The sequence below is a fragment of the Vombatus ursinus genome, unplaced genomic scaffold, assembly GCF_900497805.2.
Source record: "Vombatus ursinus unplaced genomic scaffold, bare-nosed wombat genome assembly UNPS02014171.1, whole genome shotgun sequence".
Lineage (NCBI taxonomy): Eukaryota > Metazoa > Chordata > Mammalia > Diprotodontia > Vombatidae > Vombatus > Vombatus ursinus.
The window spans coordinates 5,460,473-5,531,336 of record NW_020953949.1 but is presented as its reverse complement, the minus strand read 5'-3'; the positions used below and the strand labels follow the sequence as shown (position 1 = coordinate 5,531,336).

Here is a 70,864-nt window from a genome sequence, read left to right as displayed (position 1 = left end):
GTGCTTCAAACAACTAAGATCATAAGTTGCATGAGAGCTGCTAGTCTGTATTAGCAGAGGGAATCTCTACACCAGGAGTTCTATATGCTAATGAATTAATTTACAAGTCTGGACCAAAACCAACAACGAAACCCAAAATACCATATGCATGTATATACAAACATAGCAAAGAAAACTTTAAAATGGGCTTCATTTCAATGCAGCACCTTTTTCCTGCCTCAGTGACAATGGTGGAAAAAGGAGCACAGGATGCTAAGAATCAAGTTTTAGATCATCCAGAAATATTAGCTTCAGATACTTTAAATGAAATATCTTTGGTGACCAGCAAATTGACATAATGTTGGAAAAACTGAACTACATTGCTTTAGGGCAGCAAACAAAGTGGTGAAGTTGATTTCTTTGTACCCTAAGGCAACAAGAAGTATTTCATAGGGCACACGGTTGCATCATCTTGCAGTGCTCCTCATTGTGAGCAGACACAGAAAGATCACCATAAAGATAACTGTAGACCATGCATCATCATAACTTGCAGAACATGCAGAAGTGGAGAAATATTGCCAAGAAGTTAACGTGATTCTGCAAAACAACTCAACATTGACTTTGATGTTTGGCAATTTCAATGGAAAGAAATATAGGAGGATAATGGCAAATATGGCGCCAATTTGAGAAATTAAAGAGGCCAAAAGCTTTTAGATTTCAAATGCCTTATTGCTATATGTCATGAATTCTCTCTTGCAGAAGACAGTCAGAAGGTTCTGGACATGATGAGCACTACACCTTATGAAAAATGAAATAGACTGTGTGACCAAAGAGGAAATTATTGGTTATTTATGTGGGAGTATCTGAATTAGACCATCAGCTAGCTAAAGTAAAATCAGCATTACATTAGAAGGGAAAAGATAAGACATTGCAAAGAATTATAATGGCTTTGGATGAACTGTTAATAAAAATCAGAAATGGCAAATGGCAAAGATATTGACCTTGAATGTCACTAATTCCTGCAAGAGCTTAACCAATGTAAAATAGTCATTGCAATGGGGAGGCTAAAAGAGCCCAGAAACTACCTTATCCAGCAATCTCCTTGTCAATCAGGGAGAGATGGAAGCCAGAAGCAACATGATTTAGAATATGAACTTATTTGTAAAACATTACAAAGGAAAATGGCTTGGGGCCTCATAAACATTTAAAAATGGTAGAAATGAAAATTTGGTGGGTGACCCAACAGAGTTACATCATTACAAGGCCATTCATAGATGAAAGTGTCAGGAGAACAACAAATAGAAAATGGAACACATTTTTTCATCAATTATATGTTAACCTAATTTCATCATCAGTGATAGTAGAATATAAGCTCCTCAAGGGCAGGGACTTATTTTTTTTCATTTTTGTCTTACTATCCCTAGCATCGTGCACTTTGTAGGGATCACCACGTTTGTGTGCTATATGAGGAATCTGAAATGGCATTTTAGAAGAAGAAGTTAGGAAGTGTAGACCAAAGAAATCCATGCCACATGCAGTATAGCTTTGCAACATTTAAGGATTGTTTTATAATCTTACAGAGGGGCATGGAAAATATCACAGACAATATTAATGCCCTCCAAAAGTTTTAAGGAGAACATCAATATCAACCCACATCTCTACTCATAAAGATAAAATCTTTATGAGAATGATCTACACATGCATTGAGATTATTGATGAAGATGGTTGAATGAAAAGGCAGGCTTTCTTTAAGTTTGGAGGGATACTCTAGGCCTGCAGCAGATCACATCTTTACAGTCATGAAGTTAAAAGGTGCAGGGGTGCTCTGATGATCTTTAGGGAGGCCAGTATAATAAAATGGAAAATGTACTAGACCTTAATTCAGGATACCTGGATCTAAGGTTTGCTTTCTTTGGCAAGTCATTTAACCCCCGGGCCTGTTTCATCAACTAGAATAAAGGGGTTTAGATTATCTCTAAAGTCCCTTCCACCTAGAACATTAACTTTTCCTGATGATTCCTACTGAGGCCTGATAAATTTTGTTATCACGAAGCCTAAGCTACGTATCACTACATTGTAAACCTATTTCTATATTCAATGGAGGACAATTTGTAGTAATTTTTCATTGTCAATAGTCAAGTGTGTGTCTGTTGAATTTCAGTATTAAAGAATGTAGGGAATAATAGACAATGAGCTGGACCCAGACTAGAGTAGGAGAACATCATTGGATTTCAGTACTTTCAGTTTTGCTTGCTTGCTATTCAGCTTGCTTCAGCAAAAGCCTATATCCTTAACCCCGTTCTTCCAGTGAAGCTAGACGGCTGTGAATGATGGTCCATCACAATCTCAGAAAATTATGTATCGCCAAAGGGCAACGGATGGATACATGGTGAAAGTAAGCAATGAAGCTGTGTGCAAGAAGTAGTGTAAAAGATAATATCAAGGACATACATGACCTGAAAAGAAAATGAACTGCTAAGATGGCAAAAATGTGAGGCAATAAGTGGATAGCCTCTGTGCTACGTTGGTACCCCCAGATAAAATTTTAAAAATCAAGAGAAAGACATTGAATGTACCCTCTACACAGTAAATATGGAAAGACATGGAAAAGAATTGCCCAAGATGAGAAGGCAGAAGTTGTGATCTCTAGTGTGAGCACTCACACTGTATGTAATTGTTTTAAACTGCTTTTTCTTATCCAGATCAACCACTCCAATAGTTTTTATTTTTTCCTTCCTTCTACTGTAGATATTTGTCCTGGACTCTCTTCTTGTACTATTTTCCTCTGGAAACAGAATACAGAACTGATTAAGAGCCTTATATGTCAAGTATGGCGGGAGGATTTTCATAAAGTTCTAGGTATTTATGATAAAAGCTCATATTTATAACGTAGGCATTACAAGTTACAAAGAACTTTTTTGCACTGCTGGGAAGTAGTGCAAGTCTCTGTACTGGTTAGACCGGGTCTGAGGGATTATGTTCATTTAAGGGCACTACATTTTAAGAACGATAGTGACAAGTCGATGTGCATCTGGGGGTGGGTGACAAAGATGATGATTTCTGATTCTTTGTCCCTTGTATGGGCCACCATTTGGGCTTCATCTGGCCCAGTCAACATTGTCATCAGTGTAGTGGGGCACACCAATGCCCTCATGAAGAGAAGCCTCTTTCAGATCTCTGTTCATCAGAGCTCGGCAATATGAGGAAGTGCTCTGGTAACTGTGGGGAAGGATGATGAATGTATATTGGATATCTTCTCAGGTAAAAAAGAACTGTTTCTGCCTAGTCTCAGTCATAGTAACAGAGAAAGCATTGGTGAGATTAGTAATTTCATACTATTCACACTGGGCCTGGGCTGCCTAGTCTATGATATTGACCAGTTCAGGAACAACTGTAATGACAACTTTTATTCAGCCCCCTGTAGTATAGCATAGTATAGCATAAGCTGCTAGGTGCCATCCACCTTCACAGGCCACACAGGATTGTTCTAAGAACTGGTATAACAATGTACTCCTATTTCACCCCTTCCCCCAGTGACTCGATATTATTTGGTGTTAACTATACAGGATGGTTTCAGCAACTCCAATTGTTTCCATTTGTTCCTATGATCCCCCTTCTCCAACCCTATTCTTCTGCTATTCACAGATCACAGATTTAGAGCTGGAAGGAACCTTAGAGGCAACTGGAGACAGAGCTCATAGGCTTTTAAGGATCAGGCTATGAAGGCTGAGGAGCAGCTAACGGAGCCTGTAACAGCACATGTTAAAAGGGCTCTGGAGGTAGGAACTGATATGCTGAAGGCAAGGATGCATCTGGAAACGGAGAAACTTAGGCCAGGAAGTAGAATTTCCAACCCAGGGGATTCCCTCCATTACCATGCTATCTCATCCCAATTATTGACTATGGCAGATAGCAGAGATGGGCTTGACTGTGTTCAGGTTTGATGTTAGAATAAAGGTTAGAATGATGATAGAATAAAATGAGGCATGTACAGGTCATTCCAATAGTTAACAAAAGGAGGTTTACTTAGCCATAGCATAGAAAAGATATTAAAAAAAAAAAGATAATCCAGTATTTTGGGTGGATACATCCCCCCTTGCCTCCATATGGAAAAGTGTCTGGTCATTAGGGTAGATTGTGGTAACTCATGTGGTCTTGGGAAGTCTACCAAGGTGGAAGAGCCCGACTCCTCAGGAGTGTACCTTGTCACCCTTAGGTGACCAGGAGGCCACATCAATATTGACAGAGGCTACCAGGAAGGTAGAAGGGAGTTGTAGGCTGTGCCTTAGTTCCCAGACAATCAAGTCCTGTGGACATCTTTGTTACTTTTCAAAGAAAAACTAGCCTAATCCAGGAGGGATAAGTAAGCCCTGGTAGTGGTCCTATCACACTATCACACTAGTGATGAAGACATGATCCTTGGCTTCCATTTGAGGGGACAAGACACAGATACTTAAAAATAGTTATTAAAAACTATAAGACAGTGCAAAATCAATATTGTACTAGATATATAGCATGGACTGAGGGCTATATGAGTATTTTGAAAATTCCAAAATTGGTATAGCTACTAAAAGATTACAAAGATCTAGAGTTGGAAGTAACTTTAGAAATCATTTAGTCCAACTTATTTGACAAATTAGGAAACTGAGGTCCTGGAAAGGTTACATAAGTAGTAGATGGCAGGTCTAGGATGAACCTACATTCCCAGGAGGAGTTGACAGGTTATCTCTGTTGTTATCAGGTCAACATAGGAATACTTCACTTTCCTTCAGTAGGGTACTGAACAACCTCCCTAACCTTTACTAGAATAATTATAATACTATTATCATTGATAGAGCTTTGAGGTTTGCAAAGCACTTTACAAATATCTCATTTGTTCACAACAACCCTGGAAGGTAGCCACTATTAGTATCCCTATTTTACAGATGAGGAAACTGAGGCAGACAGGTTAAAAGACTTGCCCAAGGTCACAGAGTAAATTTCGGAGGCTGTATTTGAATTGAGGTCTTCCTCATTCTAGGTGCAATGTTCTGTCCACCAAACCACCTATCTGTCTCTATCCTTCACTTCACCTTCTTCTCATGCTTCCCACACCATTTTAGCCACACACATACCCTGGTGATACATTTGGTCTCACATTCACATTCACAGTACAATTCCTTTAAGATCTCAAGCTTTTAAATTCCATTTCACCTAGTCCTCCTTTCCTGCCTATGCCACTCCCTTCTTTAAACTTACTCCACTCTGTTATGTGGCCTTTGGTCTCTTGACCTTTTCCTGTTCTCCTCAGTCTTATCTCCTCCATCCTGACTTCACTTGCCTCTATATCCATCCTTGACCCCATGGTTTGCCACTTGAATATTTCCACTAGCTCCTACCCCAGAATCTTCTTTCTCTTTGATTTTCCATAGTCTCTGATGTGTAAATATGCATCCTAGGATAATCTTTGCCATTGAGTCCATCTGGTGTGACCTTTACCTTCTCTCCTCCGTTTCTCAAAACTTTAGCATCATCAAGTCTCCCAGTTATAGGTGAGCTAGCCCTACTGACTACCAGCTCTAATATCTCTGCCTTTACTCTTGTTCTCATTCGGTCCTGACTCTTGCAGTCACCCAGGTTCAAAATCTCAGAATCATCTTTCTTGTCCCTCACTTCCCCACCCCCCAGACTAATCAGTTACTAATACCTATCAATTCTATTTCCATGACACCTCTTGATGTCCTTTCCATGACATCCCTTTCCTCCCTGGACTACAGCATAATCCCTGTCTCTGACTTCTCCTGTTTTAAAAAGCCTTCTTCTGGGTCACAGATCCAAGGTAGAAAATAGCAGTCATGAGCATTGGTCCTAGCTCTGTACTGAGCAAGGAACAAGTTCTGGAAGCAAAATGTAACTGTGTGACTCTGATTCTAGGAGCAGAACTGCAACTCAGTTCTAACCTTTGGCCCAAACTTTAAGCCTGCAAAGGAATAACCAGGGCAAGAGTCCCAGACCAAAGAGGAGCCCAAAGTTCAGTCCTTCTGAAACCACAGAGCCTTCCAGTGGCATTCTACTGAAACTCCCAACCAAGGACAAACCCAAAGACCCAAACTTGAGTCAGGGACTTGCAGAGCTCAGACCAGGAAGGCAGTGAACAGACCCTACCATAGTTCACAGTACCTTGGGAGCACTGAAAGCTTGCAAGCCCCTAGCTTGAGCTGTGAAAGCAATAGGACAGAGGACAGAAGCTCAAGTCAGACATCCCCTCTACCCCGCAGAAGTGTGCACAGCCCAGCACTAACAAATTCCAAAGTCAAGAAGTAGGCTAGAACAATGAGTAAGCACAGCTGCCAAAATAATGCATAGGTCTCAGCACAACCCCTAATCAAAAACCTTCGGTGGTTTCCCATTTTCTTTCTTTTTTTATTTTCACATTCGTCATGTTGTAAGGAAGAATTAGAACCAATAGGAGGAACCGTAAGAAAGAGGAAACAAGACAGAAGAAAAAAAATAGCAAATAGTATGCTTCGATCTGCATTCAGACTCCATAGTTCTTTCTGTGGTTGTGAATAGCATTTTCCATCATGAGACCTTTGGAAATGTCTCAAATCCTTGCACTGCTGAGAAGGGTTAAGTCTATCAAAGTTTGTCATCGCACAATGTGGCTGTTACTGTGTACAACGTTGTCCTGGTTCTGCTCACTTCATTCAGCATCAGTCCATACAAGTCTTTCCAGGTTTTTCTGAAGTCTGCCTGCTCATCATTTCTTATAGCACAATAGTATTCCATTACATTCATATACCACAACTTGTTCAGCCCAATTCCCCAACTGATGGGTATCCCCTTAATTTCCAATTCTTTGCCACCACAGAAAGAGCTGCTATAAATATTTTTGTACGTGTGGGTCCTTTTCCCATTTTTATGATTTGTTTGGGATACAGACCTAGAAGTGCTATTGCTGGGTCAAAGGGTATGCACATTTTTATAGCCCTTTGGGCATAGTTCCAAATTGCTCTCCAAAATGGTTGGATCATTTCACAATTCCACCAACAATGCATTAGTGTTCCAATTTTCCCACATCTCCAACATTTATCATTTTCCTGTTTTGTCATGTTGGCCAATCTGATATGTGTGATGTGGTACCTCAGGGTTGTTTTGATTTGCATTTCTCTAGTCAACAGTGATTTAGAGCATTTCTTCATATGACTATAGATGGCTTTAATTTCGTCATCTGAGAACTGTCTGTTCATATCCTTTGAGCGTTTATCAACTGGGGAATGACTTGTATTCTTATAAATTTGACTTAATTCTCTACATATTTTAGAAATGAGGCCCTTATCAGAGACCAGTGCAACCAAATGCAACCAAGATTAAGAGAGAAGTAGAAAGCTGGGAAAGAATTTTTTTACAATCCTATTTTCTATAGGATAAAATACAAACTCAGTCTGGCATCTGAAGGCTCTTCACAATCTGCTTCCTGCCTACTTAAAAATAAAGTTCCCTTTAAGAGGGGAAATATTTTAATAATGCACTTTTTATTTTCACATCATTGTCATTTCCCAAGCTTCCCTGACCCCAGCCAAAATAACCTTCCCTTGTAACAAGTGTAATCAAGGAAAATAAACCAACATATTGACTGTTGTCTTAATTGTCTCTTATCTTTCTAACAAGAGGCAGGGGGAGGGTTCATCTGAACCTTCAGTCTTCTGAAGTCACTGCATTGATGAGAGTTCTCATCTTGCAGTGTTGTTTTCCTTTACAAAGTCATTGTATAGATAACAATATTATGGAGAAAAACAATTTGGAAAGACTTTAGAACTCTAATGCAATCATAACCAATGAGTCCAGAGGACTAAAGATGAATCATACTTCCTGCCAGAAAGGTGAAGGACTTAAAAATTTTAAAAAAACGCATTTTTATACACTGGAAATGTGAAGATTTGTTTTGTTTGGCCATGTATGTTTGTTGTAGAGTTGTTGTTTTTTTTAATTGTTTAATTTAGGAGCATAGTGGGAAGGAAGGATGATACATCCTTATAAAAATAAACAAAGTCACTGTGTAAATTGTTCTCCTAGTTCTGCTTACTTTTCCTTGCTTCTGTTCATATGTCTTCCCAAGCTTCTCTGAATTCTTCATAGTCATCATTTTTATGACACAATAATATTCCATTACATTGATATACCATAATTTGTTCAGCAATTCTTGAATTTATGGGCACCCACTTCCAGGTCGTGGCTACTACAAAAAGTCTCACTATAAATATTCTTTGTATGTACTATTCCTTCTCCTCTATCCTTGATTAGGGTATACTCCTAGTAGTGGTATGACTAGATCAAAGAGTGTGTGCAGTTTATGACTGTTTTAGTGCAATTCTAAATTATTTTCCTGAAAATTACAGCAATCAATTCAAACCTCCAACTGTCTTCCCGTAGTCCCTCCGCATAACCTATTTTCATATTTTGTTATCTTTGCCAATTTTATGATTGTGAAGGGAAACCACAAAGTTGTTTTAAATTAATTTTCTCAGGGCAGCTAGGTGGTGCAGTGGATAGAGCTCCAGCCTTAGAGTCAGTAGGATCTGAGTTCAAATCTGGCCTTAGACACTTGACACTTACTAGCTGTGTGACCTTGGGCAAGTCACTTAACTCCGTTTGCCTCACCAAAAAAAGATAAAACAAAATAAATTATCTTTCTCATTTTATTAGTGGTTTGAAGCATTCTTTCATAATGTTGCTGATAGCTTAGATTTCTTCTTTTGAAACTACCTGTTCATATTCTTTGACCATTTATCTTTTGGGGGTATGGTTATTATATATATGTTTTATATTTGTATCTATTATATATATATTTATTATATATTTGTATCTATTCCCCACATGCCTGCAATATCTGATCTTTATCAGATATTTGCTATAATAATTTTCCCAGTTAACTTTCTCTTCCAATTTTAGCTATATTTATCTTGTTCACACAGAAGTTTTTCAAAACTTCCACTTACTTTTTCTATCATTATTTCAGATTATTCTTCTTCACAAACTTTATATTCTAGACAAACTGGACCACTATTATTCAGATTTTACAAACTGTCCTCTATCTCTGTACTACCTTGTCACTACCACCTTTCAGAGTCTGTTTTCCTTCAAGACTCTGCTCAGGTTTCTTCTGTGTAGCCTTCTCTGCTCTCCCTAGATGGAAAATTGCTCCCCCACTAACATTCCTAGAGGACTTTGTTGTATTTCTTCTTTTGTCCTCCCTACTCCTTACCTTGAATTATATTTGTGGCCATGTCATATCCTTATCCAAAAGAATGTAAGCTCCCAGAGTACAGGGACTGTGTCATTTTTAGCTTTTTATCTCCAGTGTCTCGCCTAATGTCTTACAAATGGTAGATGTTACATTAAGTCCTGGATGACATTTTTAGAGACTGGAGAAGTAGTCAATCTTTCCTGTTTGTTCCCCACTACTTAGTAGTAAACACCCTCTAAAAGAATGGTTATGTGGTAAATCTGCCAGCACCCTGGAAAAAATGAAAAAGCCTATATACAAAATGCGTATTTTTAGTGATGCTTATTAAGGATTCCCACCACCCTGGCCTCCCCAAAAAATCCAACAACAACAGTAACAACAGCTGAGGCCTCCAATAAAGGATTAAAGCCTGAAGACACAGATACTATGGATTTTACTTCCAGGTGCTTCTGGAAGGATGTATGTGTCTTGATCTGGGTAGAAAGATAAAAATCCCATGCTAACATCCCCAGATCAGGTTATGAGATACTGCAGTACAAAAACAGAACAAAACAACAAACTTCTAATATTTCCCTTTTCCAAGGTCCCATCCATGCATTTCACCTCCTTGCCTTATCTGTTTGTCTGTAGTCTTTGCTCCTACATCTGTGCTTTGGGTCTTTTAGTAAAATTAGTTGATGAGATTAAGGAGGGAGATACTGATGGAGTAGAAAGACTGGCAGAGCCCATCTTGCTATTTTCTTATTGTATAGATACTGACATGATCTCATGACATTCACAGAGGGTGTGAAACTTTGTTATCTGTTTAGTTCCAGAGCTGAGGGTTACAAAGAGCAACAAAGTAAACAGTAAAGATGCAATTAAGTTTGTCTATGACCTGAATTTCTAATTTAACTTTTAACTCTTCTAACCAGAATCTAAAGAATGCTGTGTAGGTGCAGTAAACAGGTTAACATCACTGGAGGCTTCTGTTCAGTACTGTAAAGTATATTAGAGTGTCTTATTATCTAAGAGATAGGTCAGCAGTCATGTACAGGAGGATTGGAAAATGCCTCCATTTCCAGTGCCATTTGTTTCATTTGAGAATAGGGATTATGTCTTAGATAAACTTTGTATCTCCCTAGTGTTTATGAGAATGTTTAGCAAATGTTTATGTATTATATTCTACGTGACCAAATATTCTATGTGACCAAATCATTTAACTTTCTGAGGCTCTGTATCTTTAAAAAAAAAAAAAGGCATAATAATTCTATTACCTATGACATAAGGCTATTGTATGGATCAAATGAGATGAATGTAAAGTACTATATGTCAGTTATTTCTCCACTAAGGTCCTAATCTAATACAGTTTACCAAGCTTTTAGCAAAGCATTTGAAAAAGTTATCTCCTGCTATCATTGTGGGAAAGATAAAAGATCTGTGTATCTTTAGGTGAATTTGGAGCTGGCTGAATGTCTAGAGCATAAAAGGAGTCATTAATAGCTTGAGATCTACTTAGAAGGAGGTCTCTGGTAGACTGCCTCAAGGAGCTCAGTTTCCTTTGCTTTTTAAATTTTTTTATATCAGTATCTTGGATAAAGGCATCAGAAGGCATGCTTATTTAATCTGCAGATGACACAAAGTTGGGAGGACGAGTAAGGATTCAAACAGATTTTTGACAGGCTAAAACGTTGTGCCGAATTTAACAGGATGAATACAATCTTAAATTTGTGCTTCAACAGTACAAGATGGGGGTGGGCCCAGTGGCTAGAAGGCACGTTATCTGAAAATGACTTTAGTGAATCACAAGATCATTATAAATCAGTGTGTGATTCAGCAGCCACAAAAACTAAGGCAGCCTTAGAGCTGCATTAAGTGATGTGTAATGTTCTGAAAGTCAGAATCCCAGTGTACTCTGTGCTAGTCAGGCAACATGTAGAGTCTCCATTTCTGGATACCACAATTTATTTTAGTCTTTAAAAAAATTAATCTGTCTATTTCTCCACCCCCCCACCCCCTTTTCTACTTCTTTGACAGCTCCCCTTTCCAGTTTGGAGAAATCTCTGTCCCGAGGTCCTTAGTGCTTACCACAGTGCTTTCACATAGTAATTGCTTAATAAAGGTTCTCTGGTGCTCTTCCCCAGCGCCCCACCCCACGTGCCTCTGCCATCTTTCTTTTGACCTCTCTGTCTTTACATTACCTACATTTACCAATGTATCCCTCCCAGAGAGCTATTCAGAATATTGTTATTAATAATAGCTAACATTTATATAGCACCTTCTATCTCCCAGGCAGTGTGCTAAGTGCTTCCTAAAGATCTCATTTGATCCTCACAACACACCTGGAAGGTAGGTGCTATTATTATCCCTATTCCACTGTTGAGGAAGAGTTCCTCAAGAAGAGACTGGATGAACACTTGGTTATATTTAATAGGGGATTCTTATTCTGTTATCACTTGGACTAGGTAGCTTCTAATATCCCTTCCAGTTCTGAGATTCTATGATAATCTCTTCTCCTTTCATCTTTCCTCCTACTTTATTTACTCCTCCTAAACCTGTTCTTCATCTGACCATGACCTGGACACTCTCAATTTCTACCTGTTCTCCCAAACTATCAGTCCTACTGAGTCCTCACTACACTGTTTTCAGTCTTTACTTTGTGATTGACCATTTCTGTATACTTAACTCAAATCCCTTTTCCCCTGGTCCTACTTATATCCTATCAGATATTCAACCCTATATCCCTCCGTCCTCTCCTCCCCCAGCCATTTGTTTTCTGTGCATCTACACCACTAATTAAACTTAGAATTGAGATAAGGTCCAATAAAGTTCATATTATCTAATCTCAACTGGGCTCTCTGGCCAAGCAATCCTTTTATTCTTTTTTTATATAACTCTCAGAGGTTATTTCAAACCCTCTTGTCTCTCTTCACTTCCCTTATGACTCCCCTAGTATTCTCTTTCTTGTAAATGACCTCACCTACTACTTTACTGAGAAATTTAAATGGCCATCCATCATTAGCTTTTTTATCTTCTCTACTCCACACCTCAAAATCTATATACATCTTCAGCCATTTGCTCTACCTTTGCTACAGTGCCCAAGAAAGAAATGGCTTTTCTCCTTGTCAGTATCAAGGCTGCTACTTGTGCCCTTGATCCCTATCACCTCCTGTTTTCCCTGGAGTTTGTCCTGCTCCCAGTGATCACTGCCTCCCTCTCACTCATCTCCCTTAGTATCTTGCAGCCCACTAACACCCAAGCACTCCCTTCTCACCTCTGCCAATTAGAATTCCTAATTTCCTTGAACGTTGAGCTCAAGCACCATCCCTACATGATTGTTCCTGATCTTTCCAACTGCTAGTGAGTTCCTTTTTCCTGAAATTACCTTGCATCTATCTTTGATAAACTTATACATGTTACATGTAGATAGACTACATACAAATACCTTAAAGGTCAGGATTGTTTCTTTTTCGTCTTTGTATTCCCACACCTAACAGTGCCTGGCATACAAAAGGCACTTAAATGCTTATTTTTGATTGACTGATCAATAAGTTCAGATAGGTAGTCTGGCGTAAGTTTGCAGAGGGCCTTGGATAGGGCAGTTCCCTTCTTCAGGAAGGCAGCTTCATCTGGGGGATGATGGAAAAATGTAAGCAACTCACACTTCCTTTTTTGCAGATGGGATTCCCTCAGACTGGCAAGTAATACGAACATATTTTTAAGTGGGGCTTTGGAGCAATCAATGAGAAATGAGAAGGGGGAGACAAGAGATAATAAGCTTTGAAAAGAAAGGGATGTCTGTGCTTCATCAATCTAGCCCGAATCTTCCACGACTTCCATGGACGCCTTACTTGACCACAGTGTAAAGAGTCAACGCACCGGCCTCATTCCTAAAACCACAAATATACACGAGTTCCAGGATTTCATCCTCAGTGGAAGGTGCCTCCCTCCGGCCCAGACTACAACTCCCAGAAAGCTCCTCTCTCGTCCCGGACACAACCTTCAGGACACTCTTCCCTCCTGCCCAGCCTACATCCCCCATGATGCTCCTCTTTCGAGATCTTGGGCAAGTCACTTAATAGCTCTAAATCTCCGTTTCTTCGGCAGTAAAACAAGAGACCTAGATAGCTTCTAACGTCACTCCCAGCGCTCAATAGAGGTTCACATATGACTTTCATCCCTCACAGACCATACCCCTCAGTAAAGCTTCTCTCCCATTATATTCCCAGGCACGCGCCTCCTTCTGGGACTACATCTCCCAGGAAGCTCCTCTTCTCCTCTTCCCGACTACATTTTCCGGGAAGTTCCTCCTCCCAAATTACATCTGCCTGAAAACTCCCTCCCAAACTATAACCCCGAGTATGCTTCTGGTCCAGGAGGTCAAAAAATTAAGGAAGGATGGGAGTGATCGAGTCATTCGAAAAACAGTCGTTTTTCCCAGCCCTTATCTCACTTTTCTTTCAGAGCTCAGACAACCTTATTGCCTTCCAGACCCCGAAGGCCGACTCACCGCTTACCCGAGTGGAGCCCAGGTGGCAGTCGTTGAAAGAGGAGCAGGTCAGCCACAAATATCCCGGGCGACAATTCCCAAAACACTTCCGACACAATGTGGAGGGCTCATAAATTTAACCCTTCACTCTCGCGGAAGTGGCGTTTATAGCTTCACTCGAGTTTCCCAGTCCTAAAACTATATATTCCATATATTCCAGAATGGTAATTTACAAAGAAAAAAAAAGGGGGGGGGATGCTGGAGTTTATGGTGCCCAGAGCTTTTTCTCACGGAAGTTATCATGAAGTCGGCTTTGATTGGCTCGGATAAATTATCCTCTTTGCTCATTGGTTGAGGGGCAGTCATAGCTTCCGGGTAGCATCGCCGTGCATCTTGGATGGTGCAGTCCCTATTCCTGGGGGAGGGGGTCTCCCGACCGTGCTTTCGTTTCCCAGAATGCGCCTTGGGAAAGTCGGGGTCAGAGTGCTGGCAGCGGAGCCAGAAGCCGCCACTTCCACGGCAGCTGGCAGTGAGTGTCCCCGGAGGCGCGGCATCCACGCTGGGCCGGGGCGGCTCGGCGTCCCCCCGTGCCCGCCTCCGAGAGCCCCCCGCAGTGTCCCGAGCAGGCCAGTGCCGGTCCCTGCCACCCGCGGAGCCCCAGGGACTAGCAGGGTCCCGGTGAGCGGTTGATGTCGGTTGGTTTTCGATCCCTGAGCCGCTGGGCAGAGCCCGAGGGGACGCCATGGGGACCCCGGCCGACGGCGCCCGGGCGAGGCCGGATGCCCAGGCGCCGCCCCTTGGCTGGCGGGCGGACGGAGGGGCCCCGAGCCACGACAGCAGCGATGATCGGAGTAACGAGGACGGCGCAGCCGCCTGCAGCGTGTTACCGTTCCCAGAGACCGCTTCCCCCGTCTCTGAGTGAGGTAGGGCAGGCTTGTACTATCGTACCCATTTTACCGATGTCAGTGAAGTCTAGTGACTTGTTGCATTTCGTCTGTCCAACACCGATTAAGCTCGTTGCGGTAGGCGCTGAGGAGATAAAAAGCTTTTAGCTTTGTACAGTCTGTGCCTCCTGCAGGCTGCAATCCTGTAACAAGGAGGAAGAGTCCTGCCTACCGCAAGTGTCATTCCCGTTATACAAGTATGGAAACTGAGGTCGTCTGTTTGGAAGTGAGACCTCATTCAGTGAATTCCCCCTTGTACTCCGTCTGCCTCTTTGTGCTTAACAAGGTCTTCCTGTTGTTGTCTTGAGGGGCTCCTGGGGATTACTCTCTGTTCCCGGAACTCTGGCTTAGCCCAGTGCCTGGCACATAGGTGCCTAATAAAGGCTTATTCTCTTCCACCCCATTTCCCCAACTCAGCATTCTGTGACTGCCTTTGTCTCCCTGTCTGAAATGTGCTCCCCCGCACCTCCACTTCTTAGAACCCCCATCTTTGTTCAAGGCTTGGTTCATATGCCATGTCCAAAGGTAAGCCTTTGCTGATAATCCTTTCCCTCCAGTACCCTCTACTTTGTAGAATTAGGTGAATTTATTTATTTCCCTGTGTATCTGTTGAATTCCCTCCCCTAATAGAATATATTATATATGTAATTAGAATATATATACATAGACTATATATATGTATAAATAGAATATAAATAATATATATATAAAAGCTCCTTGTGGACAAGGCCAGCTTTTGTTTTTTCTTTTTATCTTTAGTGTTTACTACTATGCTTTGCTCATATTGGACACTTAAATGCCTGTTAGATTGGATTAGAGGGAGTTTCTAAATGTTAGAAAGTTCTTCCTTGAATTGAATTGAACCTCTATTTGTCTCCTTGTAATTTACAGCCATCTATCTTAGTCTTATTGAATTGTAAATTCCTTGAAGACATTGACTATGTTGTTTATGTCTCTATCCACAGGGCCTTGCAAACAGTAAAGATTTAATAAATACTTGTTGAATCGAATTAAGATTTGAGAGGTGAAATGATTTGCCTGGAGAGATAGCTAAGCAGATCCTAGAGATGGCATTCAGACCCCCATGTCCTGACTCCAAGTCTTGTGCTCTTTCCACTATAACAGGCTTCCTCTCTAGGTATGCATGCAGAGTCAAAGAATATGATGACAGGTATAATTTGGCCCTTTTTCTGGGGACTTCAGGAAATTTCCTTTCCCTCTTGGAAATGAGGTAGGCTGGTTGGGACCCCTTTGCCTTACCCAGTGTTGAACCCAGAAGATTCTGATACAGTCTTGCACCTGCTTTGTGGAACACTTCTTCTCTATGCAGGTGGGATCCCAGCTCCTTTTCTTTTTTATTATGTTTGAGGAAAAACACTGACACTAAATTTTTTGTATCTAAGAGCCATAGAATCTTAGATTTGGAAGGCTATTTCAGGTTAACTTTCCACTTGATGCAGGAATCCACTTTTTAATATTTCAGAGTAGTAGTCATCCAGACCAGGATGTCAAACTCATTGCTGTAAAGGCAACTCCTTCTTTTGTTGAATAGCTCCATTTGTTTTTTTTTTCTAATTAATTTATTTTTAGTTTTCAACAATCACTTCTATAAGCTTTTGAGTTTAAAATTTTCTCCCCCTTCCCTCCTCACCTCCCTCTCCAAGACGATGTACAATCTGATATAGGCTCTACATATACATTCCTGTTAAACATATTTTCACATTAGTCATGTTATAAAGAAGAATTAGAACCGATAGGAGGAACCACGACAAAGAGGAAACAAAACAAAACGGAAGGAAAAAAAAAGCAAATTGGGTACTTCAATCTGCATTCAAACTCTACAATTCTTTCTCTGGATGTGGATAGCATTTTCTATCATGAGACTTTTGGAGATGTCTTAGATCCTTGCATTGATGAGAAGGGCTAAGTCTATCAAAGTTAGTCATTGCACAATGTGGCTGTTACTGTGTACAACATTCTCCTGGTTCTGCTCACTTCACTCAGCATCAGTCCATACAAGTCTTCCCAGGTTTTTCTGAAGTCTGCCTGCTCATCATTTCTTATAGCACAATAATATTCCATTACATTTGTATACCACATCTTATTCAGCCATTCCCCAATTGATGGGCATCCCCTCAATTTCGAATTCTTTGCTACCACAGAAAGAGCTGCTATAAATATTTTTGTATATGTGGGTCCTTTTCCCATCTGTATGATCTCTTTGGGATACAGCCCTAGAAGTGCTATTGCTGGGTCAAACAAAGGGTATGCACATTTTTATAGCCCTTTGGGCATAGTCCAAATTGCTCTCCAAAATGGTTGGTTCCAACAATGCATAAGTGTTCCAATTTTCCCACATCTTCTCCAACATTTATCATTTTCCTGTTTTGTCATGTTGGCCAATCTAAGGATAGCTCCATTTGTTAGAAAATTTCTTGTATGTGTGGAACCTAAATCTGGCTTACAAACAACTGGCTCTCTGGGGGAAAAAAAAACACTGTACATACGGCACATTTTAAGTTTAATCTGCATTCTTAACATTTTCTCTATCACTTTCTTAAGTCCAGACAATCAGCAAAATAATTCAAGCCTTAATGTATAGCACTTGCCAATTTCCAAGGTGTAAATGCTCACACTGAAAATTTAACAATTGGCTTGAGCATTGGTATAAGCTGGCTCCAGCATGCCACAGCTGCCATGGTTGTTTCAACAAAAGAACTTTGTGCGTCTTAAAGTGCTGTGTAAATGTGAGCTGTTGTTATCATTTTTTTCATTGATCCTGATCCCACCTGAATTGGGTTTGAATTCTGGTTCTTCTACTTTCTACCTATGTGACCTTGGGCAAGTCACAATTTCTCTGGGGTTCACTTTCATCTGTAAAATGAGGTAGTTGAACTTAATGATCACAGAGGACCTTTCCAGTTCTAAATCTGTGAGCCCCTGGAACTATACATGCTTCCTTTTTCACATGATATTCCATCAGAGGTTTGAAAATAACACTCTCCTCATTCTCAGTTTTCTCAACTGCAATGATGGCTAAGGTCCCTTGAGGTTACAAAGTTTTAATTCAATTCAACAAACATTTAGTAAACACCTCTATTGTATTATGAAGCCCTTTGCTCAGTGCTGAGGATTCAAAGATAAAGTCAGGTGCAGGCTCTGTTCACTGGTATTTTACAACCTAAGAGGTGGGATGAGTTATGTGTACAAATAACTAATACAAGGCAGTGTGGGAGAAATTTGAAGAGGAATATATAATTTTCCACTAGGAGCATCAGAAAAGGCTCTATGGTGGAGGGAGTACCTGAGTTGGACCTTAACAGAAGTATTTCTTTATTCCTTTTTTTTTCTTTCTTTGTTTGGTGAGGCAATAGGGGTGAAGTGACTTGCCCAGGGTCGCTCAGCTAGTAAGTGTGTCAAATTTGAACTCAGGTCCTCTTGACTCCAAGGCCAGAGCTTTATCCACTTCGTCACCTAGCTGCCCTGGTATTTCTTTATTCCTAAGGCCCTGACTTGGGACCAGATGAATGAGGCTGAGTTTTTTATGTGACACACACCAGTTATTCCTCTGATTCTTTTTTTTTTTTCTTTCCTCAGGAGAAGTTCTCTCATAGGTACCCAGAGGCAAGACATTGTTGTCTTGGGAAACACAAGTGTCCAGTGCCCAGAAGTGTCAGCGTCCAGAGCACGAGTCAGAATTAAATTGCTCTTGTGACTCAGAGTGTGGTGATGGCTACAACTCCGGGCACGCAGGTCCAGGCCTCACTGGACCCAGAGGGGCTCCTGATAGTAAAGGTGGAGGAGGATTCCTCCTGGGAGCAGGAAGCTCCTCACCCCAAGGAGGACACCGACTCGGAGATCTTCCGTCAGCGCTTCAGACAGTTCCATTACGGAGAGGCAGATGGGCCTCATGAGGCTTTCAGTCAGCTGTGGGAACTCTGTTGTCGGTGGCTGAGGCCAGAAAGCCGAACAAAAGAGCAGATTCTGGAGCTGCTGGTCCTGGAGCAGTTCCTGACCGTCCTGCCTGGGGGCATCCAGGGTTGGGTGAGGAATCGATGTCCAGCAAGTGGAGAGGAAGCTGTAGCCATGGTGGAGAACCTGCAGAAACAACCCAGAAACCCACTGCAGCAGGTGAGCTGGTGGGTGCTACCTGAGTGAAGAGAAAGTAGAGGAACTGAGGGGCTTGGAGGAGGAGACTTTTCTTAGCCCTTGGCTACCTTGGCTTATAACTGGGCAGTCCTACCTTGGACTCTAGTCTTTGGTGTTCTTAAGCATCTCTCTTCAGAAGAGTATATGATAGGGCTGCAAAACAAAAACAATACTAATAACTCATATTTCTATAGCATTTTACAATTTACAAAGTGCTTTCTTTTTAAACCCCTTGAGAGCTAAGTAGTATAAATATTCTTATCCGCATTTTATAGAATAGGATACTGAGGCCCAGAGAGAGACAGCTATATGAACTTAGAGTTCATCCAGCTAAAAAATGGTAGTACTGTAACTTGAACCCATGTCCAGTGTTCTTTCCATTACAGCATGTTGTTTCTCAGTAAGGATCATTGACAAAAAGGTCTTAATGCCTCTTGACAATAAGAGAAGATGTTGATGTTTTCAAATATCTGAAGAGCTCTCTTGTGGAGAAAGGATTAGCGTTCTTCTGCTTGGCCCCATTAGGCAGAACTTGAACCAAGAGCAGAGGCTAAAAGAGGTAGAATTGACCTCAGTAAAAGGAAGAGCTTTGCGATCATTAGAGCTGTCCAGGAATGAAATACAATACCTTGGGCAAGAGGCAATTCTGTTACTGTTAGACTTCAAGCAGAGGTTAGTTTGAGTTGGGGAAACTGCAGAGAAGCTTTTTGCAGAGGCCAAATGGTTAGGCTAGTCTTAGCCTTTAAGGTTCCTTTTGACTCTAAGATGCTGGGGCTAGTTCCAGTTCTAGTCTTAGTTGGTGCTTTTTGCTTCTCATTGGTTTCTAACCGTGGGGTTCACTGGGAGTATAGCACATCATTTCACATTGTTTTGTGCTGCCAGGAAGCAGATAATTCATTTCTTCACTCACCTTTCTTGCATCCCTGATGGGTCTACCCTGTTTTTTATTTTGGGGATTTTAACTTAGACTCCCTGACCCTGGACCTTGCACTGATGGGCATATATGTTGTGCATGGACAGGAAGAGCCCTCAGAGGAGACGGAGACTCAGGGAGGAGTTCGGGGGTCCTCGGGCCTCCTGCTGGCACAGGGGGAGAACCAGGCCAAGGGGGTATCTCAAGAGGAAGGGGCATGGAGCCGAAACCCAGGAACAGAATCCCAGGAACAGAGGAGCTGTGGCTGTAAGTCAGTCTACATCCCTGTAGGAAAGGGGCTATAGAGATGAATTGGGAAAACCTGGGCAGGGGAGAAGAGCTTTAGGACAGATTGCATGAGGGAGAGACTTTTTTCTTGGCCTCTGGATGAAGGTAATGTGGTCAATAGGACCTTTGGGGTCAATAAAGGACTGAATGTAGTTACTTTAATGCTTCTAAGTATAGGGTCAGTATTCTATTAATTCTCCAGGTCATGTTACAGATGGTGTGGTGTATGTGAGGACCATTTATGGGCCCCACTGAGCTCCAGGTGCTGTAGAGGGAGGGTGTGAGCCCTGGAGAGGGCCGTATTTCTAGAGTTGATTTAGTTTCCTTAATGTTCCATTCTTTGTCCACAGCTCAACCTGCTTCCCGGCTTCCTGCCCTTCTAAAGGAGGGGAGCACCAGAGAGATGGTAGATGCTTTCTTTTCCTCTGGGATCCATGTGAGTTCTGGATACCTCAGGACTTTGACAGGCTGATATGACTTGACATGATATGACATTACTCTTACATTCTAAGACTAGCCCTTGACTTTGAAATGCCTATTGAGTACAGAACACTTTGCTAGGTATCCAGTGAGACAAAGTTTAAGACATTGCACCTACCATCATGAAGATTACAATCTAGTAATAATAGGATATGATAAGAACTAAGAGCCTTAAAAAACCCTCTGTTTAGATCTGTAATACAAAGAGGCCTCAAAACCAAACCATCTCCTGGGTGTGTAGAGGAAATGGCTGGAGAAGGTATTGCAGTATTCTGGCTGCAATCCACCTCTTTCAGTAGACTTGGGTCAAACATAGGTATATCATGATTGCTGTGAGGACCAGTCATGACGTGAGAAATTCACATCGGTCTTCCTCTTTAGCTCCAGCTCTTGAGTTTAGTTTTAAAGATTAGATCAGATGGCTAAAGAGAGGAGACAACATAGCAAAATCTATGAGATGCATCCAAAGCAGTATTTAAGGGAAATTATATATCTCTAAATGCTTATATCAGTAAAATAGAGAAAGAGCAGATCAATGAATTAGGCATGCCACCAAAAACACTAGAAAAAGGACAGATTTACAAATTAAAAATCCCACCTGGCCATAGTATATGACCTTCATGATATGTTGCTGTAGCCTCCTTGCTAGTATTTTATTTAAATTTTTAGCATCAATAGGGAAATTGGTCTATAGTTTTCTTTCTCTGTTTTCACTCCTCTTAGTTTAGGTATTAGCACCATATTTGTGGCATAAAAAGAATTTGGTAGGACTCCTTCTTTGCCTGTTTTTCTAAATAGATTATATAGTATTGAGATTAATTGTCCTTTAAATGTTTGGTAGAATTCACTTGTGAATCCATCTGGCCCTGGGGATTTTTTCTTAGGGAGTTCATTGATGGCTTGTTCAATTTCTTTTTCTAAGATGGGGTTATTTAATTATTCTATTTCTTCTTCTGTTAATTTGGGCAATTTACATTTTTTTAACTATTCATCCATTTCACTTAGATTGTCAGATTTATTGACATATGATTGGGCAAAATAGCTCCTAATAATTGTTTTAATTTCTTCTTCATTGGTGGCAAATTCACCACTTTCATTTTTGATGCTAGTAATTTGGTTTTCTTCTTTCTTTTTTTTAATCAAATTAACCAATGGTTTATCTATTTTATTGGGGTTTTTTTCCACATAAAACCAGCTTCTAGTTTTATTTATTAGTTCAATGGTTTTCTTGCTTTCAGTTTTATTAATCTGTCCTTTGATTTTCAGGATTTCCAATTTTACTAGAAATGCTAGCTATAGTGTTAAGAGAAAAAGAGAATTTGAAGGACTTAGAATAGGCAATGAGAAAACAAAACTAACACTCTTTGCAGATGATATGATGGTATACTTAGAGAATCCACTAAAAAACTAGTTGAAATAATTATCAACTTCAGCAAAGTTGCAGGATATAAAATAAATAATCAGTATTTCTATATATTACCAACAAAGTCCAGCAGCAAGAGATAGAAAGAGAAATTTCATTTAAAACTACTGTAGAAAATATAAAATACTTGGAAGTCTACCTGCCAAGACAACCCAGGAACTCTATGAATCCAGTTGTAAAACTTTTCTCATACAAATAAAGTCAGATCTAAACAATTGAGAAGATATTAATTGCTCATAGGGAGGCTAGGCCAATATAATAAAAATGACAATTCTACCTAAATTAATCTATGTAATCTACAAGTCAAACTACCAAAATATTATTTTATAGAGCTAGAAAAAGTAACAAAATTCATCTGAAAAAAACAAGAATCAATGGGAAAAAGTGTGGAGGAAGGTGGCTTAGTCATACCAGATCTCAAACTGTGTTACAAAGCAGTAATCATTAAAACAATCTGGTAATGGTAGATCAGTGGTATAGATTAGGTACACAATACATTATAGTCAATTACCGAGATAAAGTCAAAATGGATACATGGTTTAGACATAAAAGGTGATACCATAAGCAAATTAGGAGAGCATGTAATAGTTTACCTGTCAGCTCTATGGATAAGGGAAGAATTTAGGACCAAAGAAGATATAGAGAACATTACGAAATGTACAATAGATCATTTTTAAAATTAATTTATTTTTAGTTTTCAACAATCACTTCCATAAGCTTTTGAGTTTTAAATTTTTCTTCCCCTCCTTCCCCAAGACGGTGTGCAATCTAATATAGGCTCTACATATACATCCCTATTAAACATATTTTCACATTAGTCATGTTGTAGGGAAGAATTAGAATCAACAGAAGCTTCCAACAAATAGTTTGGTTTGACTGGAGCATAGAATACTTGGGGGAGAATAACATGAGTTGTAAAGTGTAAATATAGGGTGGTAGCAGATTTTGAAGATCCCTAAATGCCTGATTAAAGCATTTTATTTGATAATTTTTGAGTGGCAGTTAAGAGTCATTGAAGGGTTTTTGAGCAGATCTTTGCCTAAAGGAAATAACTCTGGCATTGTTGTGAAGGACCAGTTAGAAGAGATAGAGAGCCTAAAGATAGGAAGACCTGTTAGGAAGTTACTTTATTATTCCTAGAGTCATGGAAATGGGAATAGGAAGGAGGCGGATGTGAGACATATTTCAGAGATAGAATCAGTAAGTCTTTATCAGTAATTGGATATAAAAGCTAAGGAAATGGGGGACTTAAAAACTAAGATTTCAAATGTAGATGACTAGGTGAATCATGTTATTATTGACCGAAGTAGTGAAATCAGAAGGAAGAATGTGTTTTATGAGGAAAACAGTAAGTTGGATTTTGAACATGTTTGAAATCAGGTGGATGGAGATGGGCTGGACGTAGGGAGAGAGAACAGGAATAGAGATACAAATTTGAGAGTCATCAATGTAGAGGTGATGACTTTATAACGAGGGCTCTTCACTGAGGTCCATAAACTTGGGTGTTTTTTTTTTTTTTGGTGAGGCAATTGGGTTTAAGTGACTTGTCCAGAGTCACACAGCTTATGTGTCTAAGGCCGGATTTGAACTCAGGTCCTCCTGACTCCGGGGCCTGTGCTCTATCCACTGCACCCCCTAGCTGCCCCACCTTGGGTTTCTTTTTTAAAAAAATTTTGATAACTATATTTTAATATAATAATTTCCTCTGTTTCTTAGTTTATGCATTTGAAACATTCTAAGGAGGGGTCCATAGGCTTCCCCAGACTGCCAAAGGAGCCTGAGACACACGAAAGGTTAAAGGATGAATAGGAATTCAGCAGGCAAAGAAGTTGAGGAAGGGCAAGTTAGGGAAAGGAACAGAGTAAGAAAGAGTTTGTCCTTTTAGGTTGGGACACCACTTCATTGGATCCTTCAGATTTATGCCCCTCCCTGCACAGCACAGTGTGGTGGCAACACTACTGGACGGGGAGTCAGGAGAGACCCTCTGGTACATGTGAGCTGAGTGCTCATGGACAAGATACTTCTTTTCTGAGCTTCGTTTTCTTCGTCTCTGAAATGTGGATAGTAGTCCTCACAGCTTGTCATGAGAATCTAATTAGATATGTTTGTAAAAGTCTTTGCATGGCCCAGAGCACTGTCCAAAATTCAGTGGTTGTTGTCCTTTTGACCTTGTCACATCCCAGCCCTGTAAGTCCAGACCTGAGGGGTGAGATCAGCTCACACTGAGCCAGACTGTCCCGCTGTTTCAGGGACCAGTGTCATTTGGAGATGTGCCCTTTTATCTCTCTCGGGAAGAATGGGGGTGTCTGGATCCTGCTCAGAGGGACCTCTTCTGGGACATGAAACGGGAGAACTTCCGCAATGTCTCTCTGGGTAAGAGCTAAGTTTTCACACATGGTGGAGCCTCTTGCGTGTTCAGTTCTCCGAGCTCTACAGTCTGTTACCCCTGCGTCACTCCCAGTTTGTCCTGTGGTGAAGGAAGTATGACCAGGGCTGACCTTTTAGACAAGTAACTACCCACCCACTTCCCCAGAAGCTGCAGGGTCTTCATCTGCTTCCTCTTGCCCACGTGGTTTTCCAGGTCCCATTAGAAGGGTGGGGGGGGATGATGAGAAGAGGGTGAGCGCTCCCTTGTTCCTTGTTGTGAAGGAGGCTTCACACTGGTCATAAGAGTGGACAGGAGCAGGATGGTTTTTTTCTTCAGTGCCTTGCCCCAGCATGGTTTGACAGGCTTAGTTCCTCGCTTCTTCTTAAAGTTAGTTAGTTTAATTTGTCCTGCCTTGTATCAGATGAGATGCCTGATGACCTGTCTCTCCACTCAGGTTTGGGGATCAAGCACCAGGCTAGTATGAAAGAAGTAGAGCCACTGCCTGGCAGATCTGGAGGTGACGTGCCCTGGAGCACTGAGGAGGGTGAAGTCTGGGAAAGTGAGAATCGACCTGACCCAGAGCTGGGGCAAGAGCGCCCCATGGGGGTGAAACGAGGACGCCCTCCCACACGCCGGAGACAGTTCCGAGACTTGGCAGCTGAGAAGCCCCACAGCTGCCAGCAATGTGGAAAACGCTTCCGTTGGGGCTCAGACCTGTCACGGCACCAGCGCACCCACACGGGTGAGAAGCCCCACAAGTGCCAGGAATGTGAGAAGAGTTTCCGCAGCTCCTCAGACCTGGTTCGCCACCAGGGCGTCCACACAGGTGAGAAACCTTTCACCTGTACTGAGTGTGGCAAAAGCTTCAGCCGAAGTGCATACCTCACTGACCACCAGCGTATCCATACCGGTGAGAAGCCTTATGAGTGCACTGAATGTGGCAAGAGCTTCTCTCTCCGCTCCTACCTGCTAGACCACCGCCGAGTACACACTGGTGAGCGTCCCTTTGGCTGCAGCGAATGTGACAAGAGCTTCAAGCAGCGGGCGCACCTCATTGCCCACCAGAGCCTTCATGCAAAGATGGCCCAGTCGGTGGGATGACCGTGGCTCTCTCCATGGAGGGGGAGCCTCCAGGTGGAGAGGAGATCCAGAAGGAAAGCAACAAAAGACTGCTCTGACCACCCAGCGTTGATGACAGGGCCCGCCTGAGCACACTCCAAAATGTCTGGAAATTCCCCTTTCCAATTAAAGGTCATTCTTGCCCCCTTAAGATACCATGAGGATCTCTTCAGCCTTTGTTTCCCTAAAGTTATGTTGCAGCCCTTCCTCCCACCTACAGCCCTTCCTATTGACTTCGGTCAAACAAAGAAAACTTGACTGTGACAAGAAACTAGAGGCACTTCTATTTCCTTGGTCCCCTTGAACTTCATCTTCAGAAACTTGCAGAACATATGCATCCATCCATATTCCTCAAAACCAAGAAAATAATTTTGCGACCTTTTAAAATTTATTTTTCCCTTCTCTTTTCTTTGTTCTGTGTTCCTTTCCATCTTCCTCTCTCATTTTCACTTAATATATCTGGAGTCTGGAAATATATACTAATTTGAAGACATAAGGGCATGCAGTGAGATGCAGGGGAGTTGAGACAAATCCCTTACCTGCCCATACTTTGCACATTTTCTCCCCTGACCGCCATCCAATCTCGAGACCAGTGGACCCCTAAAGGCTTCTGGCCACAGTAATGCTTTTATCTTCTTCCAACCTGATAGCTCCCCAGACAAAGGAACCAGCCACCTTCTGGCAGGGTGCAGCTGCCCCTCTCTTGGGTGATGACGACACTGTTGAAGCCACCATCACTCACATTAGTACTAATCCTCCTGTCCTTCTCTAACTTCTAGGAATGGGAAAAGGGGAAGGGAGTGGTATGTGAAATAGTCTATGGAAAGTATTTGAGTGCGAGGTGATGGAGTGAGTGATCTTTCTCAGCCTCCTTCCCTTTTGCTACCTGATTCTGCCCCAGTCTCACTTGCTTCTTTTAGAGCATTTTTTCCTCATACAGCAGCATATTGAATGTCTCTGCATCTCTAGAGTCTTGAGAATTGAAGTAGACTCTGGTGGAGCCTCATCTGGGGTTTAGGAAGGACTCCATTGGGCATTTCAGGCCTCTGAATCTTTGAAGGAGGTTGAGGAAGGCAGTTCTTCATCATTCTCTTTTCTGGAGGCTTCTGAGAATGTCTCTTCCATGATCTCCATGTCTCCTTCCCCAGCCTGAGCCCCCCATGACCACTGTCTTCAACTTATTTCCCTTACGCAAATCCTGGCCCAGCCTAGAAGACAGCTGTAACCTCTAATCTTCTCTTCTCTGAACCAAAGAATCCCTTTCACATTTCTAGAGAACGTCTGCCTCCCAGACCTTTCTGTCCTTATTTCTATGGCTGTCCTTTGTATCCTGCGTAAGCTCTCCACATCCTTCCCAAGTGATTAAGAGCCCAGCAGGACTCTAGTAGAGTGACCCTTGATCTATAGAGGGGCAGGAAAGTACACTCCAATTGGTACTCCCAAGTACTCCCAGGATCTTACCAACCTTCAACCCTCTCTTGGAGTGAGTTGAAATTATATTCATTTTTCAAGATATTCCTGTTGCCTACTAGCTATATGATCTGAAATAATTCCTGTCCCCTCTCTGACAGTTTTTCCCTCTGTAAAATGAGAGGGTTAGATCAGATTTTTTTTTTTTGTAAGAGTCCTTCCAGGTCTGACATTCAATGATAAGCTATCCTGTGACTAGAGAAGTGAGGCACAAGGTGGGGCAGGGAGCTGGAGGGGTGGGGGTGGGGGTTGAGGATTGTGGCCCATGAGAATTTTGGACATTGCCAATGCCCCTCTGTACTGGAAGAGGGAGTATACTTCTTGGATACAAGGAAAGGGAAACAAATGGAATGACTTGGATAGGTCCCAAGAGCCCTATCTTTGTTAATGGCAGAAGTTGAAGGCTGACCTCTGGGGAGCCTACTGTAGTCCCAACCCTTGTAAAAACCAAGGCAGTTGTAGTGTAATGCCTGACTGGGAGTCCTTGACTTAGGTGAGCTCTGCCACTGATCCTCTGTGGTCTGAGGCAAGGAATGTCTCTCTAGACTTCAACAGGGGTTTAATGCCAACTTGGAAAGAAATTTCTAGGACAGTGCCCCAGGGATCTGCTCTTGGCTCTGGGCTATTTAACACTTTTATCAATGACTTAGATAAAGACATAGGTGACATGCTTGTCAAATTTTCAGGTGACAGCTGAGGCAGGGGATAGCTACCACTTTGGGTGACAGGATTTTAAAAGCTATTGAAAGTCTAGAACATTAGGCCAAATCTGATTGCATGCATTTGATGATTATCTATGTAAAATCTTACCATTGATTTTTAAATAGCAGTTTCACCAAGGACAAGGCGGAGCAAGCGTTTAGATAGCTCTTTGTCTGAAACCTGGATGTGTTAGCCTATATTGCAGGTCCAATATGAGCATTGTGGCTAGAACTAAGAGGGTAAGTGTCCCACTGCTTTTGTCACACCACATGTGGAGTGTCGGTTCAGTTTTGGGCACGACATTTTATAGGGGGCCATTGATAAGAGAGCGACTAGGATGTTAAAGGACCATGAGGTTGGTTGGAAAAAAAAAAACAACAACAACCAGGATGGTTATCTTGAAAATAAAAGACTTAGCAAGGAAATGATAACTGTCTACAAATATTTGAAGGGTTGTCATATAGAAAAGGGGTCTAGCTTGTACTACTTTATCCCAGAAGGGAGACTAGGAAAACTTCCTAACACAGTCAGTGCTATCAGAAGTGTAAAGGGCTGATTCTAGAGGTGGTGCATTCCCGCACACCTGAGGGCTTCAAGTAAAGTCTGCTGGATAACCCCGTGTATGGTATGTTCTGTAGAGGACGCTTGTTTAGGCATCACGTGACCTGGATGGCCTCTGAGGCCCCTCCTGGAGGGTCTGTGATGTCCCAGCTGGACAAGACCATAGAACGTAGCATGTTAGGTGTAGATGGAGCCTTACAGAAGTCTATATGGTGTACTATGGGTCCTGCTCAACTTGGAGTCAGGACCTAAGATCTGGATTTGAATCTCACGACCAGCAAGTTCTAGCTTCATAATCACTGCCAACTCATTTAACCGCTGAGGTTTTCTACGCTGTAGTAGCTATGTAATACCTACCTTCCGGGGGTGGTTTGTGAGGATCAGATGTGCATAAAGTAAAGAATGGTGTGGAAACCTTAAGCACTGTAAGGATTCATCAGGTACTATCAGTTAATCCTTAGCCCCATCACTGAATTAAGTCCAGAGAGGAGAAAGCTTGGCCAAGGTCAAGATTAGTAGCAGAGGGGGCAGCTAGGTGGCTCAGTGGGTAGAGCACTGGCCTTAGAATCAGGAGGACCTGAGTTCGAATCCAGCCTCAGACACTTTGACACTATCTGTGCAACCCTGAACAAGTCACTTAACCCCATTGCCTAGCCAAAAGAAAAGAAACAAGAGTGGTAGCGGAGCTGGGTCTAGTACTTGGAGCCCAGGGATTCCATAATGAGTATGTTATAGGCAGAACAAGGAATGAATGAGGAAGCATTTATTAAGTATTTACTATGCATTAAGTGCTGGAAAGACAGTTAAGTTCTTGCTCTCAAGTTTACATTCTAATGGTGGGTAAGTATAGGAAGTTTCAACTGCCAGTCAGATGGAAAGGCCCATCTTACATTACCTACAGCACAACACAATAGTATAATGCCTTCTTCTCTTGCTGGGAGTGTGAATATACCTGGAAGTTCAAAAGAAATATAACTTGAAAGTGTAACCAGAGCAGGGAAGGGGAAGGCAGGGGCCAAGGATAACTCAGGGAAAGTCATTGAAGGTCCAGGAGAAGAGCCAGGTGCTGGCAGACAGCCTGTCTCATTCCTGTAAAGGGAGCGGTGTCTGGGGATGAGGACCAGGGCAGTGAGTTGGATTACTGGGGAATCAGGAAATTAGCTCCCCATTCAGATCACAAAGATGAGGTCAGAGTCCAGCTCTTATGTAGTCATAAATTGAGTTCCAAGGTGCAAGACCCAGTGATGAGGGAACCTGGAAGTAGGAGCCCAGTGGAGAGAGCCAGAGAAGAGTCCAGGAGGCAGAGAGACAGTGATTCTGCTCATGGCCTTCTTGGTGGCAAGCTCCTTGCAGGTAGCAGTGGAAAAGGCAGAGGCTAGGGACTGCCTGAAGAGGAAGGTAGGTGAGGGAAACCTAATGACTTCCTCCTGATGTTAGGCTCTTTCCCCCGACTCTGTAGCTGAGCCTTGACCCCATCTCCTTCCTGGACTCCTGACTATCTAGGAAGAGAGACTCCCCTCCTCCTATCTCCGTCCCCATCTCTGCACTTGTCTTCCCAGGGAGAATATGACATGACTGGGGCCCGAGTTGCCCTGACCCTTTGTGCCTTGGGAGGGCAAATTGGAGAGGATAGGGCAGTTGCTGCTCTGGAGGCTATGTACCAAGCACTGGGTTTTAAGAACTACCTTAGAAGAGTGGCCAAGGCGCAGGTGAGTGATTTTCCCAATGGCTTCTGCATCCCTCTGAGATCCCAACTCCTCTCCCAAAGTTCAAGCAATCAGGCCTCTTGCTCTTCCAGTCTTTCCAGAAAGAACTGGCTCATTTCAGAGAGCTTTTGGATGCCTACAGGAACCCCATCAGCTGCGCTTTGGTCGTCCTCTTAGCTCACAGTGAATGTCGAGGGTGGCTGCTGGGGCCAGATGGGAGGGAGGTGCAAGAGAAGGAGCTGGTTGGAGAACTGAGCCACTGCCAAGCCTTGTGGGGCAAAGCCAAGGTGTTTCTGTTGCTGGGCAGCCACGACAGTGAGTGAGAACCAACATGGGCCCCTGGGTTTGGGAAGAAGGGTAGGAACAGGGGCACTGGGACCATCTTCACTGTCTTCCCAGATCCACCTGTGTCCCAGCTTCTCTCTGAATTGACCCCACTTTTCCCTTCTTGTCTCCGGCAGACTTGGAATCCAATGCTTTTCTTCCCATTCTGACAGACCACTGCAGGCACTTTCCCCACTGGCACCTACTGGAGGTGCTCACCCAGGTCTGGACTGGCTTAGCAATGGGAGGCTCCTCTGTGCTACCCCTTAGTCTTAATGGGTGGGTGGGTGGGGGTCCTACCATGACCTCTGGGGCCCACAGCTCAGTTCACCTTATCTGTCACATTTTTCAGATATATATTTGCTCAACAAATTTTATACATATATGTATATATTTAATATATATACACATACATACATACACACATGCATACACATGTAGTTGGTGTGTGAAAGAAAGTATAGTTTAGTGGAAAGGCTTGGAGTCAGTCAAGAGAGGAAGACCTGAGTTCAAATCTGGCCTCAGATACTTATCAGCTGTGTGACCCAGGGCAAGTCACTTAACCCTGTTTGCCTCAGTTTCCTCTGTAAAATGAGCTGGAGAAGGAAATGGCAAACCACCCCGCAATGGGGTCATGAAGAGTTGGGCACGACTGAACAACAACAACGTTTGTTTTCTTTCTTCCCGTTACTCCCCATGTACTCTACGTTTCAGTCAAACTGGAAGATCTACTTTTCTTTTTTTTTATTAATTTATTTTGATTTATCAATAATTACTTCCATATGCTTTTGAGTTTAAAATTTTTCTCCCCCTTCCTCCCCACCACCCTCCCCAAGATGGTGAATAATCTGATATAGGCTATACATTTACATTCATATTAAACATATTTTCACATTAGTGATGTTGTAAGTAGAAATTAAAACCAATAGGAGGAACCATCAGAAAGAGGAAACAAAACTCAACAGAAGATAAAACAAAAATAGCAATTCAACTTCCATAGTACTTTCTTTGGGTGTGGATAACATTTTCCATCACAAGGCCTCTGAAGATGTCTCAGATCCTTGTATTGCCAGGAAGGGTTAAGTTTATCACTATTAGTCATCATGCAACGTGGCTGTTATTGTGTACAACGTTCTCTTGGTTCTGCTCACTTCACTCAGCATCAGACCACACGAGTCTTTCCAGGTTTTTCTGAAGTCAGCCTGTTCATCATTTCTTATAGCACAATAGTATTCCATTACATTCGTATACCACAATTTGCTCAGCCATTCCCCACTTGATGGGCATCCTCTCAATTTCCAGTTCTTTGCCACCACAAAAAGAGCTGCTATGAATATTTTTGTACATGTAGGTCCTTTTCCCATTTGTGTGATCTCTTTGGGATATAGCCCTAGAAGTGCTATTGCTGGGTCAAAGGGAAGATCTACTTTTCTAAACCCTAATTCCACACCTGTACCCAGTTGTTCCTTCCCTCTGCAATGCTTTCCTTTTTTTTTTTCTTTCGTGTCCAAACCTAACTCTCTTCAAGAGCCATATCCATGACACCTTCACAGATCGTCCTAGGCAGAGATCTCCACCTGCCCCACCCTGACCCCAATCTTATGGGACTGGGTGACTCTCACACACCATCTATATGTGCACGTGTATGCATGTATGCGAAAGAAACTATAGTTTAGCGGAAAGACTCTTGGAGTCAGTCAAGAGACCTGGGTTTGAATTTTGATTCCCAGCTGTGTGGCTTGACTTTCCTGAGCCTCAGTTTCCTCATCTGCAAATTGGTATAAAAGCAGAGTTGTGGGGAAAACATTTTGTACATCTTTGGGATAAATTTGAGCCAATCTCTTAAGTCCCAACTTTGAATTCTTTGATGCTATTATCTAGCACTATTTATTCAGCATCTATTAGGAAGGAGCTTAAAGGTCAGCTGGTCCATCTAGAGAAGACAAGGGAGTCTAGACTGGGGAAGGGACTTGCTCAAGGTCACACAAGCCAGGATCAGGACTATGCATAGGAGCTGATGCTGAGAGATATACAGGAAGATAAAGGCAATGGGAGTAGTTTAGGCAGCATGGTGAAATGGGGAAAGTGTTGGATTTGAAGTCCAAGTACGTTAATTCAAATCCTGACTCTGTCACTGTCTTGGGGAAGTGATTTAATCTCTCTGGGCCTTGTTTCTTCCTTTGTAAAAATAAGAGAGTTGAACTAGGTGGTCTCAAAGGTCCCTTCTAGCTCTATGATTCTGTGAAATAACTGGCTTAATGAGATATTGGCCATAAATGGCATATAAATAATGAGATAAATAATGCCTTATGGTTTACTAAGTACCTTACAATACCTTTGAGGTATGCGGCACATGAGTTATCCTCATTTTACAGATGAAGAAACTGAGGTTCAGAGACTCAATGTCTGCGTTACACAACTAGGAAGTGAAAGCCACCTAATCCCATAAGATTGGGGTCAGGGTGGGGCAGGTGGAGATCTCTGACTAGGAGGATCTGTGAAGGTGGTTGGTCAATTTGGTCATGACCCCATTGGGGGATGGTTTGCCATTTCCTTCTTCAGCTCATTTTACAGAGGAGGAAACTGAGGCAAACAGGGTTAAATGACTTGCCCTGGGTCACACAGCTGATAAGTAGTGGCTGATTGGAATTCAGGTCTTCCTGATTTCTAGCTCTCTATCCACTGCACTATCTACTTGCCCTAAGCAAGCATTAAGCACCTACAGAGTGCCAGGTGCTTTACAAATATCTCATTTGATCCTCACAACCGCTCTGGGGGGGGGGGGGTAAGTGCTATTATTAAGCTCATTACAGTTGAGGAAACTGAGGTTAAGACACTTGCCTGGGGCATAAGTGTCTGAAGTTGGATTTGAACTCGTGTCTTCCTGACTCCAGGCCTAGCACCCCATCCACAATGCCACTTAGCTCCCTCTTGGGAGATAAGGCTGGAAAGGTAGAGAAGCATCAGATCATAAAAGGCCTTATTAGTGATGAGGTTTGTACTAGAACTCAGATCTTGAGATTCTGTCTAATAGTATGTTTGCTGAACCTCCTTCCCAGATTTCCCCCCACCTTCCTCACTTTTATAGTAACTTGTAGTTATAATTAAAAGCAAGATTGATGAAAGAACCCCGCTCTCCTTCCCAAGATCCTTGAACCCAAAGTGTGCCACCCCCTAGGCCTAGGCGCTACCATTGCCTTCATCTTCAGGTCATTCATTAGGTTTTGAGTGGGTCTGGGAGTCACCCTCCGAAACCTGTACAGCTCCCCCCATCCCATCATGAGCAAGTTTCATAGCATGTCAGAGATAATCCGTCCAGCCCCTATCTTAAGCATCCCTTTATAATATCCTCAACAAATAGTTGTCTTCTGCCTAAAGACTTTCATTGTCTTCAAGCTCACTACTTACCAAGGTAGCCTATTCCATTGCTGGCAGCTTTGATTGCTACAAAGTCCTTACAGAGGTCAAATATACCTTCCAGTAATTCCCACCCAAAGGCCCTACTTCTGCCCTCTCAAGCCAGGCAGAACTAGTCTACTCTTCTTGTTTCCCCTAAGACTTCTCTTCTCCAGGCTAAATCCCTAGCTCCTTCAGGTTCCTATTTGGCTCATTGCCCTTCCTCCTCCTATCAGGTCATTGGCAAAGTAACTCAAGAGATGCCTACTACCACAGAGCACAGGTGCCCCATCTTCCACAGCTCCCTTCGGGGTGCACTGTACTTTGGGAGAACAAGGTCACAGGACCTGGAGGTAAGAGGGGACCAGATATGTTGTCAATAGGGACAGGGTCTGGGGGAAAAAGGGAAGAGAAGAGAGACTTGAGGGGAAGAAAGAGAATGTGCAGATGGGACTGTGTGTGGAGAGAAGCCCAGGACAGAATGAGCAGGGGCCTAGAGTTGGTGAGAGAGAAGGGGAGAAAAGGAGTTAGAAGAGCAGGGTAACAAGGGGTTCGGGTTGAGCCTGAGCTTAGACTGCTCCTTCTGCTTCAGCCACTCCCCTCCCCCAAATCAAGTTTCTCTCTTCTCTCCCCTTTTTTCTCCCCCAGGTCAGCCCCATCCCTCAAGGGGTATATGACATGTCGGGGGAAAAGGTGGCCCTCGTCTTATGTGTCACCCAGGACCGCCCTGGGGCTGAACAGGACCTTAAAGCCCTGAAGAGGTTGTTCCAGACCCTGGGTTTTAAGAGCATTCTGAAGATGGACCCCACTGCCCAGGTGAGGTACTGGAAGGGGATGCAAAGGGGATGGGAGAATGAAGTGAGGAGAGTATAGAGGTAGGTAAGGAATGACCCAGTGCTTCATGAAGGCCCAGGTACATAGGAAATTCCCTGACTTCCCTTGTTGGCTGACTCCAATGTTTGAATCTTAGCCTTGTAGCTTACAATCTATGTGCTCTCAGCAAAATCGCTTTTCTTGGTCTAATTTTTCTTATTTGTAAAATAGAAGGACTGGACTTGATGATATCTAAAGTCCTTTCCAGATCTAAGTTAATGATCTTAAGATTCCATACTCTGCACCAAAGGTCTAAGGTCCTTCTCTACTCCTCCTGCTGCAATAGCAACTAATCCTTTCCCCTTAGTTGATGGCCAGATCTTCTGTCTTTTCATTCCTAAGCTTCTGTCTTGGTTCCTCTTTGCCTCATTGGCCATCCAAATTTCCTGGTGTCCAGTTTCTCCCAGAAAACATGATTCAGAAAACACCCATCCCTGTAAGAAAGCAGGAAGGCAATAACTCTGTCTCCGTTTCTCCTTATTTTTCTTTCAAAACTCCTAATGTTGGAATCCAGATTCTCTTCCACTGACCCAAGCTAATTAGAGAGTCTTTCTGCCCCCCACCCCCACTGGTTGTCTTCCATGCCTGGAATGCTTTCCCTCCTCATCTCTGCCTCTTGCCTTCCCTCAAGTATCAATTAAAATCCCCCATTCTGCAAGAAGCCTTTCCATATCCCACACCCCTTAATGCTAGGACCTTCCCTTTGCTCATTATCTCTAATCTATCTTGTACATAGTTATTTGCCTGTGAGATCTTTCAGGGCAGGGACTGCTCCCCTCCCCTGTTTTTTTTTTGTTTGTTTTTTTGTTTTTAATCTCCAGCGTGTAGCATAGTGCCTGGCACATAGTAGGTATTTAATATATGCTTATTGACTTGAGCTGGAACCCAAGGGCTAGGGTGGTAGGGTATTGAATGAGAAGTCACTGGGTCTATGGAAGGGTATTTCTTGATTTTCCCAATTTTCAATAAGCATGCAGCAGGATGGATAGTGGTTAGGTAAAAGAAGCAGAATTCAAAATTGGAAGAGACTGCTGAGACTGATTAGTTTACCAGGGGTGGGGAGCTTTTGGCCTTGAGGCCACATGTGGCCCTCTAGGCCCTCAGGTGTGACTGCAAACTTCACAGAACAGATCCCCCTAATAACAAGATACTAGTCTCTTTTTGCCTTCCCCCTCACTCCTTAGGTCTGTCCTATCACTGAGGAAATGGATCTGAAAAGATCAAACACCTTGAGATGGGAGGGACTGAATATGCTACTCTTCCTTGGAAGGGATGCATTTGAAATGAGGAGCCTGGAGGGAGGAGTGGGTGGTCCAAAATAAAGAAGTTCTAATGGGTCAAGCTTCATCTAGGGTCTGGTGGGTGAGGGTCAGCACTGATGTGTGGGGGGGGGGGTGGAGGGGGGTCCAAGGAAAATATGGATTCTCTTTATGAAAAAGATCCTCTGTTTTGGGGGTATGTTGGAATTCTCCTTGCCCTCAGGATTTCCGAAAGGAGTTGGCTCAGTTTCGGGAGCATCTGGATGCTTGTAGGACCACTGTGAGCTGTGCCCTGATAGCCCTCATGGCCCATGGGGAACCCCAGGGGCGGCTTCTGGGGGCTGATGGACAGATGGTGGAAGTGGAAGAGATGGTGAGAGAGCTGAGTACTTGTCAGGTCCTGCGGGGCAAGGCCAAAGTTTTTCTGCTTCAGGGGTGCCGTGGAAGTGAGTAGGGGATACAGCCCTCTTGTAGCTTTGGAACTCAGGTAGTAGTTCAACTTCCAACCCTCCATTCTCCCTTCCCAGCCTACCTTTTGGCTTCATGCCCTCTCTTTTCTCTGATGGTGACTCTCAGCCCCACTGGTCCCGCAAGGCTTTCCAGATCACTCCAGCCCAAGGTGAACTCTGTTCTGAACCCCTCTGCCATCATCTGGGGCACACACTGTTTGTATTGTTTTCTAACAGTTGCATGTGTTCGAGTTTTGACCCCCTCTTGGAACCATGTGCTCCTTAAAGGCATATGGTTCTATTTGTGTGCTATCCCCCGGTAGCTTCAAGTTGCCTCATGGTTTTTTCTATGAAGGGAGAGAAAAGAGCACTGGATTTAGAGCTGATGTGCGTGGGTTATTTCTTACTTGCTATACAAGGAAGGCTATGGGACAATTCCAGCCCTGATATTTATCACCTGAATGACGTGGGGCAGGCCACTCCATCCCTTTAAGCCTGAGCTTCCTCACTCACAAAATGATGATACTCGTTTCTACCCTCTCTCTATGGGCTGTCAGGTAACAGAGACCCCGGCATGAGCCCTAGAGCTTTGCCCTGGCTAGGACGCTGGCTACAACACTGGCTACAGAGGCCTTCAACTATCCCCTCTCACGCAGATGTCCTTCGGGTTTATGCTAACATGCAAGGTCAGTGATTCCTTTTCCTTTAAGGGGTTGCAACATTAGGCCTTGAAGGCATCTCCGAGATCATCTAGTCTTGGCCTTCTTCTTCCCAACTCCTAAGGGTGAGCTCTGTCCTCAGTCCTCATCTATCAGCACACTATTCAAATGTCTGTGTGTAAATCTCATCCCCTGATGAACCTGAGGCTAAGGCTGAGGCTAGACCCAGGGGTGGGGAATCTGTGACCTTGAGGCCAGAAGCTACATGTGGCTCTCTAGGCCCTCAGGTGCGGTCCTTTGACTGAATCCTAAAAGGATTTGTTCTGTGAAGTTTGGATTCAGTCAATGGACTGCACTTGAGGACCTAGAGAGCCACATGTGTCCTCGAGGTTGCAGATTCCCCACCCCTGGGCTGGACCAGCTCACTGAAGTCAGGGTCCCTTCTAACTCTAAATCCATGATCTACTTTTTATCTTCGCCTCCTCTTTTTTATCCCTTCCTCCCCAGAACAGAGTCCTACACACACTAGATACAGTGTTTGTTGAATTGAACATACCTTTCACCTTTATGAAAAGCTTTATATAATTTTTTTTCATTTTATCCTCACAGTAACTTCATATGACTTGCAAAGTCTTAGTATCTATATTTTATAGATGAGGAAACTGAGGATTAGAGAAGTGAAGGGATTTGCCCAAGGTGTCAGAGCCGTTAAGTTGTAGAGACTTGGCAGAGAGAGACAGAGGCTGTGAATCTAGGTTTGGAGACTCTCAAGTCCAAGGTTTTTATCTGTCGTCCTTTGCCACCTCTTCTAATATATCAGAATTCATAGAGTTGTGGAATTTTAGAATTGGAAAAGACCTCAGTGGCCATCTAATTCATTCCACATTACAATCTAACTGACAAATCTCCAAGAACTTCCCATTGCAATCTACTTGACAAATGATTATCCAATCTCCACTTTAAGACCCCAGGGAGGGGGAATCCACCAGCTGCTGAGGCAGGCCCTTCCACTTTTGAACAGCCCTAATTGTTAGGAAATTTTTGCTGTCATCAAACCTAAATTTGTCCTTTAAAAAAAAAAAACTCCTACCCATCACAGCCCTGGTTCTGTCCTCTGGGGGCAAAGAAAGCACTTTCACATGGCAGCCCTTCAAACACTTCGAGAAAGCCATCATGTTCCCCATGAGTTTTCTCTTTTCCATATTAAACCTTTGAAGTTCTTCCAACTAATCCCATGACATGTACACAAGGCTCTTCACCATCCTAGTTGCCATCCTTTGTTCACTTTTTACTTTACCAATGTCCCTAAATTATGTCACCTAGAACTGAGCATAATAACCCAGATGCTGTCTGACCAGGATAGAGTACAAAGATTAACCTATAGTTTGCTGGTTGTTCTTTTCCCTTTTTAGAAAATCAGAGCAATATTTACTTTTCACCACTCCTCCTTTTAAATATCGCAGAAATTGTACCTGCCAGTTCTTTTGCTTAATTTTCTCTAGGTTCCCCTGAATCCTCTATTTATGCCATCTGACAAGCAAAGAACCAATGTCTCCAATTAGAGTCGCCCTGAGGACTTTAAATACTAACAGATACCCAAGAAACCAACCTTGTAGTATTGTGGAATGGAGAGAACATGGGTAGAGTAGGGTACGGTAGTAGGGTAGATTTGGAGTCAATAGACCTGGGTTTAAATTCGAGCTTTGCTACTTATTACTTCTGTGACCTTGGGCAAATCACTTCCTCTCTCTCTCTTTTTTTTTTTTTAAGGCAATTGGAGTTAAGTGACTTGCCCAGGGTCACACAGCTAGTTAAGTGTCTAGTGTTTGGTCTCAGGTAGGAGTTGAACTCAGGGCCGGTGCTCTATCCACTGCGCCACTTAGCTGCCCCTTCACTTCCTCTCTCTGGGCTTCACTTTCCTCATCTGTAAAATAAGGAGACTGGACTAGATAATGTTTAAGGTCCCTTCTAGTTGTAAATGGTATGATTTTAGAAATCCAAGAGGAACTGGATGGAATCCTCACCTCCATACCCTTTTTTCGGGACATGTTTCTCTGAGGAGATAGACTCTGAAATGAGAAAGGACCATGCAGTGTCTAGGTTGCAGTGGAAGGGGAAAGTTTGCCTTTGATTTAGGAAATTGGGCAGGGAATGGGATGGAGACAGGAGAAAAGGCTGATAGGAAGGGCTGAAGATGGGGGTAGCAGAAAGTCAGGGTAGAAGTCTTTGACATGCAAAATAAGCTAACCATGCCATGGAGATTTGGGTAGAAGAATGGTGGAGTTAATAAGCTCCCCAAAGGTGAGGACAGAAACATCTTTTGATTTCTTGATGGCTTGTGAGTTCCTATATGGGACTGCTTTGAGGTAGAGGATGGGGGTGATAGTAATTATTTTCTTCTACAGTAAATAATATTTTCTGATTTGCTGTAGATGTCTCCTCCAGGGAGGACTTTCCTAGGAATGCAGACCAAGCGGACATCTTGAGAGTCTATTCAGCTGCGGAAGGTATGAGGGGAAAAAAAACCAACCTATGGGCAATAGGAAGAGAATTTGAATTCCTCTCCCAGGAGTCAACTGTTGGCAAACAAGTTATTCTCAAATTCCATTCCTTAAAAAAATAGCTGTAATACCAGGGTTTTCCGGTCTACCCCAAAGAGAACCAAAATCTCCTAGTCCAGAATGAGTGGAGATACGTTTTCCTGGAATGAGGTACTGTGCCTAGTCTGAAACCAACCAGTCTTCGGGTTGATCAGGGGAGCAAGACCTGCTGATTCAGTTACATTTTTAAGATTGTTGTCCTATAAGAAATCCTTACTCTCTGTCCTCTGCCTCACTCCTCTACTAGATTCCAGGTACTCTGATCTTCTGCCGTGCTTGGAACTCCCTCTTTCCACCCTCCCCCTAAATGAGAAGGAAAATTGATTGGTGTCTATTTCCCTTTAGGCTATGTGGCATACCGAGATGAGAATGGCTCAGACTTTATCCAGACTCTTGTAGAAGTTATTATAGCTGACCCTCACCAGGACCTTCTGGAGCTTCTGACTGAAGTGAGTGACTGAAGGGCAGCTGAACTCCTTTCCTCATTTATCCCAAGACTTACATGCTCTCCCTCTCATTTAAACAGGATAATCTCATTGCCTCAGAGAGCCCCAACTTAGGGAGCTTAACTCAAAGCCCTGCAGAGAAGCCTACCTCTAGTCTTATTTTTGCAGGTAAACAGGCAGCTGTGTGAGATGGATGTGCTTGGTCCAGACTGTGATGAAATACGAAAGATGAACTTGGAGATCAGGAGCTCCTTGAGAAAACGATTATATCTAAAGGTCTGAGAGTCGGAAAGCAAGGCAGTGAATTTGGACCTTCAAGGACCCTATCCCTCATTTTTTCACAACTTTTTTTGTCTTTCTTTCTCCAGTGCCTGGCACATAATAGGTGCTTAATAAATTCCTTTTTCCCTCCAATCTTATTTATGTATTTGTTATCTTTCCTTTCGCCCCCCATTGAACAATTGAAAAAGAAAACCATTATGAAAATGTTATAAATATATTTTAATAAATATATAACAAACACATTCTTATGTTGGCCACGTCCGATGTATGTTTCATTTTACTTTTTTTTTTTTTTGTCTAGGAAATGGAGTTAAGTGACTTGCCCGGGGTCACACAGCTAGTAAGTGTTATGTGTCCGAGGCTGCATTTGAACTGAGGTCCTCCTAAATCCGGGACCGGTGCTCTATCCACTGCCCCCTCATTTTACTTTTTAAGACCATCACTTCTCTGGCAGGAAGTAGATAGCAAACTTTTCAAGCTTTCTGTAGTTTTGCTTCAGTTTTGGATTGGGCAAGGTAGAGAGTCAAGAGATTTACTCCCAACCTTGACGTCCTTTATAGTGCTTACTCTAGGGCAGGGGTGGGGAACCTGCAGCCTCGAGGCCATGTGTGGCCCTCTGGGTCCTCAAGTGCAGTCCTTTGACTAAATCCAAAGGGCCTAACTTGAGGGCTTAGAATGCCACATGTGGCCTCGAGGTTGCAGGTTCCTCACCCCTGTTCTAGGGATTAGAGAATATACTGCAATTCCTATCATTTCCACTGTGAATTCCCTCAGGGATGGAAATCAACATTAGCACATCTTGGAAGATATTAGGAAATGGCAGCTGTTATATAGACCCTGATCCTGTCTCTACCTTTGGGTTGATTTTTTCCTTTTTCTCTACCGAGTCAGTTTTTCAGTTGAGGGCAATTGAACCCATGCGTGGGGCAAAGGGATTGTTTTTGTAAAGTAGAAGATAAAGACATTTTTTTGCACTGGAAAGATTTCCAGACAATATGGATATGATGCTAAAGAGTGCTGAATTACAATCATGAAGACCTGAGTTCCAGTTTAGGCTTTGTCAGCTTAGGCAAGTACTTCACATTTTTTTTGGTTTTGTTTTTTGGTTAAGCAATGGGGTTAGGTGACTTGCCCAGGGTCACACAGCTAGTAAGTGTCAAGTGTTTGGTCTGAGGTCGGATTTGAACTCAGGTCCTCCTGAATCCAGGGCTGGTGCTCTATCCACTGCGCCACCTAGCTGCCCTTCTTGTATGTCTTGCTACCTGGATCCACCTAAATTCTCTCATATTCCAACTGAAACTTCTAATATTCAAGTTACTGATGTCAGAGACTCTCTGAGCTAGAGGCCATCTGATGCCAACCCAGAGTACCCTCTACAACATACCAAATAAATGGTCATTCAAACTTTGCCTGGAAGGCCTCGGTGAAGGGGAAACCATTCCCTCCTGACAGCCTGTTTCCACTTCTTCACAGTCTGTTTGGAAGTTTTTCCTTACGTCTAGCCTTAATGTAAGTAAACCCAATGTGGGCCTTCTAATGGATAGTAAGACCTGAATCAATTAAAGCAGAGGTGTCAAACATGTCTAGCATGAGCTAGATTAAAATGTACTTGGGAAATACTTAACAAAAGTGTAACAAAACATAGATGACATATATTTTAAAACTAGGTCAATATGTGGACCCCAGGGATCCTTATGTACAGAGTAGTGGTCCCTGTTTCTATTTGAGTTTGACACCACTGAATTAAAGCATATATTATATTCTGAACCCTAACTGGAGTCTCATGTGTTTTATTTGTCGTGTAACTGGATGTAAATAGTAACCAAAACATTTTCCATATTTCCTCCAGCTATTCATGAATCTCTGGTATGAATTCTCTAGTGTCTGCTAAACTTTTCCCACAGTCTTAGCATTGACAATGTGGGTTGCCTAGTACATGGTAAGAATTGAGCCCTGAATATAGCATTTATTTTTTTCCTAAGATGTTCTAGAATTAGAGCCTTGTTGCTGTTCAGTTGTTTCAGTCATGCCTGACTCTTTGTGACCCCATTTGGGGTTTTCTTGGCAAAGATACTGGAGTGGTTTGCCATTTCCTTCTCCAGCTCATTTTACAGATGAGGAAACTGACGCAAACAAGGTTAAGTGACTTGCCCAGAACCACACAGCTAGTCTGAGGCCAGATTTGAGCTCAGCTCTCCCTGACTCCAGGCCTGGCAATCTATCCACTTTGCCACCTAGCTGCCCTCATCTAATCTAACCCCCTTATTTTGCAAACAAAAATCTCAAGCCAATTCCTGCATCATCAGCTGTACACACTATACTGCTGAAGTATAAACTAAAACTTTCCTTACACTTTGGTCACATATATGGCTTCTTTTCTATGTAGAAGCTCTCATGGATCCTCAATCTCCTGTAATACTTAAATCAGTGTGTAAATTCAGGGCATTCATTGGGTTTTTATCCCTCTTGGGCTCCATTGCACTTACTCAACAAGGAGCGCTACCAAGGAAGCTGTTCTTAACCTTCCTCTCTATGTAGAGTTTTGCTCTGGTTTTTTCCCCCCGGGTGCCCAGTAAAACACGTCTGCTGGTGCAAATGTTTGTTTTTTCCTGTGCTGACCACATTAAGAGGGCTCTCTTCTGTGAAAGTCAAATAGTACCAAACTAGATAAAGTCACCACTATGCAGCTAACTCAAGCCTTGATTGACTGCACCCTCAGCCTCCTCTCCCCTCTACTCAGAGGGCTGGAGAGTGGAGCGTCACACACTCCCAGTGCCTTCCTTTTTAAAAGGCAGAAACTGGACTCTCAGAACACTCCACCTTGCATCTGCTGCCCTTCCTGCTTTCAACTTCACGGAACAAGATGCCCCCGTGGCTAGGTGCCACCTGGTGTCCTGTGCCTCCCCCAGCCCCTGCCTCTTTTTGTGTATTATCTCCCCTTTAAGATTGTAATCTCACTGAAGGCAGGGGCTATCTTTTTACTACTTGTATCCCCAGCATTTAGCACAGTACCTAGCATGTCAGAGCTGCCCTGCTATGAGCAGAGGAGAACTCACTGTCCTGCCTGGGTAGAGATTTCATAGATACTGTCAACCTTATTTCTAATCTTTCCCTGGTGGACCCTGTCCAAAGCATCACAAAGTCTGGTTGAGTCCCTGACCCTTGCTTTCTTCTCAGGCTCAGATTGGCTGAGTAGGCTCAACTGTCTTTGGGAGACTAGTCACAGACCTTGTCCTCAGTTTATGAATCTAAATGCAGCCCAGGATACCCCATCAGGGAGTCTCTCCTGGTGGTCCACAGCATTCCAATTGGTAACCCTTGCTGTGCAAGACTGCTGAGACAGTGCCATGCTCTGGCATGCTTCTGTGCATGCTTATAGCAGCCTCAATGCAGCTGCTCTAAATTTTAGTGCCAGAACACCAGGATTAATGGGTGGTCAGTTTATGCCTAAGAAATGTTAATGGTATATTAAGGGATTCCCTTTTCAAGGGCAGGGAATTCCTCTGTGGGGAGACCAATTCACAACACCCTGAGATAACTTGAAGAAAGCAAAATCAGACTCAATGCAGACAGACAAATGAATACCTGCTGGTGAAGTCAATTATCAAAATGAAAATACTTTCTAAATCTAGCCCAAACTTCTTCCTCAGTTGATCAGGCCAAGGGGATGGTCATTCATGGATCAGGGTGATTTGACCAAGTCTAACCCACCTGAGCAGTAATGCCATCTGTTCAAAGAAAATCAAGTAGAAATGAATTTTATTTACCCAGTTCCTCATTTTCATCACCTGCACAGGTGATTCTAAGCAGGTGGAGTCCACCAGAGTTCTGGTTCACAACTCCAAGATGATCTGGTGGCTTCATCCACCTCGAATCCCACTACTGTCACCAATTGTGGGTGATCCAAGAATAACAAAACCCCAGAGTATCAAACTTGTGTTGGGGTTTATTGAGTTCTCCAGCAAAGGAGCCCCACCTTCAGGGCAGAGACTCTCCCAAGTGATTTTACAGAGGGCTTATATATGCTTAAACCACAAAGGAGGCGGAAGGCTTCAGGCAAAAGGAGATGGGTAGGGGATGTTGCAAGATCTGACTGATTAGATAAAATACTTTAACCTGAATGATAAAGCAAATTCCTGAAATCAGGGAACCTTTGAAGTCAAACAGATGTTATCACTCAGCATGTTCTTGTGGAGGGATCATTGGAGTCTCCAGCATGGCAAGGAAGTCCTTTAATCACTGAACTCATGTTTAACACAAGAGGGAGGGACTTGTGCTCAGTTCATCAAGATGGAAGGAGTTGTGCTTAGTTTGTGACCCATACTAGTGATAGCTGGGATTTCTTCCTCTAAAATGGACCATTCATGTGTTTTAACCATTTACCAATTGGAGAATGCTCTTTTGGGGGGGGGGGTAAATTTGACTTAGTTCCCTATATATCTTTAAAATTATGCCTTTTTCAGAGAAACTTGCTGCAAAGTATTTTCCCCTGTTTCCTAGTTTTCTTCTAATTTTAGCTGATTGATTTTGTTTGTGCAAAAAACTTACATTTTATGTAATTATAATTATCCATTTTACCTTCAGTGAACCTCACTATCTCTTGTTTAGTCATGAACTCTTCCCCATCCATAGATGTGATAGGTAATTTCTTCCATGCTCCACTGCTTATGATGTCACCCTTTATACCTTAATCATGTACCCATTTTGAACTTACCTCAGTATATGGTGTAAGGTGTTGGTTTCTGCCTAGTTTCTTTCTTTCTTTCCAAGTTTCTGCCATGCTGCTTTCCAGTTTTCCCACCAGTTTTTGTTGAATAGTGTGTTCTTACCTCAATAGCTGGAATCTTTGGGTTTATCAAACACTAGATGACTATGTTTATTTGCTTCTATATACTGTGTTATAATATGTTCCTCTGATCAGCTTCTCTATTTTATATCTAGTATCAAATTATTTTGACAGTTACGGCTTTGTAGTATAGTTTGAGATCTTCTAGGTTCTTCTAGGTAGGCCCCCTTACTTCCCATTAAAAAAATAGATTTCCTTGATATTCTTGACCTTTTGCTCCTCCAGATGAATTTGGTTATTTTTTCTAGCTCTATAAAAAATTCTTTGGTAGTTCGATTGGTATGCCACTGAATAAGTAAAGTAAATTAGGTCATATTTTCATTTTTATTATCCTGGCTTTGCCTATTCACGAGCAATTAATATTTCTCATTTCTTTAAATCTGTCTTTGTGTAAAGCATGTTTTATAATTGTGTTTATACAGTTCCTGTGTGTATCTTGGCAAGTAGACTCCTATATATTTTATGTTGTCTGTAGTCATTTTAAATAGAATATCTCTTTTTGTTTCCTCCTGCTAGATTTTGGCAATTTATAGATATGAATAATTTCTGCGGGTTTATTTTAAATATTACAACTTTGCTTAAGTTGCTCCTTGCTTCAATTACTTCTTTTTGGCTAGGCAATGGGGTTAAATGACTTGCCCAGGGTCACACAGCTAGTATGTGTCTGAGGCCGGATTTAAATTCAGATCCTCCTGACACCAGGGCCGGTGCTCTATCCGTTGCACCACCTACCTGCCCCCCTCAATTACTTTTTAATTGATACTCTAGAGTTCTCAGAAGAAACCATCATATTTTTTGCAAAAAGTGATGGTTTTATTTCTTCTTTGCCTATGGTTATTGCTTCAATTTCTTTTTCATTTCTTATTGCTACAGCTAGCATTTCTAGTTCAATTTTGAGTAGTAATGGTGATGACAGACATCCTTGCATCACCCTTGATATTGTTGGAAAAGCATCTGGTTTACCCCTATTACAGATAATGCTTGTTCTTGGTTTTAGAAATATACTACTTATCATTTTAAAGGATGTCTCCATTTATTCCTTTGCTTTCTAGTGTGTTTTTTTTTAATAGGAAATAGGTATTGTATTTTGTTGAAAATTTTTTCTGCATCTATTGAAATAATCATATAATTTTTGTTGTTTTTGTAACTAATGGGGTCAATTATGTAGTTTTCCTAATACTGAACCAGCCCTGCATTCCTGGTATAGATATAGCTTGATCATAATGCATGACCTTTGTGATATATTGCTAAACTCTCCTTGCTAGCATTTTGTTTAAAATTTTTGTATCAATATTTATTAAGGAAAATGGTCTATAGTTTTCTTTTTCTGTTTCTATTCTTCCTGGTTTAGGTATCAAGACCATATTTTGCCAGTGATGGAATTTGGTAAGATTCTTTCTTTAGCTATTTTTTTTTCCAAATAGTTTATGTAGTATTGGAATTATTGCTCCTAAAATGTTTGATAGAATTAACATATAAATCCATTGGGTCCTGGGTTTTTTCCTTTGGAAGTTCATTAATCACTTGTTTAATTTTTCTTACTTAAATAATGTAAATATTTTATTTTCTATTTTCCTAAATTGGGCAATTTATACTTTAAAAAATATTCATCCATTTCATTTATATTGCCATTTTATTGGCATATTATTAAACAAATAGTTCCTAATAATTGCTTTTATTTCTTGTTCATTGCTTTGTCAAATTTTCTACTCAATGCTGGTCTTTTCATCAGAAATGCTTGAAAGTTCTCTATTTTGTTAAGGGTCCATTTTTCCCCTCGTAGAATTATACTCAGTTTTGATAGATAGGTTATTGTTGTAATTCTAAATCCTTTGTTTTCTGGAATATCATGTTCCAAGCTCTTTCCTCATTTAAAGTTGCAGCTGATAAATCTTGTGTGATACTGATTGTGGCTCTACAGTAATTGAATAATTTCCTTCTGACTGCTTGAAGTATTTTATTTTTGACCTAGGAGCTCTGGATTTTGGTGTAATATTTCTGGAACTTTTCATTTTGGGATTTCCTTCAGGAGGTGACCAATAGATTCTTTCAATTTCTACTTTGCTTTCTGGTTCTACACTATTTGGGCAAATTTATTCTTTCTTTTTATTTATGGCTTTCAGGTAGTCCCATGATTCTTAAATTATCTCTCCTCAATCTATTTTCCAGTTAAGTTTTTCCACCTGAGTTATTTCACATTTTCTCCTCCTCCTCCTCCTCCTCTTCCTCCTCCTCCTCCTCCTCCTTCTTCTCATTCTGTCTCTTGGCTGTTTTATTATTTCTTGATGTCTCATGAAATCATAATTTCCATTTGGCCAATTCTAATTTTCAAGAAATTATTTTCTTATAGCCTCATATTGGACTGCTTGCCTTCTCAATGATGGGGGTGGGGGATGGGGAGGGAGCAGGGGAGAGAATTTGGAGCTCAAAGTTTTATAAACAAATGTTAAAAATTATTTTTGCATGTAACTGGGGGGAAATAGAATAAATAAATAAAAGAGATTATTTTCTTTAGTAAAGTTTTGCACCTCTTTTACCAAGTTGTGAATTTTCTTTTCATGTCTTTCTTACCTAGCTCTCATTTCTTTTCCTATTTTCCTTCTCCCACTCTCATTTGTTTCTTAAAAATATTTTTAAAAATATTTTCTTTTACCTCTTTCTTTAACTCTTCTAGGAATTCTTGTTGGACTTGTGTCCAATCTGCATTTTTACTTTGAGGCTTTGCTTATAGATATTTTCAAGTTATTGTCTTCTTTTATGTTTGTGTCTTGATCTTCCATGTCAACATAGTAATTCTTTATGGTCAGGTTGTTGTTGTTGTTTACTCATTCTTCCAGCCTACTTCTTGACCTTGAACTTCATGTTAGTAAGGAGCTGGGTACACTTCTGAGGTGGGGTGTCCTGAGTTTTCCTTTTATATGCTTCTGTTGTTTTCACAGCTCAGGTTGGCAGGCCTGCAAGTTTTCAGTGCTCCCAAAGTGCTGTGATCTGGGGTAAGATCTGTGCACTACTCTTTTTGTCTGGACTCTATGAGTACCTAACCCAGGTTTGGGTCTGTTGAATTGTGTTTGGTTGAATTTCACTAGATTGCTGCTGGTCTCAGTACTATTAGCCCACTGGGAGGTTCTGTTGGTTCAGACTCACTGAATTGCTGGCTCCTTTTCTGTTATTCAGTCAGTTGTGTCTAACTCTTCATGACCCCATGGACCTTAGCATGCCAATACTGGCCCTGGGATTTTCTTGGCAAAGATTTGCCATTTCCTTCTCCAGTGGATTAAGGCAAACAGAGGTTAAGTGACTTGCCCAGGTCACACAATTGGTAAGTATCTGAGGCCATATTTGAACTCAGGTCTTCCTGACTCTAGGCCTGATGCTCTATCCACTAAGCCTAACTAACAAATTGATCATGCTTGGACCTTTGTCTCTCAGTTTACCTTAATTTCAGTCATGACATAGTCAATAAACATTTTTTGAGCCAGGTACAGTGCTAATAAATGAGGATATAAAGAAATGAAAAAGACAGCACCTGCTTTCAAGGGGCTTACTTTGCTAGTTACTGGAGCGGGGAGAGGAGATAGTTCTCCTTCCACTGAGGCCTGGGGAATAACAGTTAGCTTAGACAGTCAGGAGATTTCGAAAGTAAATATACTTATCAAAGCAAACAGTAATTGGGAAGCCATACAGATTTCATTTAAGTGATAGAATACACAATAATAAAGGGTTCTGTGTTATCCAGGAGGGAGATGAAATCTTAGCTCAACCTGGGTGAGAACAATCTTATCTGAGTATCCCACTTTTTTGGGGTGCAGGTATGGGAAAGAAGGACTATTTTGTGTGTTTGTGTGTGTGTGTGTGTGTTGTGTGTGTGTGAGTGTAGTTTGCCCTTCAAAGTTCTCACTTTTCCTACTTCACTGTCCCAGCTTCTCTCTCAGATTTATCTTTGTCAGTCAGGAATCACTTTTCCTCGCAGACTACTGTCCCTTCTGGAAACCACCAAACCCACTCTGGCCATGAGATTACACATATTTCACCTCTTTTGGGCCTCACATCAACCCTGTGATATAGGTGCTGTAATTACTCCCATTTCACAAATGAGGAAAATAAAAGAATGTGGAGGCTAAATAGCAGGATTTGGACATGAGTCTTTCTGATTCCAAGTCCAGTTTTGGATACATTATTGCATTAAATTCTTAGAACAACTTTGGGAGGCATATAGCACAACAGAAATGAGTGCCATTTTCAATAACCGTATCCCTGTTTCAAGGATCCTTGATCCTTCAGTGTGGGTAAACACCTTCATGCCTTAGTCTTCAGGAGTTACTGTGGCTGGGGAAAAAAAGTCATCTCTTGGGGGACTTTCTGTCCTTTAGTTTTTCCAGACTTAACTGAGGCTCCTCTGAAGGCAAAATCCTTTGCTAATAAGCCCTGGAAGGCACTTTCTAGCTTGAACTTGGAAAAGCTTGTATTCAGTAGGCACAGCCTTCAAGAACCCAGGACTACCTCTGCTCCTCTGGGATAAGGAGGCAAGAGACTTATCCAAGGATACAGCCCTATTAAGTAGCCATAGGATCTGAGCTTCATAGAATCTGAGTTGGAAGGGACCTCAGAAATTATCCCAACCTACACCTTGATCAGGAATCCTATATACAACATCCTCTGTAACCCAGTTTATACTTGAATATTTCCACTTCTTAAGATAGTCTGATCCACCCTTGATTGGGTCTCAGCTCTCACCAGTGGGAGATTTTTTGGCTGTCTTCCTTTTAACTAAAGGATTCTTAACTTTGACTCTGTGAAATTGTTTTTAAAAATATGTATTTGATAATATTTCAATATAATTGGTTTACTTTGTAATCCTATTGTTCCCTTTTATGCATTTAAGAATATTTTTTTGAGACCAGATTGCCAAGGGGTCCATGACACAAAAAGAGTTAAAAACTGATGTTTTAACTGAATATTGCAAGAGTAAATAAGTTGGTGCTGATCTGTTGGTCGGTTTCCATGGAATCAGGGAGATGAATCTGCAGGGAGATAAATCTGTTGGCGATTCACCCTCTCCACACCCCAATTCCCATTGGAAAATGAAGCAGGAGATTCAGAACCTGTGCTGTTCGAACGTGAACCTAAGGCCCATGTTTCGGAGAGCAGAGAGCTGGTCAGGTTTGAGTGGTGTACTAGCAGAATCTCCTTGACTGCGTCTCTGGATGAAGGACGCCGCTGTTTTCTGGAATATGGGCCCTGGGTGAATCCCCTTTGTTCCAAGCAATAGACTGAGGAGAATTTCCAGCAAAAGTGGTAGAGGCCACACTGGAAAGCCAGAAGACTTGGTAGCTGCATTTCGGAGTCCATACCAGTGCACCATTCCCACCGATGAGGTGGGAATCCCGCGGTCCACTTTAGGAAAATGCTAGCTGGTATAACCTAGAACCTTGACCACATTCATCCTAGCATTCCAGCATCTCCCACTCCAGCCATATCTATAATGATGAATTAGCTGTTCATCCAGTCAATCAGCAAGCATTTGTTAAACCGCTACTATTTGCCAGGCACTGTATAAAGAAGGCAAAACAGTCGTTCCCCTGAAGGAACTCACCATCTTGCAAACAACTGTACAAACAAGCTCTATGAAGGATAAATTGAAGACAATCAGTAGGGGGGAAGCACTAGTGTTAAGGGAGATCGAGAAAAGCTTTTTTGCTGAAGATCGAATTTAGCTAGGGTCTGAAGGAAGCCAGAAAAGCCAAGAAGCTGAGACAAGGAGGGAAGGAATTCCAGGCATGAGGGACAGCCAGAGAAAAGACGCGGAGTCTGGAGATGGAGTGTGAACACCCTCATCCTAGTCTACTAGAATCCTCTCCCTCCAGCAATACGCAGTTAGCATTATGAGTCATTTGGTGGAACCTTGGACCTAGAACAGTTTCAGCTCAGCATCTCGGCACCCTCCCTTCTGCTGTGCTCTTCCGCTGTGGTGCTGCTCCCGAGCTCGGCTCCAGACAGTAGAGGCTACTCCACCTTCCCCGCGAGAAATTTGGTTCCATTCGGTCGGAGAGCCGGGTGGTGGGGCTGCAGCTCCCCTGCTGTTGAGCATCCCATAGCCTGGGGCTTCTTGGCTTGGTGAGCGTGGCTGGCTGCGACTTGTACTCGCCATTTCACTCTTGGCCCTTTAGAGACGAAGGAATCCAGTCACAAGCCTAGATTCCTGCCTGCCAGCCTGAGCCTTCCGCCTTCCAGTTTTCCAAAAAGGGGTTAATCGAATGAAGGAAACAGCAGTTTTTTCCAAGCTGGGGCTCGGATCCTACGGTTGATATACACAGACACAGGAAACTACTCGTAGAATCAAAGGCAGAAGGAATGCCCCGCCCTTTCTCTTTTCTATAGGGAAAGCAAAGGCACCCTACGTAAGAGGCCGCGTGGCCTAATGGATAAGGCGTCTGATTCCGGATCAGAAGATTGAGGGTTCGAGTCCCTTCGTGGTCGTCTCATGTTCTGTTTTGCTCTCAGAATTTCTCTTGTTCACATTGTGGTTACAACCCCTTTAATTCCTTATTCGTCTGGAGATGGTGAAAGTAAAGAGAAAAGAATTAAACAAAACACTTCAAACCCTAGGAATTATTTTTAGATATTGCGAGATTCCTGGGGTGCTTATCAGCGAAGAGATGGACCCGGGAAGGAATTTCCAACCAGGGAAAAGAAACGAAACGCATAATGAGGCACCCCCTCCCAGTTAGGTTGGAAATCGAATTGCTGAGTCTAGGCGCGTACAAGCGGATGTTCGCCACATACATAGAGACAACTGCAAAAGGAAGATAAAAGAGCATTTATTAAAGCACAAGTTCAAGTACCACTTTCCTCTTTCTTCGGCCCCCCGCCCCAGACCAGACCCAATCTGATCCTTTCCCTGTTCTTTCCCTTGCACCCTTAGACCGGAGCTGTTCTCCCTACACGGATGTCTCAGACCTAAGCTACTTCATTTTCTTACGCCCCAGAGATGTCCACCCACGGAGACTGCGTGAATTCCCGGTCCTGGGGTTCTGTTTCAAGAGAAGAGGGTCCAGATCCACTACTTTCCGAAGTGTGCGAGCCTCTCCAGCAAAAGAAAACAATCTGGGAAAATACCATTTAGAATCCCTAGAGGACCTGGAACTGATCTCCAAATCATGCACGGATCATCCCCTCCTTTAGGACGGGGATTCTGCCATACTTTTCTTTGCATCCTACCTAGGTCTAGCACAGAGAACTCCTGGCAGAAATTCAGTGAATGTTGGGCCTGTTTGTTCCTCTATAAAACGGAAGGGTTGGCTCTTCAGTGCCTTTAAAACGAAATACAAACGGATATTTAGGTCCTCCATAATCTGTTCTCTATTTTTCCAGCTTTATTTCATATTACTTCTCATACTTCCTGTGTTGCTGCCGTTGGGGACAATCAGCTGATCTCCGAATTCAACATCCCATCTCCACCCTCTGTGTTTTAACTGCTCAAGCTGTCCGTCTGTTCTTCATTCCCACCCCACCGCCTCTAATCCGCTCCCTTCCTCTCTTTTTCGCCTCTCAGAGATCGTCTTACTTCAAGGTTCACTCCAGGTGCCACCTCCTTCATGAAGCCTTACATGACCCCCCCTCCCCCCAATTGTAATTGCTCTGGGTGGCAATTTTCCTTATATGCACAAGTATCCCCTCCCCTATCCTACCCCCACCACCCCTCCTCCTAACAGAGTTTAAGTTCTTTGGCCCTGTGATTTTCTCAGTGTAGGTGATGTAAACCAATGTACATCTGCAAGAATTTACGGAAGAATTCCCTGTGTCCGCCTTTGCTTGGGGCCTTGAGTTTACACACTGCTATTTATGTGCAAGTAAATCACCCTCTTTGCACTTCTGCAGACGCCCACATTCATTCATATACATTACATAGCCAGGAAGAGAACCATGCTTTATACCGGATATAGGGAATTCTCCAGAATTTGTAAAGCAGCCGTCTCTGTGGCGCAATCGGTTAGCGCGTTCGGCTGTTAACCGAAAGGTTGGTGGTTCGAGCCCACCCAGGGACGTTTTTCCTTAGTTTGTCTCTCAATTTCAAGTTTACTTTACAAAAAAGTGATCCCGACCAGATATCCAAACAAATTCGGTTATCCAAACGAGTTTCTACAAATTCAATTACCTGGAACGTGATCTTGGACCCTTCCCATAGTGACGTAGTGAGCTAAGAATACCCTCTCTTGAGAGAAAGAAGTCTGGATAAACACTTTCAGGATAGCCACAGTTGGCTTTCTTTCTGGGTGCGGGTGATGGAAGGCGAATCACAGCTCGAGGGAAGAGAATAACTTGTGATTCTCCCCCATTAAGAAAGTTGGTCCAGCAATGACAATTTCTTTCCCAGAAGCTTTCTCCTGAGGTATCCTGCTTAGGTCTTAAGGGCCACATTTCCTATAACTCCAAAGATCCACCAGGGCTACTACTGAAAAGGTGGCTGATACTGTGTTGTAGGTGAGGAAATTACAAGTAAAATTCCTGCCAGTGAGAAGAAGTGGGGTTGAAAAGTCTGATCTAATCACCTCACACCCATTGGATTGGCTAATATGACAGAAAAGGAAAACAACAAAGTTGGTGGGAATGTGGGTAAATTGGCACAGTATTGCATTCTTTGAAGTTGTGAACTGATCCAACCTTTCTGGAGAGCAATTTGGAGCTATGCCCAAAGGGGTATAAAGCTGCACACTCTTTGATACACTGCTAGGTCCCTATCCCGAAGAGATCAAAGAAAAAGGAAAAAGGTCCTATATATACAAAAAATTCATAACAGCTCTTTTTGTAGCGGCTAAGAATTGGAAATTGAGGGGATGCCCATCAATTGGTTGAACAAAGGTGTGGTGTATGGTTGTGATGGCATACTATTGTGCTATAAGAAATAATGAACAGGATGATTTCAGAATAAAACCTAGGAAGATTTATATGAACTTATGCAAAGTGAAGTGAGCAGAGTCAGAACATGTACACAAGAACAGCAATATTGTTCAATGATCAACTGTAAATGACTTAGCTAATCTCAGCAATGCAAAGACCCAAGACAATTCTGAAAGACCTGTGATGAAAACCGCTATCCACATCCAAGGAAGAGCTGGTGGAGTCTGAATGCAGAGCGAAGCACATTTTTTAACCTTTTTTTTCTGTTTTTTTTTTGTTCTTTTTTTGCAACATGACTAATATGGAAATATGTTTTGCTTGAATGCACATATATAATCTAAATAAAAATGCTTGCCTTTTCAAGGAAGGGGAAGGGGAGAAGAGGAAAGAAGGGAGAGAGATAGGAACTCAAAAATTATAAAAAAAACAAATGTTACAAATTGTTCTTACATGTAATTGAGAAAAAATTAAAACATTCTTAAATAAAAGAAAGAAAGAAGGGTCTGACCCAAAGCAGTTATTTAATAGATCATCTACTTTGGAACTTTAAAGGATCTCCTTTTGGAATCAAACATGTCATCTCTGGATCTTCCCCCCACCACTTCATTTTTCCTTCTTATCTCAAGACCTGAATCTTCAGTGGAAGGGGGAATTAGAGGGGGAGGAAGCTGGATGAAATGATTGAAAGTCTTAATTGTTGAAATGAGACTGGGAAGGTTGAGAAGGCTCAATGTCCAACTCCATTCATTTCTTTTAGAGTCTTGTTCAGAGGTAGTCCAGCTCTATTTCTCCCTGGGGGCAGAACAGTGTTACAGGAGCTTCTAATACATTATACAGCTTTCTCCAGCTGTATTGATCCTAGGAATATGGGTGGCATAGTAGAACTTTGAGGAGATGGTATTCCATACACTTCAGCAGTCACTAGGGCTGTGGGCAATTGTAGGGACAATGCCATAACCTAAGTTCTAGGAAATCAGAGAAGTAACAATAGAAGAATATGTCCCCTAGTGTTCTCAGATCCTATCCCTTGCCTCTTGTGACCATCACAAGTATTCTTCCTTTCTCAATTTTATTTAAACACAGGGCATTGGGGAGAGACAGGGAACTGTGAGATATGATTGATTTCTGGTCCCCTAGGCTAGTGACACAAAAACAACTTGCTTTCTGCTTCTTTCTCATTCTCATCTCCTATCTAGGAATTCCAGCTCATCATTCCACTAGAAATCCTAGATTTCTCTCATCCTGACCCCATCTGACATCACTTTCCTAGTTCTACCTGATAATGAGCTGAACTTAATATTCAACAGGACTTCCCCCATTCTTATCCCAGGGAGGCCCAAGGGGACTGGGTCTTGTGGACAGTAACCCTGATTTGCTCACTTCTCCCAGCTGTGCAGATTTCTTTCTTTTCTTCTCCTAAAAATGATTCATTAGGCCTATTGTCTTTATATCATGGTCATTTCCCCTTCCCTCCAAAAAATCTATACTGAATCCTTCCCAGTGGCAAAGAAAACAAGTAAGCAAGAAAAGAAAATCCAACAATGTGATAGATAGTATCTGACAATGTATATGCAGTCTTGTGTCTTAGAAGTCCTATATCTTTCTGTTATAAGGGAAGAGATATGTTCATTATCTAGTCTTATGGACCTTCACTGACTTTTTATTTCTTTCTAAAATTAATGTCTTTTGTTTTTATATCACCTACATTTCCCAATATAGCCCTTTCTACTTCTCAACTATCCCCTTATAACAATAATAAAAAAGAGAAAAAAATAATTCTAATTTTACAGCATTAAGTTGTAATTGTTTTGCTGTTGTTATTCTTTCCATGTACATTTTTGGAGTCATTTTGTATATTTTTTGCTAGGACTACTTATTTCACTTTGTACCAGTCTATATATGTTTTCCTATCTCCCTATATATTTATCATAGTCATTGTTTTCTGACAGCATAGTAATATTCCATTAAATTCATGTGCCTTGATTTATTCAACCATTCTCTAATCAATGGGCATCTAATTTCAGTTATTTGCTACAACAAAAAGTGCTGTTATAAATACTTTTGTGTATGTGGGTCCTTTCCTGTTATCCTTGGCCTCCTCGGAGTCTGTACCTAGAAGAGGAATCAAGTCCTCTCAAGGGTAACTTCCATTGGTTTTTCTACTCTGAGCACCACAATGGTTCTCTTTCAACACTATGCTGTAATAAGAGGCCTACTCCAGAACTGCATATAGTCTGCAAATAGTACTGCAAATAGTCCCATGAAAACTTGAGATGGTGGATGAGATACAGTGTCTGTCTCTTTCCTAGAGGACCAAGTCCTATTTCAGATCAGGATTAGGAAGATGAAAAAGAAAGACCAAAGTTGATTGGGTTGAGGAAACAACTGAGCCCACTAAGGGGAATTACATGAATTGCTTTTGTGGTGGGTTCTGAACAGCAGCTTCCTGGAGAAGAGGATCTGAAACCCATATGAAGTTTGCTTCCCCTCACCTTTTCTAAAAAAAAAAAAAAAAAAATTCCAAAAAATACTTTTTTAGCATCTGCTAAATGCAAGGTACTGTGATTTTATGTTGAGAAAACAAAGATGAAAAAATGACATAGTACTTGCAAAGAACTTTGGTCTTCTAGGAGATGTACAACATATATGCCAATTATTAGACTTCAATGGAAATGGGAACTCATCCTTGTAGATCCTCCTAACCAAATGGGCAGGTGAAAAATCATCCATGCTTTCTCATCCTGTAGAACTGTTGTCCATGGCCCCATAAATCACCCATCTGAAGTAGGGTGGCCTACTTGTTGTGTTGGAGGTCTTCCTCTAGGTCTCTGTCATATCCTGATCTACTGATCAGGATTATTAAAGATAGAAAGTGATGTGAGCAAATGTGAGCAGACTAACAGCTGAAAGAGAATTTTAAGAGAGGTAGGATCAGGAAAAGATTAATGAAGGAAGATCAAGAACATAGGATTAGCCTTGGGGGGGGGGGAAAGATGGTCTACCTCATCTTCTGGCAATGAAGAAAAGGAGGGGAAGTTTGAGTTGGAGAGAGGTTGCAAGAAAGAAGGCGAGGGAACTTAGGGTGAATAGGTATACATCAGCAGGAACTCAGACAATGTTAAATAACATGAATTTGGAGTGAACCAAGTCCTCATGATTTCCTACCTCATTCTACCACCATTCAGTGGCGAAGAAGAAGCATTGGTATTGGAGAAGAAGAGGCAAAAGCTGCAAGTGATGGAGGATGGAGGATCACCAGCTCTTCAACATCAGGACAACAGGACAAGATTCTCAAAGGATCTTACATTATTGGACTGGTTGACTCGAGGGTCAATACTGAGGAAAGGGAAGTAAAAGCCAGAAGGTTCCCGCTTTCCTTTTTTAAACAGTGAATCTCAAAGGGAGCAGAACTACATCTATGCACTTTGGAGGTTTTCTGACTGCCCTGCCCTTGCCTAATCTGCCTCTTCCAGTCTCTATCCTGTCCTACTTTTGCCTGATTCTTTTCTAAGGTAACCAAAACACTATGGAAAGGACTAATGTCTGACAACGCCAGATGTGCTCTGACAAACCGTGAGATCTTCCCTACTTCAACCTTTACTATTTTGAAGTTCCACCTGTTCCTTCTTACCAAACCCTCCTAACAGGGACTTCAGGCTCAAAGATCAGAAGCAAAGGTGAAGGCAAAGCTGGGAAGAAGTACTGTTCCATTAGCTCTTTGTGAGTCCAAAAATAATCTCCATCCAAGTGACTCCTTTAAGAGGAGAGAAGTAATATTTTCAATACCCTTCACAAGACAGATAACTGGCTAACCGCTTGTAGAAGCTGGAGTCTTAGCATGTGCAATCAGATTCCTCATCTCCCACCAACTACGTACCATGGCTTCTTTAAGGAGAACACAGAGGCAGAATGCTTATACTTTATTGTTCAGTTTCCTGACTTCATCATTGCTGGTAGTGGGAGTCTCATTTAGAGAAGGATCCGCGCCATCTGTGGTACCAAGGATTCAAAGGGAATCTTTATTCTCTGTCTCTCATCTCAACTACCCTTGGCACAAGTGAGTTGATAGCGAATGCTATCTTCTCCAACCTGATTCCCGGAGCACTCGGTGGCTTAGTTGGTCCCATCTTTTCCACCCCTAAACTCTTAAAAGATCCTGTATTCCAATCACACACTACCTCCCCCTACCTCACAATCCCCTTTGAACACAACATCGCAGGGCAGGAATGCCTAGTCCTCTGGGCTCTCACTTCTTCGATCTGGGGGACGATTGTCCAACCTCAGGAACATCTTATAACAGAAGGAGTGAGGGTTCGACTTTCCAGAGATAGGAAGGCCGTGTATTGTTCATTCAACTGGTAGGGGGAGGGGAGAAAGAAGAGGAAAGATATTTTATTATTACGTGCCAGACAGGGCTAAATGCCTTATGCGTATCATCTCTTCGGATCAGGGACATCGGAAGCTCTCTTTCCACAAACCTGCCCATCCTAGTCTGTGGCCACTGGTCATCCTTATTCTTAGTCTTAGTGCCGTGGGTTGGACCCTGAAGTTATTCGTTACTTGTCCTTGTTGCTATAATCACACCTCCCTCTATCCCCTTACTCCCACTCCCAGCTGCTCGTCCCAGGCTTCTTCAGGCACTCTGTATCAATGGCCAGGCCAGGAGAATTTTCTCTACAAATACTCACTTTGTCTCTTCCACACACACATAGATGAGAGAAAGAAGCCTGACCGCCCGGATCCGGACGCAGTAAAGAATCTGATCTTTGGAGGGCAAAACCAGGGGAACGAATTCTCAGCGGAGGAGACTGGTCACGCCACCCTCTAGAGCAATCCTTTCCAAGACTTCCCCGGCTGCTCCCATTTGCCCCTTGGCCTCTTGTCACCCGAGCTCTCTGATATCCCGGAATCTGTTCTCTGACTTTATCTCCACTACTTGGCTGTTTTTTTCAGTCTTTCCCTTTTACTCGGTGTATTCTTCCTTAAAATTAAAATGAAATAGAATCAACTGCATTATAGCCTATCAACACTTTCGAAAGAGCCAAAATAAAAGCAAAAGTATCGTGGGGGATTAGCTCAAATGGTAGAGCGCTCGCTTAGCATGCGAGAGGTAGCGGGATCGATGCCCGCATCCTCCAGTTCCGTTTTGCTTGGTGTGGTAGTCTGTGCCACCAAATGCCCAGCCGCAGGGATGAACAAGGGGGGTGAGGGGTTGAGTGGGTGGAGGGGGCACTTCTTAATGAACAGACCGCTACCTTCCTCTTCTGTGTCTACAAGAGAGAGAACAGGAGTAACGACTGACATTCACACAGGGCTTTTAAGGTTTTTTAGAGAACTTTATAATAATTATTTCTTTTTGAGCCCCGGAGCCAGAATATCTCATTAAAGAGAAAATGTGGTCTTTTGGTAGTTTGACCCCTGTAAAAGTCCAAGGTGAAGAGGCGATCCTGTAGTCATCCTTTAAATCTATCGATATTTTTGAGAGGTCCAGAATCCCTGGGAGTTTGAGAGCAGAAGAGTGGGACCCACAGGCCTCCCAGGCACCCTTTCAACCCTTCCAGAATCCATTTGTTTATTGGGTAAGATAGAGAAAAGAGGAAAAGATAGATGGGCACGGGGACCGATGCAGGTCCACCAGTATAAACCACTGTGTGGAGAGAGGTACTCGAATACTAGGAGAGCTAACACCTCGTTCCCATAATCGAAACTTTCTCTGGTCTAGCGAGTTGGATTCGGCATCTTTCCTGAACACAGTAGCCGTTCTCTTATTCATTCTTATGTGAAGAAATCGGGAATTATCTAGACCTGTGTATAAGACGCTAAGGGATCCTGCACCTCGTACAGTCAGTCCGGCTGCGTCATTACTACTGTCTGATTGTCCCGCGGGAAAGGGCGGCTAGGGAAAAAAGGTGGCGGGCAATTAGAGGGGACAGGGGACAAGGTCGACGCCTAAAAGTACGGGACCAGGCTTGCTTAACCCCACCTAGACTCCAAGAGTCCTTCCTGGGAAAAACAAAGCAAAACAAAATAAAATTGTTTGTAAAACTAATTCTAACATAAGAAAAATGCTTTCGCTAAGGCCGAATTCAAAACACAGTATGATTTGAACCCAAGGAAAAGCGAGCCGAGGGGTGGGGAGTTGGGGGAATGAAGATCCTGACGAAGAGATAACGAGGGTGTCCCATTTATGACAGAGAAGTGAGGGACTACTAGACCAGAATATTGTATGCATCATATTTTTGCTTGATTGTTTTTCTTTGTCAGGAGGAAGGGTGCATTTTGGGGGCAGGGTGGCAAAAGACTGGAATATTAAGACAAAAGACCAAAAATGGCACCATTTTTTTATTTAAAAGAAAAGAAACTAAGAGAAAAGCAATCCAGGTGACACCAGAACCAGCAACTTTGTGGATACTTGGCACTGCTCATTATTCATGCCAATAATGCTCTCCCCCTTCACTGTTTCTCGGAATCCTTGATTTCCTTCAAGATGAAATCACCTTCTTGATGGAGCCTTTCCTGAACTGCCACAGCTGCCAATACCCAATCCTCTTGTATTTAATTTATATGTATTTTGTGTGTGTGTGTGTGTGTGTGTATCATTAAAGAAACTGATCCTGGACCAAAGAGGCGAGGGCACTGTTATCACTTACTGGCTCTCCCTAACAGGCTCCTTTGTTCTTGACAAAATGCCTGAGTGAGAATGGATTGAGAATGACTGTGACTTTAGATAATGTTGGGAGTGGGAGGATAGTTCTATAGTAGCCTGGATTATTGAGATACGGGGCAAGTGAAGGCTCAGAGAGCCAAATACTTTGATAATTCAACTGGTAGACCACCAAGACTACAGAAGAGTGGCGTGAGTTTCAGCACCAAGTTGACCTTTTCTTTTCCCTATTGATGCTGTTATATTCACCACATGGCCTTTTACTTATTACTGACATCTTTCCTTCCTTCCTTCCTTCCTTCCTTCCTTCCTTCCTTCCTTCCTTTTTTCTTTCTTTCTTCCTTCCTTTTTGGGAAAACTACATGCATATGCTTTCAAATTACACGTAAAAACAATCTTTAACATTTTTTAAAAATTGAGTTCCAAATTCTCCTCTTCCCCTCCTTAAGAAGACAAGCAATTTGATATAGATTATACATGTGCAGTTCTGACATTTTAATACAGTTGGACATTTCTTGGGAGTAGGACACACAATGTTAACTACAATATGAACTATTACATGAAAAGAGGTATATGCAAAACACTGCTACTCATGGTCTGAAGGGGAAAGGGAAGATCATCAGGAGTGATTAAAGAAAGCTTCATGGAGGACATGGTTTTGAGATGAGCTGCAAGAGATTGGCAGGTGTTCAAATGTAGAACTGTAAAAGCAAATTCCCAGCACAACAAAAGTGAGTAAAGTCAAATTCCAGAATATCTTTTTTTTTAACTTCTTGCTGCAGTTCCTCCTCTTCTAACACACACAGAGCTTCCCCAGCCCCCTCCTATATTTTGCTACTGCCATACTAAATAACTCTACTAAGACTTTAGCTCTCAAACCCCTTCCCAGAACCATCTCTTTAAGGAAAGGGTTGAATTGGAGTGCATTTTCTTAGGAGTAAAATTCTTTTTCTTAGGAGCAAAGTTCCCTGTATTGAATAGTTTTTATTTTTTTGGTCACACCTGTAATTTCATTGATTAAAGGAAGCTCCCAGGGAGGAAAATTCCTCTTTCAATTTATGCCAGCAACTTTTAGGCTTGGAAAGTTGCCTCAGAGGTTAAATGCCTTGCTCAGGACCACACTGCCAGTATTTGTCAACGATGGGACCTGGTCTTTCTGATTCAGAAACCAGCTCCCTATCTCTCAGAAGTGTCTATAATTCTTTTTACCTTTCTTTTTGTGCGTGGCCTTTTTCTCCTGACCTTGTTGCAAATACTAGAAGCCCCACATACTAGAAGTTATCCTTAGTACCAGATAGCCAATAATCAACTCCAGCAAGATGTGTAAAAAGAATAGAAAGTAGAAGAAACTAAAACAAACAAACAAACAGTCCTCATAGCTTTGTTTAAGCAACAAGTACATTATCAGGTTTTAAATCCTTCCTGTGAGGGACTGTCTGATGTTGGCTACTGCCAAGTGACGGTCGTGGCAAGATGGGGTAGGAACTGGGTATTAGGAAGTAACAGGAGCTCACGCTCCTGAGGCAGTGGGCAGTGCTATTGGCTATGGAAGGAACAGAATACAAGGAAGTAGCCAGAGCACGTGCTCCTGAGGCAGGGGGCTGTGCCACGTGGGAGTGGGACGGCAGAGGACGAGTTCCCTTTGCTTAGTCCCCTCCCTAAATGCAACGTCAACCCCAGACGCCTCCTCCCGGTATCTGGCCCTGACTTCCTAGGTCACATACTCTCTGTCTATGCACTAATCCCAGACGCCTCCTTCCTGTATCCGGTCCTAGCCTCCTGCGTTACTTCCTCTCCCTTGGTGCGCTAAACTCAGACATCCCCTTCTGGTATCTGACCCTACAATCATTGACTAGTAGGCGGGCTGAGGAGGAGGGGCGAAGTAGGTACTTAAGGAACGGTCCTGGTCGGAGCAGGCTCTCTCTTTGCGCCTGCTCTCTTGCTATGGCCTTCCTGCTTGGCCTTGCTGTGATGGCCTCTGAATAAAGCTCGGGTGTTGGCACCTCCTGGTCGGCTCGTCTCTGTGTGTTTATCTGGGTAGGCCCCGAAGACTGGTAAGTATGACTCTGGCAGCCTGCTCCTTATAGGAGGAGAGTGCACGGTGGCCGGCACACCTTCCCCCAGAGCTGGTTCTTGACTATCAATCAAACCTTGACAAGGTTCACAATCACTGGCATCCTCCTGCCTGCATACCTGAAGTGAATTGAATCAGAGACTGTAGAACCTGTTCCCAGAACTCTGGGCCTGTGACCCACTAAGTAACAACCCCCAAGGACTTGAGCAGGATTGCTCCCTGAGGACTCTAGACTTATTGTATTCATTTGTGGGTTTGTCACGGGAAACCACTCTGGCCCTGGGAACAATTGTTTGTAATTCACCTTCCCCTATCCCTTCCCACTTGTGATTTATGTATATAATCTCTGTCTTCACTTCAGCAAGGTGGAATTCTGATCAGGAGAATTCCCGATTTGCAAATCTGTTCCTCATAATGAAACTAATTAATTAAATGGCTACTTGATTACAGGCACTTTGTCTCTGGCCTGCTGTTTTGACATTCTCGGGATAGAGACTGATTCAGTAAAATCCTGTTAACATCAGCCAAGCGGACTTCATAAAAAACTGGAAAGACTTGTATGGATTGATGTTGAGTGAAGTGAGCAGAACCAGGAGAACCTTGTGCACAGTAACAGCCACATTGTTCAATGACTAACATTGATAGACTTAGCCCTTCTCAGCAATTCAAGGATCTAAGACATCTCCAAAGGTCTCATGATGGATAATGCTATCCACCTCCAAAGAAAGAACTATTGAGTTTGAATGCAGATTGAAGTATACTATTTGCTACTTTTTTCTCTTCTGTTTTGTTTTGTTTCCTCTTTCTTGTGATTCCTCCTATTGGTTCTAATTCTACTTTACAACATCACTAATGTGAACATATGTTTAATAGGAAAGTTTAATAGAACCTATATCAGATTGCATGCTGTCTTGGGAGAGAGGTGAGGAGGGAGGGAGAGAAAAATTTAAAACTCAAAAGCTTATGGAACTGATTGTTGATAAATCAAAATAAATTAATAAAAAAATTAGCCAAAAAACAATTCTAGGATACTGAGTCATCCAAGCTGTGTTCTCTCTCCCACCAAGGATTTAAGAATCTATGACCCTTTTTGCATGTGGACTTTCCTTTTGTTGTTTACTATGCTATGATCCAAATTCTATCATAAATGAAGGCTTTGCTATTTCGTTTATAGGTCTTTGTGAAGAGAATGCACTGATGGGTGGCTCAAAAAGTATTTGTATAGTTATAATTCCCAGAATACTGCACACCAACCTTGGGAACACATTCAGGTATTCCAAGATCACATAGGATCTGTGTTAGAGCTACAAGGTAGGAAAACGGCCAAGTCACACTGATATAAACTCAAAGAAGCCTCTGAATGGTGTAATGAAAAGCCAAAGGAAATTGATATCAAGAAAACAAGACTGGCTGCTGTGTTCCCCCAAAAGGCCATAACAGTTTCCTTGATATAAGTCCAACAAAGCAGAATTTCCTTTCTTTTCTGCCACCATTCCCCTTTACTCTTAATTCCCTCTCCATCCATTACTCCATCCACTACTCTCCATCCAAATTATTTACTTTGTGTATTATTTTTTTACTTACTTACAGATAGTAGTAAGAGTAATAAAAATAAAATAGGTGGTACAGTGGATATGTTGCTGTCTGAGAGGTTTAGACCCCTCAAAGACTGGAGTACAGAATGGGGTCATCTGGAATGAATTCACAGATTCAAATATTCTTTGAGTCAAGGTGGCAGAGATTTATTGTTACACTATATAGATGGCAGAGGTCCTTAAGGAATTCTGCCATGGTGGGCAGAGCTCCTTAGGGAACTTGCAACCTAACCGGAATGATGCTAAAGCTTATATAGAAAGAGTAGCAGAAAAAAATGCTAATTAGGTGATAACACACAACTACATCATTCACGGCTGGAAACCAGGGAAGGGGGTTTTCTTAGGGGTGTGTTTTTGGGCTGTTATGTCTGAAACAAGATAGTTTTGGGAGTTGACGGCTATGGCTTGACCTCTAGATTGTCTATGTAACTGTGGGCATCAGCACTTGATAGTTCTGCTGGTACAAGATAGTTCTGTTCAGACAAGGGAAATTCTACAGAGGTCAGCTTGTTCTTGTAACAGGGAGAGAGGGTTTGCCTCACTGGACCCACTCATGAGCTATTTGCCAGAGATAGGGTCCTTGGGCAAGAGGGAAACTGTCAGGGATAGTATTTCTGAGGCCAGGGAGAAATTGGGGTCCAAGCACAGGCACCCAAGTATCCCATCTGGGCCTAGAATGAGGAAGACTGTAGTTTAAATCCAGTCTTCAGATACTTATTAACTATGTGACCCCTGGGAAAGTAACAACCTATGTCTGTCTCCATTCCCTCAACTGTAAAATGGAGATAATAATAACAATGATAATATATAAAAATATCTCCCAGTATTGTTGTGAGGATCAGATGAGATAATATTTGTGTCAAATATTTGTGTCACAATATCTGTGTATTTGGAGACACCCTGTTTCTCACAGCTAAGTCCCAGCAAGCAGACTGTGCCCTGAGCTTAGCATAACAACAATCCTTTGCAGTCAGGATGATCTCACCTTTTGGCAAAGCATATTGCTTTGACCAGCATCAAGTGTTCACTGAGGGATTTATGTTTCATAGTAATCAATAACTGTTTAGTTGGAGCTCCCCCTATTTCCCAGGTACTCATCACACCTTTTGACATGCTCACAGTCCCTGTTTCTTATAACTGCTAAGTGAACTGAACCAGATACTGCACTCCTGTTCCCACAAGATAACTCTAGTTCTGTTTGTGCCTGTGAGACAATCTACTTGGAGACTCTTTGAACAGGACCCAGGAATGCCTCCATTGTCCATGCATGAGCCTGTCATGGGAACAGCTAAGAATAATTATGTCATGGTCCAGTCCACTTGTAGATATAAAGCACTGCCTTTGCCCCAGCAAAATGTGAAGCCTTCCTCCTCAGGATGACTTCTGCTTGCAAACATTTCCTCGCCGTGAAATTAAACTTCTGTTTGTGTCCTGACTCTTCTGTCTCTAGCTTGCTCTGCTCATTGGTTAGAGGTTGGTTTCTATCCAGTTGACGTTAATTGGTGTCAGAAGTAGGATTGGATAGAACCAGGCCAAGTTTCCAGTGCTAGCGGGTAGCCAGGGGAGATTTATTTCTCCAGAGTCTGACCCCTCCCTTGTCTGGTGAGTCCTCTGCCCTTTACTCCCGGCTCCAATCCCCAGTTCACCCTTGATTGAGCTCACTTTTCTTTGTGAGGAAAACTCCCAGGCCCCTCCCATGACTCAGTTCATCTCAGGTCCCTCTGGTAGGTGTATCCTCTCTGAACTCTGCATATCAGTTAATTGGCATCTCTGTAAACCTCTGTAAAATTGCAAATTCATGTCTGACCACATGCCTTGGTAAACTTGTGTGCCTCTGCTGAACTGGTTCTGTTTGTATCTGTCTTGTCATTTTATCTGTGTCAATGTCTGCATGTTTGTAAAATGTCTGTGTCATGTTTGTGCTGTGAGCTAGATTCTGTTACCTTGAAAGATTTAAAATGCAGCTAGCCAGAAACACTTCTGAAGACTGTAGCCTGAAAAGAGAACACTGAGAAAGATTAATGAGCTTAAATAGCTGAAGAAGTCCCAGTAAGCAATACTAACTCTCACTTTAAGCTTTTTTCAGGAGAATAGGCTATAAGAAAAGAGAAAAACCTGTAAGACATTTTTCCCCCTGTTATTTCAACGTTTGGTCAAGTTCAAATTACAGAAATAAAATTAGATAATTAATGTTTTGGCAATTCTAAAACATCTTAGCTGATTCTGGAGGTTTGGAGATTAATTATCAAGGAGTTAGAAATTAATCATTTTAAGATTACAAGAAAGAACTCCTGAGACTTTGGATTAATTCCAGGAACTCACTCCTTTCTTAAATATCTTAGTAAGTTTTAAAGTTTCACTCCGTAGAATTTGTTTTAAGGAAAAATAAGGATTAAATTTTATAAAAGTTTTTTTTTGAGCAATTGGCAAGATTAATAGCTTCATTGTTCTAAGGCAATGAAGGAAATCTAATTGGAAATAATCCCAGAGCTAAGAGAGTGAAGGGAAAAAAATAGGTAAATGGTTTGACTTTTCAGTTTTTATCCTATTTTGTTAATAATCTTCATCCACCAGTCTCTAAACAAATTAAGCTGACTATTTTTGGTTAGCAACATTATGACACTGGGTTCCCCCTTGAGATCATAGCTAGCAGAAGAGGATGAGACTAGTCCCCAAGCCCTTTCTGTACCATTAGGAAAGGCAAGTATAGTCCCTCTAATTAACAAGAGATATGAGCTAGGAGTCTGTTTTTACTGTAAGAAACCTGGTCACTGGAACACAGAATGTAGAATGAAGGCTAGGGAGGATGTTGAAAAAAGGGAAAGCACTACAGAAGGTAATGAGGGACCCTCCCCACAGCCCCCATTACTCAGCATGGCCCTTCTCTGGGGAGAGATGGCAAGGAGAGGAGTGGTACAAGGAGGGGTATATTTAGTAAACCCCGATGCCTTCCCCACTCCCTTCCCCCAGAATCATGAGTGTATCTCAGTTGTTGGGATTTCTAACAAGACCATTACAGTCCATGTCTCTCTGTTAATCCCTCTCATCTCAGATCAGATTAAGGAAAGAGAATGCTGGAAAATTGGGGGGAAACTTTAATTATGTTCTGCTTCACCTGGTGGAGGGAGGGGGTGGCAGCTGCAGCAAGAAAGGTGCACTGGCAGTTGCCCCAGTTGGCCTGTGTTTATGGGCATCCTGCAGCCTGCCCCTTTAAGACATCTTGCCCACCCTGTCCCAGAAGCTGCAAGTAGTCCCAGTCCCAGCATCACCTGCAGCTGGGGGGTGGGGGTGGTCAGGCCCTATGGCTAGCATTCAATGTGCTCTGCCACCAGGAACTACCACCAATGGGAGGGTCCTGGCACCAGCCACTCCAGCCTCTAGGCAGTGCCCTCTGCTGCACAACCCCCCAAAGCCCAGTAAGTCAGTGTCCAGGGCAGGCCTAGCCTTCATCAGCCCCTACCCAGCTGCTGCCTGGGAGGGTCCAGGTGCTCCTGGCAGTGTCTATCATGGCAGTATGAGGTGGGGGAGCCAGCCAGCCTCTGCCCTTGGTGAGCCCACCCTTCTCTGTTACAGTTGCAGAAACTTACTTGCTGTGTAATCTTAGGCAACTTATCTTATCTCTGTTTGACCCAGTCTCCTGATTTATAAAGAGAAAAATAATAATGGCACCCACCTCCTAGGGTTGTTGTGAGATCAAAATGATATAATTATTGTAAAGTGCTTAACACAGTGACTGGCATATGATAAGCACTACATTATTATTTCTCTAATTGAATGTAACTGTTCCATACCTGATAACTCTAAAGTGGTTTTTTGAAATGTCAAAGGTAATAAGATGAATGATTTTTATATGTAATAATTTGGAAACGCAAATGATGTCATCTGAAGTTTATTGTTTGTGTTATTATTGTATTTCTAAATTGTATTTTATTTCTAAATTTATATTGTGAAATTTGAAGGACCATTGCAAACCAGAAATGCTGTTATGAAACTTCCCTTTCAATTTAGATGCTATTAGATTATCAATTGGACTTTTAAAAGTATGTGATAAAAAGAAAGATGTTTGAAAACTGGCAAATAGTAGGCACTTAATAAATGCTTATTTCCTTCCAATAGCTAGAGTGTATACTGTGCTTTAAGGTTTGCACAGCCCTTTACACGTATTATCTCATTTTATCCTTACAACAATTCTGGGGTGTAGATGTTGTTATCCTCATTTTACAGATGAGGAAACTGAGGCAGAAAGTGGTTTAAGTGACTTACCTAGAGTCGAAACTATTAAATGTTTGAATTCTCGATTCAACTCAGGTCTTTCTGACTCCCTGTTCCATTTTTTTTTAACCTGCACGTAAAACTTTATATAAAGTACATATTTTTAGATGCAGATCAAGGTTCCAACTTGTAGAGATCTTTGGAAACAATAACTTTGCCATCTGACACGTTAATTGTCTCTCATAGATTTCTCTCATTTGAAGTTTTGAAAATCATGTGCAGTCCAAATATGTCACCTGTCAAGCTACGTTCAAAATATTGAACAGAATAGGATCAAAGATAGTTTCCAAGAACCATTCTGCTAGTCTAGAGTCTTCACTACAGATTTCTCTGCACTCAAACTAATTTCTTTCACAAATCCTTTAGTTATGATATATTATTGAGGGCTAGAAATATTTGAGAAACAAGCCTTTTAAGTGTTTTTCTTCCCGTCCAATAGAGCCGAAATAGCTCAGTTGGGAGAGCGTTAGACTGAAGATCTAAAGGTCCCTGGTTCAATCCCGGGTTTCGGCAATGAGTTCTTGAATAACGTTTTAAGTGTTCACTCTCTGTTCCTCCAGAGAGGTTTAAGACCACCTGCCCACTATCCCACTCCACATCAAGCTATTCTAACTTTGCCTGCTTCCGCACTGTAGACAAGCCTGCCCTCTACCTCTAAAGTTAACCGGAAACCCTGAGAAAATTGGAAAGTGACACCTGGGCAGTTTGCATTTTTTCAATAAAAAGTATTTATTTCTACTCTCTCTCTCTCTCTTTCTCTCTCTCTCTCTTTCTCTCTCTCTCTCTCTTTTTCACACACACACACCTCACGCTAACTGAAAAAAGAAAAAACAGAACCTTTATATTAAATATACATAGCGAAGCAAAACAAATCCCCCCATTATCCACATCTTAAAAAATTTCATTCTGAACTTTTACGTTTATCACTTCACTATCAGGAGGTACACTGTCAGGAGCATGTTTCATCACTGTGGTTCAGCTAAGGTCATTGTATTGATCAGAATTCTTTTTAAAAAAATTTTTTATTTTCATTTCCCAATTCTATCCCTCCCTCCACCACCTCCACCACCCATTGAGAAGGTAAGAATTAAGATGCCCATCATAAATTCCTAAAAAACATTTCCACATCAGCCTCATTGCAAATAAATATAGCAAGAAAAATAAATAAAAGAAAAAAATATGCTTCAGTCTGCACATAGAGTTCATCAGTTCTCACTCTAGAGGCAGCATTTTTTAATCATGAGTCCTTTGGAATTGTGAATTGTTGTATTAAGCAGAGTAGCTGAATTTTTCACAATTGATTATCTTTACAATATTGCTGTTGCTGTGTATAATGTTCTCCTAGTTCTGCTCACTTCACAGCAGCTCTTTTCAGGTTTTTCTGAAACCATATTACTTGTCATTTCTTATAGCACAACAGTGTTCTGTCATGATCATACCTTATAATTTGTTCAGTCATTCCCAATTGATAGGCTTGCCCTCAGTTTCCAATTGTTTGTCACCACAAAAAGAGCTACTAAAAATGTTTTTGTACCTAGATGGGTCCATTTCCTTTTTTCTTTGATGCCTTTGGGGTAGACCTGGTAGAGATATTGCTGGGTCAAATGTATGCACAATTATATAGCTTTTTTTTTTTAGTCATATAGCTTTTTGGGCATAGTTCCAAATTGTTGTCCAGAATGGTCAGACCAGTTCACAACTCCACCAACAATTCATTAGCATATCAATTTTTCTACATCCCCTCTAGCATTTGTCATTTTCCTTTTCTGTCATGTTAGCCAATATGATGGGTAAGAGGTGGTATCTCAGTTGTTTTCATTTAAATTTCTCTAATTATTAGTGACTAGAGCACTTTTTCATAAGATTATTGATAGTTTTAATTTCTTTTGAAAACTTCCTGTTCATATCCTTTGACCACTTAATTGATCAAAATTCTTATTTTTCAAAGCTGTTTTTCTTTACAATGTTCTTGTTATTGTATATATTGTTCTCTGGGTTCTACTCACTTCACATTTCACATTTTCTTATTTCAACTATAATTTTCATGGGAATAACTTTCCTACTCCAGGGACCCATCTTTGGGGATTTGGACAAAAAGGGGATGGCAAATGGCTACAGAGAAAGTCAAAGTAAGAAGAGAGAAAAATGTGGGAATACATCTACTAAGGTCCATTTTTCACTTAGGAAATTTGAAGAAATATTTTAAAAATAAATTATATGTCAGTGTCCTGTTCTAAAATCCCTGGTCTCACTTGAATGAAAAATCAAATTGGTTTTGAGTCTAGTTCAGAAAAAGATCTTGATTCCCTGAAACTAAGAGAATTTGTCTTGTTTGTGGTGACCAAACTAATAGTGAGACTGTCTTTGACTAATTCACAATTTAAAAGGCATCTCTTGAGCTCATATTTGACCCAGTTGAAAGGGGGAAATC

General features: G+C 42.1%; 2 protein-coding genes and 4 non-coding genes across 12 annotated transcripts; all 6 read left to right on the top strand.

Annotated features, from left to right (window-relative positions):
• Positions 1–13,491: 13,491 nt before the first annotated feature.
• On the top strand, positions 13,492–25,759 carry ZNF213 (zinc finger protein 213). 4 transcript variants are annotated; one of them, XM_027859654.1, is made up of 7 exons: positions 14,484–14,596; positions 15,583–15,755; positions 18,215–18,748; positions 19,787–19,946; positions 20,318–20,403; positions 24,120–24,243; positions 24,693–25,759. In XM_027859654.1, the coding sequence occupies exons 3-7, from the start codon at positions 18,347–18,349 to the stop codon at positions 25,337–25,339; spliced, it is 1,419 nt and encodes a 472-aa protein (XP_027715455.1). In that variant the 5' UTR covers positions 14,484–14,596; positions 15,583–15,755; positions 18,215–18,346; the 3' UTR covers positions 25,340–25,759. The 4 variants fall into 4 exon arrangements, with proteins under 4 accessions (XP_027715456.1, XP_027715455.1, XP_027715454.1 ...); XM_027859655.1 differs by lacking the exons at positions 14,484–14,596; positions 15,583–15,755 and adding an exon at positions 13,492–13,741; XM_027859653.1 differs by lacking the exon at positions 15,583–15,755.
• LOC114041273 (caspase-14-like) lies at positions 25,413–40,299 on the top strand. 4 transcript variants are annotated; one of them, XM_027859649.1, is made up of 11 exons: positions 25,413–25,489; positions 29,650–29,799; positions 29,889–30,111; positions 30,258–30,343; positions 33,753–33,869; positions 34,165–34,332; positions 35,872–36,094; positions 36,655–36,783; positions 39,189–39,263; positions 39,702–39,805; positions 39,971–40,299. In XM_027859649.1, exons 1-11 carry the CDS (start codon positions 25,460–25,462, stop codon positions 40,082–40,084), a joined length of 1,419 nt encoding a protein of 472 aa, XP_027715450.1. In that variant the 5' UTR covers positions 25,413–25,459; the 3' UTR covers positions 40,085–40,299. The 4 variants fall into 4 exon arrangements, with proteins under 4 accessions (XP_027715450.1, XP_027715453.1, XP_027715452.1 ...); XM_027859650.1 differs by lacking the exon at positions 25,413–25,489 and adding an exon at positions 25,790–26,840; XM_027859652.1 differs by lacking the exons at positions 39,189–39,263; positions 39,702–39,805; positions 39,971–40,299 and adding an exon at positions 36,176–36,267 and having other exon boundaries at positions 36,655–36,776.
• An 11,035-nt stretch (positions 40,300–51,334) lies between these two features.
• TRNAR-CCG lies at positions 51,335–51,407 on the top strand. The gene has a single exon. It is a non-coding gene; the product is annotated as a tRNA-Arg (tRNA).
• Positions 51,408–52,901: 1,494 nt separating this feature from the next.
• TRNAN-GUU lies at positions 52,902–52,975 on the top strand. Its single transcript has one exon. It is a non-coding gene; the product is annotated as a tRNA-Asn (tRNA).
• Positions 52,976–58,893: 5,918 nt separating this feature from the next.
• TRNAA-AGC lies at positions 58,894–58,966 on the top strand. Its single transcript has one exon. It is a non-coding gene; the product is annotated as a tRNA-Ala (tRNA).
• Positions 58,967–68,873: 9,907 nt separating this feature from the next.
• TRNAF-GAA lies at positions 68,874–68,946 on the top strand. Its single transcript has one exon. It is a non-coding gene; the product is annotated as a tRNA-Phe (tRNA).
• Positions 68,947–70,864: the final 1,918 nt, after the last annotated feature.

Bases quoted from the DNA above. Each gene is read 5' to 3' on its own strand.
- LOC114041273 (XM_027859649.1), top strand. From the start codon at position 25,460: ATGTCTGGAAATTCCCCTTTCCAATTAAAG. The intron at 25,490-29,649 runs GTCATTCTTGCC...TTGTCTTCCCAG, and splicing joins ATTCCCCTTTCCAATTAAAG to GGAGAATATGACATGACTGG. The intron at 36,784-39,188 runs GTCAGTGATTCC...GATTTGCTGTAG, and splicing joins GGTTTATGCTAACATGCAAG to ATGTCTCCTCCAGGGAGGAC.
- ZNF213 (XM_027859655.1), top strand. From the start codon at position 18,347: ATGGCTACAACTCCGGGCACGCAGGTCCAGGCCTCACTGGACCCAGAG. The intron at 18,749-19,786 runs GTGAGCTGGTGG...GTGCATGGACAG, and splicing joins CCAGAAACCCACTGCAGCAG to GAAGAGCCCTCAGAGGAGAC. The intron at 20,404-24,119 runs GTGAGTTCTGGA...CCGCTGTTTCAG, and splicing joins TCTTTTCCTCTGGGATCCAT to GGACCAGTGTCATTTGGAGA.